General features: G+C 40.2%; 1 long non-coding RNA gene across 1 annotated transcript; it reads right to left on the reverse strand.

The window, feature by feature from the left end:
- Nucleotides 1–25,936: 25,936 nt before the first annotated feature.
- On the reverse strand, nt 25,937–40,365 carry LOC311586630. Its single transcript, XR_014775600.1, has 3 exons — nt 40,083–40,365; nt 27,287–27,938; nt 25,937–26,003 (listed from the first exon to the last, which is right to left on the reverse strand). It is a non-coding gene; the product is annotated as an uncharacterized lncRNA (long non-coding RNA).
- Nucleotides 40,366–72,089: the final 31,724 nt, after the last annotated feature.

A 72,089-nucleotide genomic window follows, 5' to 3' on the forward strand; every position in this document is an offset into this window, starting at 1 on the left:
GGCTGACAGAGATTTTTTTTCTGTTCTGTAGGCAGCCTCCTTACGGCAATGATGGTGACCTGGGCATGCAGGTTGCTTTTGTTAATCGTGTGTCTGATGTGAGATCCCCACCTGATTCAGAGTGGGACGGTGCCTTACCTGCATGACCAGAGCGAGGCCTGGGAGTGTGGGAATGGCACAAGAAGACGTGTTTCTCGGAAAACTCAACAGGCAAGGCTAGTGCAGGAAGTGTGTGCCCTTAGAGTGTGCAGATAGCCCTGGCAGGTAAGGTTCTGGGGAACTTAACTAGAAGAAGCTGTATGTACAGCCCGAGAGCAGTGGCTCTCAACCTTCCTAATGCTGCAACCCCTAAATACATTTTCTTATTTCGTCATGACCCCCAACCATAAAATTATTTTATTGCTACTTTATAATTGTAATTTTGATACTGTTATGAATCATAATGCAAATATGTGATATTCAGGATATCTGATATATGATCTCGCAAAGGGGTCTTGCCTACAGGTTGTGATTTGATGATTTAGAGGGAAAGATTCATTATATAATAATTATGAAGACTCATCTCACCTACGTTTCATTTCTGTCTTCATATTTCTTCTAGTACATATTCCTTCTTCTTCTTCCGCTCCTTGTCTTTAAAAAACTTTCTCTAGACAGAGAATTCCACACTGACATTTCCTGTTCTGAGGAGAAGAATAAGATCTCCTAGAAGAAGCTAGGGATATCCTAAGCCTTTGGGACTCCACTATTTGTTATGCGAAGTCTACAGCCATTGTTTTCCAACATGGAATGTGCCATTTTTAAGTTACTATTTTTAAATGCTTTTCTTGTCTTTGGTTGCCAGACATTTCATTCTGTTGTCCATCTTTTCTTTGAATTTTCCTAGTTTAGAATTGTCCATGAAATTTTAGTTAATTTTTATACTATGTGCCTAATGTAGAACGTTATTTGGCCCTTATATTGCCAAATGCCTTTTTTTTTCTAAAATTGCTCAAATTAGAACATTGTATAATGTTCAACATACCACAAAGCCCATGTATGTTTTTAATTTTTTTCATACAATATATTTTAATTATATTTCCCATCACTCAAGTTCCAGATCCTCCTGCTTACTTTACCTATACAACTTCATGATCTTCCCCAACCCTGCTCTCTTCTTCTTCTTCTTCTTCTTCTTCTTCTTCTTCTTCTTCTTCTTCTTCTTCTTCTTCTTCTTCTTCTTCTTCTTCTTGTCAAAATGAACATACATAAACAAAAAGCTTGAGAACTACCAACACTAAAATTCCTCTGCAGAATTTTGAGTGTTTTAAAATAGTCTAAAAGGGGGATTCATACTACATATTGTTTTACCTCTCATGGACAGTGGTTTCTATAGCCAGTCAATTTTAAAAGACTTTTCACATGCAATTTGTGGCTATTTCCTTGAATATATGACATTAATTTTCAGCTAGCTGTTATATTTTATATCATAATTAAACTCTCAAAGTGCTTGCTATGTACCTTTTGAGGGTGTTCTCCCTCTGTCTCTGTCTCTGCCTCTGTATCACTCTTTCTGTCTCTGCATCTCTCTCTGTCTCTGTCTCTGTCTCTCTCTGCCTCTGTATCTGTCTCTGTCTCTGTCTCTGTATCTCTCTCTCTGTCTCTGTCTCTGTCTCTGTATCTCTCTCTCTGTCTCTGTCTCTGTATTTCTCTCTCTCTCCACCTTGGAAATTGTTTCACATAGTTTTATAACCATAATTTGAGTATTGCTTTCACACTTATTGTTTCCTCCATATTTTTCTAGCCATAAATACTCCTCTTACCCAGTCTCCCACTAAAAAGCCAGTTCAGCTTTCAGAATTTTAGCCCTGACACTTCCTTCATGGAAAGAAGTGCTGAGAAGTCAGAAGAAAGTTAGACACATTCTCCCCACTTTCGCCACAACACACAAATTCTCTTCCCCCTTACCCTCCCCAGGGCTTTCAGATTCCCTACCAATGCTTGCACTCAGGAAATTATGGGCTGGTAGGAGTGGTTAGTATGAGAGCTGATGATATTTTCAATACAGAGCCAAAATTCAAGAGACATCTTTTGTCTACCTCAAAAAGTAGTGAACTTGAAATATAACATTTAGCCATGAAATTCTATGTAGGGTTCTCCACTATTTTCCTACATAAATTATCAATTTTGTATAAATGCTTAATAAGATTGTCTTATACACAAGGTATCTAGAAATGTGTAAAACAGAAGGAAAATATTCAGAATTGCTTCCAGCACGTTTAATTTTAGGTGATATAAAGATCAATATACTGGTTGAATGAATCGTTCATATAATGCTAAAGATTTTCCATCATGCATTCCTTATGTTAATATTTATTTTTGCTAATGTAGTGGAAAAGCTGCCCTGAATGTGGAAGCTCTTATCTACCACACTAGAGTGATGGCAGAGCACTTTTCTTTGCTACTAAAATTAAAGTGTCTTATTACAGGGTATTTATGTTATGAGTGTTCTTAGGAAAGTGGAATTTTTATATTGTCATTAAGGTGAATATTAAAATGATACAATGGCAAAATATAGATTTTTATATGTCTTCAGCATGGATAAATTCTAGTGTGAAATACATGTCTTAGAACAGAATGATATGCATTGAAGCCTTTGATTTAAAAGCAAGGCCCTGGGGTTTTAATGCTGTATCTTAAATTCCCTTAATTCACTTAGTAAAGTTGCTACAGAAACGGCATGAGTTTCCAACATAGTACTATGTTCTCTCTGATATTACATTCAAGAATAAAATTGAGTTGCTGATTGCTGACATCTTAAGTGAGGGCTCTGATGTGATATTATCCTCTGATTTATTGATGTCTGTGATATCAATATATATATACAGATATAGATAGATTCATTATCTATTCTTGTCCTTTCCTGATAAATGCCATTCCAGATTTCCATTGGGAAACTGGTGCTTACTATTTGGTATGACTTGGCTCCATCTAGAAATTTGTTTTTAAACTTTAAGCATAGCAAAAATTCCTTACAGTGCTTATTAAGCTCAGTCAGTTGGACTTACTGGTTTTGCTCATTTGGCCTTATTGGTTTTGCTCATTTGGCAGGTCCTAGGCAGGAATTGAGGATATGCATTCCTTACATGGTGGTGCTGATACTGTGACTATTTCAGATGATGCTAGGCTGCAGCCCACACACAAGAACCAAAGGACTAAGACACATTCTCTGCCTAGTAGGGTCCTCTTGTCTTACCAATATGCTCCATGCTGAATCAGAAGCACACATCAATATAGTGAGGATTTTTCACTGGGATGTGGAAATATGGGTGGCCATTGGTTAAAAGCCAAAACATGACCAGTGGTATGTTTTGGTCAAAAACACAATGATAATTTTGACACAAGCCAGTGTCTAGAGAAGTAAAACAATATGTTGTCACTGTGAAAAAGAGAGAAACAGAAGTTCTCTGTTCACCTGGACATTATTTCAGTTCTCAGTTTGCCTTTAGGAAGTCTTCCTTGATTTTTCCTGACCATGGCATTCTGTGTACACCCCCTATTACTAAGTTTTGCTCATTTTCTTTTAAAAATATTATTTTAATAATAATTATTCTATTATATGCATTAAACATTTTAGTCTTTGAGAAAAAAAGGTCATTTCTTATTAATCTTTGGACTATGTTTCACCAAAATCTTATGAGTGTTTCATATCCATTAAAGTTTTGTTAACTGAAAAATTGGGATAGTTAATAATGGATGACATGTGCAAAGGAAAGTTAAGGAATGTCACATTCTGGACAATGTCCTGGAGTTGTGGCTATCTGTATCTGGGGAAAGCTGTTGTTACTATAATCCTTGGTTGTTTTAAAGGAACTATCCATACTATCGCCATTAGTACAGAGAATGACAAAATAAAATTCTTAAGGGGATAAAAGGCAATAGACTAGAAAATGTAAACTCTAGCTGGAAAGACAAGCAGAAGGGAAACATGTCTAAAGTTGAAAATTCATTGAATGCATACATGAAAGAAGGTATATTTATTTAACAGCCAAAGTAAAATAAACCAGAATTGGATTTTCCTTTGGGATTTAATAAATGTCATCAGTATCTTTAAAAATAAATACTAATTTGCATAAATATGAATAAAGAGTGAACTCATCCTCCGTATTCATTTTTATACCCCCTTTTACATTCTAAGCCACACTACAAGAGTGTGTGGTAGACCCGCTACGTGAATTTACCTTGTTCCTGCTCTACTTGGCAGTGATAATTTTCAAAATTACCAAAATCTGCCTTGTCAAAATGTTTATGTAGCATGTCCTATCTCCAATTAGATGGAAAGACCCTTGGCAGCACATACCCAGAAAGTCACACAGCCTGCCACTTCTCACCAAACAGAATTGGTTTCTAGAAGTCCTGTGGAGAAAGAGATGCTAAGAGCATGTCTGGGCTTGATGAGAAAGAACATAATGAGGGCGTAGTGCATCCCATATATTGTATTGTCACTTCTTTTGTAACTTCACTTGCAGGAGATGACTAGGCTCAGTGAAAGAATATTGAATGAACATAATGAATTCAAACTTTATGAGGTTGTTTCTATGAAACTTATCTTAAAATTTATGAATTTTAAAAGTTAGAATGTAACTTCTAAAAATGTAAGTTAGAATCATTTATACACAATAATTTATACATAATGCTAATCACTGATGAGACTGTGTATTTAACTTCTTAAAACATGTTTTTATTACATTTTGAAGTTTTAATTTACTTCAAAACTTCAGTGCCAAGTGTTTGCTCCTGAGGTATATGAAGGTGTTGGTGTCCTTGGAACCTGGAGAGGTTTTAGGAAGTAGAGTTTATTGAAAAGAGGTTAGGACATTGAGTATAAGCATGCCACTTCAAGAGATCTTGGGAACTCAGCTCATTTCTCTGCTTTTGTTTTCTGGACACCACAAAGTCAGCAGCTTCTGTCACCTGTTCTCAATGGCATGATGGATGCCAATGGCCCAGAGTGACAGGACCAAGGGACAGTGTCCTGAACCAAGACAAATGAAAACGTAAGTCAAGATAAACCTTTCATTCTTTTAACATGGTTATCTCAGGCATTTTGTTACACAATGCTAATAGTTCTTTTCCGAAGTATTCTGTTTTTAAGGCCCAAAACAGAACTATTATTCCCTTCCTTGTGTTCCTTAGTTAAGAAAATTGACTCCACAATCATAATAATTTGACACTGAATTACTAGATCATGTTTTTCTTCAAGTATAAAGTTTTTATTGGGTAGTAGACAATATAAAGGCCTTTAGTTGGGAAATTTATGTTATAATTACAGACTGTCAGGGATTAGAATTTGAATGAATCCCATGTTATATCTTTTATATTACTTCTGTATTCATGTAGGCATTCACGTCATCAACAAGTTTGAATCCATCCACTTTAGATCTCTTAAAAACCCAACGGTATTTGACTGGTAACTAAATTCTTAATTCTTTTCCTTTCCTTCAGTAAAAGTAATCCAAATTGCTCTTGCAGCACTAATACCTTATTTTTTATTCATTTTCAGTAATGAAAATCCCTGGTTCTTACAGATTTCAATATTACCTCAGTTAAAATATGTATGGAATATTTTTTACTGTACTTCTCCTTAGGTGTGGGAAAGCCCTGTCTGTCCTCAGACTTGAACTTCTAAACCCTGCAAGGCTCAAGTCTGTTGGATGTATTTAATGGATAGCTTCATTGTTTTAACTTCTTCTAGATGGTGTTTTTTTTTAATTTCCTTGTCTTTCATTATCTTTGATCCACAACATTATGGTTCCAAGATTTACTTATTACATTTTATTTCTGTGCCAACTATTACATCTTCTGTGTGTGCACATGTATACATGCACACACGCACTCTACACATATAGATGATATGTATTCTATACATAAGAAATTAATAAAAGTTGAATAAATAAAGAGGCAATTCAACTGCAATATAAGTGATATTGTAGAAATAAGACAATTTCTAACCCAGTGATTTTTCATTAGCTATGTACATCCTAATGGTAGCACCATCACTACTTTTGAACATTTTCTCAACTTTTAGCTCAGTCTTTTTCTTTATTGTGTTTCACTGCACTCTCTTATTAAGGCTTATCTCTAATAATTTGGTACCTTTTAATTATGCTTCATATACAACACACCTTTCTTTTATGTGGTAACAGCTGCAATGAGACATTAGAGCAAACTAAGATCTAGAATTCTGTGCCTCCTTGGACCTAAATGAAAATTATACACTAACACTCTGAGTGACCTGTGCAGAGAGATGAATAATTGGAGACAGGCTGTCTGTCTGTAATGTAAGATTATCCTAGGCAAAATTGTTAACATGTAAGTTTTTATCTTGTGCTTCATCTTTGACAGGACATATCCCAATGGCCAATTAGACTTCATTTAATTCCTCTTTCTACATTACATCACCACATCATATTGTATTATATCATGACACATCATGGTGTTTAATGCTCAGCCGTGTCAGTACTCCATATATGCTTAGTACCTGGGTTTTTGTGCTCTTCACCCAGATAACTAGGCACATATGTTCAAAGAGGAAAGACTTAAATAAACCTTCATCCTTATCATTCCCCTATACTTGGAAAAATGTCCTTTATTTAAAATATGCTTTCCGTAAAACTATATAGTATGACAGGTTCTAAAAAACATATGAATCTGAATAAAGACAACTTTAAGCAGATCAAAGGAGTGGTAGATATTTTGGCTTGAGAATATGGTATAAATAATCCTATATATTCAAACTTCAAGTCTAGACACTTTAATTTCAGACAACAGTACAGTTGAAAGCATATAAGCATTGTTCTTTTTTACTTTTTGTGAATGTCTTCACTTGTCTGAGATGACTGTCTATTTTCTAACGTTAATACATCACAAGTTGTAATGCCATTGGATGTACAGTGCATCACTCAGCAGTTCTTCCTTTGTTGTTATTGATTGATTGATTGATTTGCCTAAATTTTATGACTTTTTAAAAAGAAACTTTTTTCACAAAAACTATATTAGATAAATTACTATAACTTATTTTATCAATTACTGTGAACAGCCAGGCATGATGGCATACATCTGTGATTATAGGATTTGGGGAGGCAATTCATTGCATCCATAAGGCTTTATTTTACTTTTTATCATTAATTTTACTTATTAACTTTACATCGCAGTCATAGCCCCTCCCTCTTCTCCTCCCAGCCCCACCATCCCTTTCCCTTCTCCCTCCCCCTCACCTATTTCTCTGAGAAGGGGAACAGCCCTGCCCACTCACCCCAGCTCATCAAGTTGCATCAGGACAGACTTCATCATTCTCCCCTGTGGTCTGATAAGGCTGTCCCATCAGGGAGAAGTGATAGAAAAGCAGGAAACAAAGTCCATGTCACAGACAGCCCTCGCTCTCCTTGCCCCTCAAGGGGTCCTTTCAGCATCAGGAACATCCAACAAACACCAGAGATAACCAGATGGCTAAAGGTCAGCATAAGACACAATCAACAAGATCCAGGGAAACATGGCATCACCAGACCTCAGGTATTCTACCACAGCAATCCCTGGACACCCTGACACAGCTGAAGCAAAAGATGATGACCTTACATACAACCTTAGGAAGTTGATATAGGTCTTAAAAGAAGGTATGAGTAAATCCCTTAAAGAAACAAAAGCAAATTGAATCAAACAGTGAAGAAAATGATTAAACCCCTTAATGAAATACAGGAAAATACAATTAAACAAGTGAAGGAAATGGATAAAACTGTCCAAGACCTGAAAATGGAAATAGAAGCAATAAAGAAAAAACAAACTGAGGCAATCTTGGAGATTGAAAACCTGGGCAAGGGAACAGGGACTACAGATATAAGCATTACCAACAAATACAGAGACAGACGAGCAAATCTCAGTTGTAGATGACACAATTAAAGAAGTTGATACATCATCAAAAAGAAGACTTCAAGCTCCAAGGCCCAGAAAAAATTTTCAACAAAGTCATAGATGAAAACTTCCTCAACTGAAAGAAAAAGATGCCCATAAACATACAAGAAATTTACAGAACACCAGATACATTGGACCAGAAAAGACAATACTCCTGCCACATAATAATAGAAACACTAAATGTACAGAACAAAGAAAGAGTAATAAAAGGTACAAGGAAAAAATGCTAAGTTGCATATAAGGTCAGACTTACACCTTACTTCTCAATAGAGACTCGAAAAGCCAAAAAGGACTGGGAAGATCTTTTGCAGACACTAAGAGAAAACAGATGTCAACCCTGATTACTATACCCAGCAAAACTCTTAATCACCATATATGGAGAAAACAAGATATTCCACAACAGAGGCAAATTTAAACAACATCAATCTACAAGTTAAGCCCTACACAAGATACTAGAAGGAAAATTCCAACGCAAGGAGGCTAACTATACCCAAGAAAACACAGAAAATAAATAACCTCACATCACCAAAACCAAATGAAGGGAAGCACAGAATTCTATTAAGCTTTCAAAGAAAAGGTAATACCAATACTCCTCAAACTATTACATAAAACAGAACCAGAAAAAACATTATCAAACTCATTCTTTGAGGGCACAGTCACCTTGATACGTAAACCTCATGAAGACCTAACAAAGAAAGAGAATTGGAGACCCATTTCCTTTATGAACATTGATGAAAAAAAAAAAACCAATAAAATCTTTGCAAACTGAATCCAAAAACACATCAAAATATCATTCACTATGACCAAGCAGGCTTTATCCCAGGCATGCATGTGTGATTTAATATACAGAAATACATCAATTAACCCACCATATAAACAACCTGAAAGAAAAAATATGTGATCATCTCCTTACATGCAGAAAAACCATTTGTCAAAATCCAACAATCCTTCATGTTTAAAGTCTTGGAGAGATCAGGAATACAAGGCACATACCTAAACATAGTAAAGGCAACATACATCAAGCCTATAAATGACATCAAACTAAATGGAGAGAAACTTAAAGCAATTTCACTGAAATCAAGGATGAGACTAAGCTGCTCATTTTCTCTCTCTCTCTCTCTTCAATATATTTAGTACTTGAAGTTATAGCTAAAGCAAGAAGACAACTAAAGGAGATCATTAGAAAGGAAGAAGTCGATGTATAACTCGCAGGTGGTATGATAGTGTACAGAAATGACCCCAAAAATTCTACCAGGGAACTCCTACATCAGGTAAACACCTTAAACAAAGTGGATGGATATAAAATTAACTCATGAAAGTCAGTAGCCCCCCTGTATACAAAAGACAAATGGGCTGACAAAAAAATTGGGGAAACAACACCCTTCACAACAGCCACAAAAACATAAAGTCTCTTAGTATAACTCTAACCAAGCAAGTTAAAGACTTGTGTGAAAGACTTCAAATCTCTGATGAAAGAAATTGAAGAGAATATAAGAAGATAGAAAGATCTCCCATGTGCATGGATAGGTAGGATTAACATAGTAAAATGACCATCTTAACAAAAGCAAATCTATGGATGTCAACACAATTCTTTTTTTTTTCCTCCTTTATTAATTTATTCTTGTTACATCTCAATGGTTATCCCATCCCCTGTATCCTCCCACTCTTCCCTCCCTCCCAATTTCCCCCTATTCCCCTCCCCTATGACTGTTCCTGAGGGGGATTACCTCCCCCTCTATATGATCATAGGGTATCAAGTCTCTTCTTGGTAACTTGCTGACCTTCCTCTGATTGCCACCAGGTCTCCCCGTCCAGGGGACATGGTCAAAGGTGAGGCACCAGAGTATGTGAGAAAGTAATATCCCACCCTCCACTCTACTGTGGGGAGTGCTCTGTCCATTGGCTAGATCTGGGTAGGGGCTTAAGGTTTACCGCCTGTATTGTCCTTGGCTGGTGCCCCAGCTTGAGCGGGACCCCTGGGCCCAAATCTGCCCATCATAATGTTCCACTTGCAGGCCTCTAGGACCCTCTGGGTCCTTCCACTTTGCCCTTCTCCCATGATTCTCTCATCTAGAGTCCCACTAGAATGTCCTCTCCTCTGTCTCAGCTTCCTGGTAAGTGAAGGCTTTCGTGGGACATGCCCCTTGGGCTAATATGCAGATATAAGTGAGTATATACCATTTGAGTCTTTCTGCTTCTGGGTTAACTCACTCATTATGATCATTTCTAGCTCAATCCATTTATCCACAAATTTTGGGAATTCCTTGTTTTTAATAGCTGAATAGTATTCCATAGTGTATATGTACCACAGTTTCTTTATCCATTCTTCTATTGAGGGACACTTAGGCTGTTTCCATGTTCTGGCTATTATGAATAAGGCTGCTATGAACATGGTTGAGCAAATTTTCTTGCTGGTCAACACAATTCTTTACAGACCTTGCCATTCTCAACTTCATGTGTAAAAACTAAAAACCCCTGAATAGCTAAGACAATACTGTGCAATAAAAAATCTTCTAGGGGTATCTCCATCCCTGACTCCAAGCTATACTACAGAGCAATAGTACTAAAAACTGTGTGGTATTGGCATAGAAACAAATAATGCAGTGAAAAAGTAGGATACAAAGCTAAACAGAGAATTCTCAACACAATCATACTGAATGGATGAGAAGCACTTAAAGAAATGCTCAACATCCTTTGCAACCTTGGAAATGCAAAGCAAAATGACTCCATTTTTGGACAACTATCTGAGTGGCTAAGATAAAAAACTCAAAATGATAGCACAAGTGGTTGTGCAAATTTGTACAACCACTTTGGAAATCAAATTGGCACTTCCTCAGAAAAATGGGAATAGCTCTACCTCAAGATCCAGCTATACCACTCCTAGGCATATACCGGAAAGATGCTCCACCATACAACAAGGATATTTGCTTAACTATGTTCAAAGTGGTGTTTTTCAAAAAAGCCAGAAACTGGAAACAACCCAGAATGGATAAATAAACTATGGTATAACAATAGAATACTATTCAGCTATCAAAAACAAGGACATCATGAATTTGCAGGAAAATGAGTGGAGTTGGAAAAGACCATCCTGAGTGAAGTAACCCAGGCCAGAAAGGACACGTATGGTATATATACTCATTTATAAGTGGATATTAGCCATATAATATAGGATATCCATATTATAATCCTCAGACCTAAAGAAACTAAGTAATAAGTAGGGCCCTAGGGAAGATGCTTAATTCTCATTCAGAAGGGCAAATAGAACAGAAACTGGAAGTGGTTGAAGAGAGGCAACATTATGGCAGCCTATCACAGAAGTCCTCTGAAAGACCCCACCTAGCAAGAGATTGAAGCATAAGCTGAGTCTACAGCCAAACTTTCAGCTGAGTGCCAGGAGTCCTATGGAAGAGTGGACAGTTAGAAGGACCTGGGGTTGGAGGTGGAGACAAAGTTCCACAGGAAGACCAACAGAGCCAACAAATCTGAGCCATGGTCATCTGCAGAGACTGCTGCAACAAACAAGGACCATGCATGGAGAGGACTTAGGACACTCACTCAGATGTAGCCTATAGGCTGCTCAATCTCTATATGGGTCCCCTATTAAAGGGAGCAAGGATTGTCTCTGTCATGTACTCCTTTGCTTGGACTTTGATCACTTTTCTGTGCCAGGGTGCCCTACCATGCCATAGAGGAAGAGAACACAGGCAGTCCTGAGGAGACTTAATAGGCTAGGGTCCATTCATAGGGGAGAAGGGTTACCCTTCTCTGAGGACTAGGGGAGTGAATGAGTGGAAGACAAAGGGAGGATGGGACCTGGAGGAGACAAGGGAAGGGGCTACGATTGCGCTGTAAAACGAATACATTTTTTTAAATAAAAAAGGAATAAATCTCAAAAATTAAAACCAAACATTTAAGAAAAAATAAAAAGGAACATTGCCAAACTCATTCTATGAGCCACAGTCACCCTGACATGTAAACCCCACAAAAACTCAATAAAGAAAGAGAACTTCAGATTAATTTCACTCATGAACATCCATGCAAAAATACTCAATAAAATATTTGAGAACTGAATCCAAGAGTACATCAAATACATCATCCACCAAGTTCAAGTAGGCTCCACCCCAGGGATGCAAGGATGTTTCAACACTCAAAAACTATCAATGTAATCCACAATATAAACAAACTGAAAGAAAAAAATTACACAATCATCTCATTTCATGGAAGAAAAGTCTTTAACAAAATCCAACACCCCTTCATGATAAAAGTTATGGAGAGATCAGGGATACAAGGCCCCTACATAAACATAATAAAGGTTATATACAGCAAGCTAATAGCCAACATCAAATTAAATGGAGAGAAACTCAAAGCAATTATGCTAAAATCAGGAACAAGACAGGCTGCCCACTCTCTTCATATCTCCTCAATATAATACTTGTTGTTCTAGCTAGAGCAATAATATAACTATAGGAAATCAATGGGATACAAATTGGAAAGGAAAAAGTCAAAGTATCCCTATTTGCTAATGATATGATAGTATACATAAGTGATCCCCAAAATTCTTCCAGAGAACTCCTACAGAAAAGTGGCTTGATACAAAGTTAATTAAAGAAAACCAGTAGCCCCATTGTATACAAATGACAAATGGGCTGAGAAAGAAATTAGGGAAACAACACCATTCACAATAGCCACAGATAATATAACTGCAACCAAGAAAGTGAAAGACGCCTATGACAAGAACTTCAAGTCTCTGAAAAAAGAAATTGAAGAAGATATCAGAAGGTGGAAACATCTCCCAGGCTTTTGGATCAGTAGGATTAACATCGTAAAAATGGCAACCTATAGATTCAATGCAATTCCCATTAAGATGACAACACAATTATTTACTGACCCTGAAAGAAAAAATTCTCAACTTCATATGGAAACACAAAACCCCCAGAATAGCTAAAACAATCTATATAATAAAAGAACCATCTCCATCTCTAACTTCAACCTACTACAAAGCAATAGTAATAAAAACTTCATGGTATTGGTGTATAAAGACACTGGTAAATCAATGGAATTGAATAGAATACTCAGAAATAAACCCACACATCTATGGACATTTCATTTTTGAGAAAGAAGCCAAAACCATACAATGGAAATGATATAGCATCTTCAACAAATGGTGCTGGTCTAACTGTATGTCTGCATGTAGGAAAATGCAAATAGATCCATATTTATCACTCTGCACAAAACTCAAGTCCAAATGGATCAAAGAATTCAACATATAACAAGATACACTAAATCTATTAGAACAAAACAATGGGAAGAGCCTTGAACTCATTGGCACAGAAAACAACTTCCTGAACAGAACACCAACAGCTCAGGCTCTAAGATCAATAATTAATAAATGGTACCTCATGAAACTGATAGGCTTCTGTAAGGCAAAAGCACACTATTGACAGAATAAAATGTCAGCCTTCAGGTTGGGAATAGATCTGCACCAACCGTGTATCAAAGTGCTAACATCCAAATACATATAAAGATCTCAAAAAATTAAACACCAACAAACCAAATAATCCAATTAAAAAATTAGGTACAAAAATAAGCAGAGAATTCTTTTTTTTTTACTTTTTTTCTCTTTTATTAATTTATTCTTGTTACATCTCAATGGTTATCCCATCCCTTGTATCCTCCCATTCTTCCCTCCCTCCATTTTCCCCTTATTCCCCTCCCCTATGACTGTTCCTGAGGGGGATTACCTCCCCCTGTATATGTTCATAGGGTATCAAGTCTCTTCTTGGTAACCTGCTGTCCTTCCTCTGAGTGCCACCAGGTCTCCCCCTCCAGGGGACATGGTCAAAGGTGAGGCACCAGAGTATGTGAGAAAGTAATATCCCACTCTCCACTCTACTGTGGAGAGTGTTCTGTCCATTGTCTAGATCTGAGTAGGGGTTTAAGGTTTACCGCCTGTATTGTCCTTGGCTGGTGCCTTAGTTTGAGCGGGACCCCTGTGCCCAGATCAAGCAGAGAATTCTTAACAGAAGAATCCTGAATGGCTGAGAAGCACTTAAAGAAATGCTCAAAGTCATTAGTCACCACAGAAATGTAAATCAAAAGGCCTCTTAAATTCCATCTTATACCCTTCAGAATGGCTAAGATAAAAAACTCAAGTGGCAGCACATGCTGGTGAGGATGTGGAGAAAGGGGAACACTCATCCATTGCTGGTGGGGGTGCAAAGTTATTCAACTACTTTGGAAATCAATATTGTGCTTTCTCAGAAAATTGGGAATAGCTCTACCTCAAGATCTAGCTATATCACTCCTGGCCATTTACCCATCATACAACAAGGACATACCCTTCATCATACAACAAGGACATTTGCTCAATGATGCTCATAGCAGCTTTATTTATAATAGCTAGAAGTGGAAACAATCTAGATGTCCCTCAGGAAAAGAATGAATAAAGAAAATGTGGTACATTTACACAATAAAATACTACTCAGCTATTAAAAACAAGGAAATAATGAACTATGCAGGCAAATGGATGGAACTAGAAAAGACCATCCTGAGTGAGGTAACCCAGACCCTGAAAGACACATGGTTTATAAGCAGATATTAGCCATATAGTACAGAATAAGCACACTATAATTCACATACCAAAAGAAGCTAAGTAACAAAGAAGGCCTAAGGGAGGATGTTTGAGTCTCACTCTGAAGGGGAAATAATATGACATCAGAAGTGGTTGAAAAGAGGGAAAGGATAGGAGAAGGAATGCTGAGGGAAATGATGGTTAGGGATCAGATATGGGGAGAGAAGGGGAAGCAGTCGGACAAGCTTTGCAGAGAGAAGAGAAACCGTGGGCATGGTCATCTCTGAGACAAGCTTGAGGCTTACAACAAGTTTGGCTCCTGGAGTGACTCTAACTAAGACTCCTAGTATCAGGGTCATTGACACTGAAAAGACCTCCCTCTAACTAGACAGGCCTCCTAGTTGAGAGAGGGGCTTATCAACCTACCCACAAAATTTTATACCAAAAACTTACCCTGCTTATAAGATGTTCAGGGATAAAGACAGAGTAGAGATTGAGGGAATTTCCAACCAATGCCTGGCCCAACCTGAAACCTGTCCTATGGGAGAGAGCCATCTTCTGACACTAATAGTGACACTCGCCTATGCTAACAGACTGGAGCCCAGCATAGCTGTCCTCTGAGAGCATCCACCCATTAGAAGACCAAAATAGATGCTGAGACTCATAGCTGGACATTGGACAAAGTATAATGAATCTTTTGGAAGAGTGAAGGGAAGGATAAAAGGACCTGGAGGGGATAGGAACTCCACAAGAAGACCAACAGAGCCAACTAAACTAGGCTCCGGGGATCTTGCAGAGACTGAAGCACCAATCGAGGACCATGCAAGGATTAGACTTAGGCCCTATACACAGATGTACCTGTTGGGCAGTTTGGTCTTCATGTGGTTCCTCTAGTAAAGGGAGTAGGATCTGTCTCTGACAAGGACTCTGTTGCATGCTTTTATATCACTTCCCCTGGCAGAGCTGCCTTGTCAGGCCACCAAGGAAGAGGATGCTCTCAGTCCTGATGTGCCTTGATGTCCATGGGTGAGTTGATGGGGGAGGAATCTCTCCTTTTATGAAGGTAGGGCAAGGAGGATAGAGGGGTAGAGGGGAGAAGGTTGGGATTAGGCGGAGGGAAGGGAGGGAGCAATGATTGGGATCTAAAGTGAATAAATATATTAAGTAATTAAACAGCAGCAACAACAACAACAACAACAACAATAATAATAATAAAAAACATAGAGTGATATGACTGGAAATGGGAAAGAAAAAATATGTGTGTCCCTACATAGAACTTAGTTTCTTCAATGAGAAGTTATGCTGCCTTATAACTAATCTAATCAATGAAAATAATTCAAAATATGCAATTATAATTCTTATGTTTTCCAAAATTATTTTATCTTCATAATGACTTCTCTTAATTACTTTATTTCTATTGATTTAACCTACTGTGTCATTTTATTTGACGCCAAGAAAAATAAGAAAATATTATTTTAAAAAATCTCAAACCACACATCCATATTCTTAAGTATGCATTTTATTAAATTTTTGAAAGTAAACAAATTTTTGGTAAAGTAGCTAATCTATCTTATTTAATCTTGAAATTTCTTTGAAGCCCAATGATCATTATTACAGATATTCCACTGATAATTAATAAAATTATTTTTGCTACTCACCAAAGTTTAAGCATCCAGAAGCACTAAAGCCCCTGCAAAGTTACCATAATTCTATTGCTGTCAATTTCTTCTTCTTCTCTTAGAAGACCAGGATGTATCTTGACACATTTAAGCTCTTGACAAGAAACCACCTCAGCTGAAAGTACTCTCTTCCTCCACACCTTTCTATTTCTCTTAAAACCCATTTTCCCAGAGATATTGAAATACAAACCTCTGGCACTAGGAGACTACCTCTGCACATTTAAGTGGGGTTTAGGGACAAAGAACATTTCTCAATAAACCTACTTGAGTCTGAGGAAATGCTGTTCCTTGTTTGATATATCTCCCCCACTTGTGGGATATAAATGTTTCTCTGCCTCTGTTACCTCCCCATAGATAATGGCTGCAAAGTCAAGAATAAGGTGTTTGCTACTAAAGTGACCGTGTGCTGGTTTTCTTTAGCTGGGGGATGGTATAGCTATGCTGAGTCAATTTGCCATGGCCCCTCTGTCAACAGTCGTTTGGTTCCACTCCACAGTCCTTGGATATCAGATGATGGTGGCCAGTGCGTGAGAACTGGAGTATCTCAGACTCCCTAACATTGAAGAGGACTCACTGGTGTTTTGACGTTTAATCTTAGGGTTCTCCGTACACTGTTCTTCGATTCCCTGAAGTGTCATCCAGTGTGTTGGGATGCTTCAACCTATATCCCTGCAGAGGTTAGACACTTAGACTTAGAAGTTGAGAGGCAATTAAGGCTGTAAGTAAGAGGTAGAGTGGAGTGGCGAGCAAGAACTGTGTTTTAGCCAAGAATGACAACAAACAGGGAAAAGTGGGGGCATGAAAACAGTAAAGCACATTGCTGTAATTATAACATCTCAAATTCTGGGTAATATGGGCCAGTTTGCTATGAATGTGTGTGTGTGTGTGCCAGGTTAGGAAAGGGAATAGGAATTTATTATAGAGAATTCATGATTTATGACAAGTGAATTCATTTTGCTCTTGACTTTGTTCAACATTTAAATTCTTCTTAGTGTAATTGGACTAGAAAAACAATTATGTGCTTGTTTGTTGTGTTTTTGCTTTCAGTTCAGTTTTTACTTTGGGAGGACAATCTATCACTGTGTAGTGCAGGCTGACCTGAAACTCAGTATGTAGCCTTGCATGCCAGGCAGTCACGGCAGTCTTCTTGCCTCAGCCTTGTAGCTGTGACTGCAGACCCAAGTGTCCTCTCCAAGACAGGGCAAACTCTTCACACTAAATTTAATTACTGTTTTATTCAAACAGATTTTTTGTTTACTACAAATAATAATGATATTCTTTGGCAAAATGATGTGATATCCATTAAGATGATACCACTGACACCAACATATGTGACTTTTGGGGTACTTGAAAACGGAAGAAATATAACGAAAGTCTTGAAGACTCCAGAATGTTTACTTAAAAATAAAATATAAGTGTGTGTGTATATATATACACACTTCTTCATTAGTTCATCTTATATTTATGGAAATTCTTTAAACTTCATAATGACTTCATATAGACACACACACACACACACACACACACAAACATGCATACAGACACACACACACACAGCATACATGTGAAGAGCACAGAAAAACTTTCAGGAGTCACTTCTATTCTTCTACCTTGTGGTTTCTGGAGATAGAACCCAGATTGTCAGGCTTGGCTGCAAGCCCCTTAGCTCCTGAGCCACCTCATTGGTTCACAACAATCCTCCTTAATTGTAGAAGAGGAACTTCTATGCCTAAACAGCAGAAAGAAAAACATGCAGTGAATTACAAGAAATATTTGTCACTATAGCTTGTATGTCAGCTCACGTATCACATGTGCATGTAGACATGCACACAGGCCTACTTCTTCTAGGCCATCCTATTAACATTGTCTTTCTAATGTGACCACCATATTTTATATCTCAATTAATATTAAGACTTCTTCATTTCAGCTCTTAGAAATCAATACACTTTTTTTCTCTTTTAGAGCAACTTTCTGGACTTAAAAAAAAATGCAGATTCTTAGGTTAGCAGAGCAATTCCCTACTAACCCTGTCTTTCCTTAGCTGCTGATATCCTGAACTAGTATTGTGCATTCTTGTAAAGGATTGTGAGCTATACTGACACAGCACTGCTAGCAAAGTCTACAGTGTCGAAGGGGCCTCTCGCTGGTGTAAACTTGTGAGACTGCCTTTACTATTGAAGTATTGTACAGGATATTTTTCACTGATCTAACAATCATGTTTTATTATGTTGATAAACATATCTTCACAGGAGGCCTGGAAATAGTTTCTATATGGTAAACAAAAAGAAAAATGGCAGAGATGCTAGATATTCACTACAAAAAAGTTTTTTTTATAACCAGTTTTCTGCAAAGCAGCCACAGAACACATATTTCAACCAGATGTTTGAGTTTTTATCTTCCATTCTCATTGCTAACATATTATCAAATCGTAATCTTTTTTTGCTAAAGAGCACTTTACTTATGTTGACATTTCCATGGTTCTCGGGGATGTCAATCATCTTCTTATCTCTGTGTTTGGACATTTGTGGTGTTTTAGAGGAATTTTTTCATGTAATTTGTGTATGAGTTAGGGGCAGGTAGAATGTGATTTTGTATTAATTTTGAGTGTTTTTTGGATATTCTGGATATTTATTTTTCCAGTGCTAGTTATGTGACAAATAGTGTATTTCTATTTATTGATTCTGGGCTTTCAAAACTTAAGTCTATGTTTAGAAATGAAACTAGGGCCGTGCCTGGGATATAACTTATAGTAAAATGATATTATGGTATTGGACTGGGACCAGGGTATCTGGGGAAAGGGACCGCACGCTTTGCTTCCTGTTTGCTAGGACCCTTCGTCGATCAGGTGAGTGAGTTCTGTTCATTTTCCTCACAAACTAAGTTGGAAGCTTTTTCATATCCTTCTTGAGCAGTCTGCAGAAAAAAAAATTCATTTCATTTGTCTGTCACCTAACCGTGAATTCTCTGTTATTCAGATCTTCTCATTCAGAGCTCTTGTCTTCCATGTTTGATGCTCAATAAAGGGCTGTGTACACTGATGGCTCTCTATAAATAATTGAAGGAGTAATAATTTGCATATACAGTGGTCTGTAATTGGTTGTGATATACTCACTAGTAATTTTGCATGAGGGATGCTCCAGTAAAATAAATTGTGCTTGTCCGTGTTTACTTTAGACAGGTAAAGTACCACACGGCGTGCTGAATTTTTATAGCGAGTTTTAATTAGGTCATCCCGCTTGAGTTACCAAAATAACCAGCTCTTCCCAATAACAGGAATCAGATTTATTTAGAAATGAATATCAATGGCTCGACTCTACATTTCAGAATATGAACAAACTCTTCCCTGTAATATATGCAAGTTAAATATTTTGCATCCTAATCTAGTCAGGCTTCTCATTGATTCCTAGCCAAGTAGAGCCTCTGCCAAGCCAGACACTAGAATTATTGAGGTCAGGACCCCATGGTGCACCCTAGAAAGCACTTGTAACTCGGTGTTTGGGGAGACAGAAAGAGAGGAGACTCCTCTTTCCCTGGGATTCTCCTTCCAGCCAAAAGCTGGTGAGATTTCGCTCATTTCCACTTCGTATTTCACGCATGGCAGCATCCATCCATGCCAGAAGATCCCTATGTTTCAGAATCAGAGGGTGGAAAGTTCTGCCTTTTAATTTATTTTTCACTGAATTGATTCTTATAAGGCAGAGGAGGGATTTTTGAGGCTTGACATTTTTAAGTTGGTCAAAGTCAAAGCATAGAAAGTAAGAGAAAAAATATAGATTATGATGCACTTGATTATGCTTTTTAGCATCTGGGAAGATTAAAAATATTTTTATCCTACCAGAAACACATTCTCCTAAGAAGAGAGCTTATGATACTGGTCAAAGGGCTAAGGAATTTGCCTGTCTAGCCTTGGCACCTTACTTACAAGAAGAATTGGCTTTAGGTCCTTTGTTTATGTATAAGGCCATGTCTGTGCACAGTGCATTGTGGAAGGGACTTGTGTCCCCACACAGTAAAGCCTTCTCAATTGTTCACTACCAGATTCTATTCTAGGCAGTGATATATTCTTTTAGACCAACAATTTTCAATCTCTTTAATGCTCCTCATGCTGTGGTGACTACCCCCCAAACATAAAATCATTTTTGTTGTTACTTCATAACTATAATTTTGTAAGTTATGAATCATAATATAAATATTGGTACTTTGTGATAGCCTTAGATGACCCCTGTAAAAGGGTGGGTCTGCCTTCAAAGTGGGTCGCAACACACAAGTTGAGAACCGCTGCCATAGATGCAATACAGGAGAGCTGTGTACCAACAAAGAAAGCCCTGTGTCCATCCCAGAAGCCAAGATGAAATTGAACACAGTTCCTCAAGATGTACTTTTTTTCATGGCATCAAGAGTTCCTAAGTGCTACCTGAGTGATGGCATTTCCATTTTAATGCATCCAGGAGCTGAAGAAAATGCTAGAAGTGAAATTAGTGAATAAAGTCAGTGTTGTGTGGCCATTTGAACTGGAAGCTTTAACATGTACTTACGTGGTAAGGAGTGGTAGGAACAGATGAGTGGAAAGACCCGAGGGATGTACAGCTGGGATGTGACACTGCCTTCTGAGGGCTCTATGCAGGTGTCCACACATCCTTACTGTGACCCCCAGATGATCGGATGGCTAGCATCTATGGTCAAGCTGTGCAACAGCAGTTTAGTCCCCAAATACCCTACTTCAAATTCTTTCTGGTTAAAAATGGAAAAATCAAATTGAAAGAGGAAAATTTCCCTTGGCCCTTATCCATGTATTCCCTATTTTCTTCAAGCATAGCTTAAATAAAAAGTTGAAGTAGGCAAAGCTGAACCTACCACTTTGTTCCCATTTTAAAATCCTCATTCGTGATCCCCTTAACTCCCTTAGGAGGGTACTAGTAGAGTTCTTGAACTGGAGGGAGAGTGCCTTTTTCCTAAATAACTACAGATAGGTCCTATGACATAACTGGCAAAGAAGCTTTGTATTCAGTACATGCATGACGGACGGCCCCCAGACACCCACCCTTTATCTCAGGCAGGTTCGTGGCCATCTAGTGATCTTGTAGGTGATGGAATTTAACAGGCACATTTGACAGATTATAGAACTGGGGTGTACTGAGAGTTATCTGATAGGAGAAAAAAGGTGCCACTGCTGGGTAGACTCTTAGATCATGTTCTGCTATTTGCCTTTTGGGGGATAAGTCTTATTCTTCGATGCCTTTTTGAATTCAGTTTCCACCAGGCTGGGAAACCCTTGCTGTTTTTATTTTCATTTTATATTTTGTTTCTCTCTTCATTCTGCAGCATCCCTAACACCTCTGTGAACATCGATCTTTTCTTCTCATGCCCACCTCCTCCACTTTTAAAAGTCTGAGCTGACCTCTGCATGTGAAGAACACCTCACATCAAGTCTAGGCTTTAAGGCTTGGATCTTGTGTCATATCCACAGCTCTCACATTTCTATGGTTCAAGACCAACTCCTGTTCCTCTTTGCTTCCTGGAATCTCTGTGTGTTTGTACACTTTCCTGCATCTTTTGGCTTGGTGAAAGGATTGGGCTCCACTTGTTTTCTACTCCTTGCTCCACAGACCCTTCTTTTCTCTAGTCTCACTACTGAGAACTCTCTAAGGATTATTACACTCAAGTCTCACCCCAAAGCAGCTTCAATGCCTTACCATTGTATCAATGGGCCTCAGAAAGGAGATGGCAGCTTGGGAGTCTTCATCAAAAAGCACTTTCCCAGTTCCACATCCTTTAGGAGCATGTAATTAGAAAGTATAAACGGTTTGCCTAGAAACAATAACAGGGGACTCCAGAGGGGACCGTAATCTTTCACAGGTATAATTACAAGGGAGGTGTTTCTTCATAGGAGTTCATAAACTGCAAAATTCATCAATGCAAACACTGTCATAAAAAGTTAATATTCAGTACAAAGATGGTGTTTTGTGGGTGAAGGATTAAGAATAAGAATAAAGTCATCCTGCTTCATTTATTTCTTTAGACTCTTCAAATTGTCTGGATAATAATAATATAGATAATGATCAAATGGTAATAAGAAATAATCAAAGGCGGTAGGTACTTCAGGCAGGAAATCTAGTCTAGACAGGAGCATTGAGAGTCTAAGGCTGTAGTTGCTATAGGAATGCAGATTGAACCCAATGATTAAGTAAGGGTCCATTACTTACCTATACCATTCATGGGGCTTTGGGTTTAATCCGCAACACCAAAAACAAGCACACTACCCTTCAAAAGAATAGATTGAATCAAATGAAATTATTATTTGTTGCAGGTGTGTGCCAGACAGGTACAAATATCAGCAAGTTCTTACAGTCCGATCTGTACCTAGAGCCTGTTGCTGAGGGCTGAAGGGTGGGTGGGAATGCATGGAGGTTGAAAAGATGGATTGGGACAATTTTTATTCTAGGGTCCTCCTTATCCCTGTTTGGTTTTGGGAAGATTAAAGGCTTTGGTGGAAATTAAGTCATATGTATTGGCTTTGGAGCAAAATGTATCCATAAATGAAATTCAATGATGGGCATCAACATTGGTTGTGTCCATTACATAAATAACCTAAAGCAATAGAATAATGTCTGGGTCATAATGAATGGCCTTTAGGTGTCTGGAGACCCTCTATGCCCTTGTTTGGTCTTTTCAGAACCAACTAATTAGCTCTCTCCCATTGACTGCCCTCTCCAGAATCCTGCAGTTTTTCCATACATGTTTGTAAACAATTTTATTATGAAAGAAAAATGAAAAACAGGTCCATCTGGCAGGAAATTAGAGGTGCTTGCTCATTTGGTTTCTAAACCGGGAAAGTTTTGTAGATACTTGCATATTAAAGATCAGTAGAAAAGTCAATGTTCATAAGAGAAATTGATCTGAAATATTCTTTTTTTGTTGTTGGATCTTTGTGGGGTTTAGGTATCCACCTGACTGTAGCCTCATAGAAAAGTCAATGAATGTTTCAAACTTCAACAAATTAAGCCCAATATAGCAAGAAGTAAAAACTCAAAATAAACTATTAAATATTTGACAACATATACAACAAAAGTCATATATCTTAATTTTGAAGAACATTTATAGACCGATAAGGAAACTCTATCATCCTAATAACAATAGGTTGGAAATGACAGATAAATCACACAAAAATATTATAAAGCTGGCAAACGCATGAAACTAGTCCCTTCAGTAATAAATAAAACAAATTAAAATACAAAAAGGGATAGCTTTGCATAATAAGGCATTTTGGTATTAATATCCAGTTTTATCAAAGGAACATTAAGATGATTCTCTGGGTTTGGGGGTTACAGTTCAGGAGCTAAAATGCTTCCTCCAAAAGCATGAGGTCCTGAGTTCGGGTCCCCAAAACCCATGTCAAAGCCTACCACAGAGGTCTGCACCTACAACACCAGTACTACAGAGACGGGGATTGAGACATGTGACTCCCAAGGGTTGGCTGGCCAGCCTGTTTAGCCAAAAAAGTGATCTGAGACCTGGCCTCAAAACGTATGGTAGAGAATGGTAGAGGAAGAGAAATAAAATGGACCACCTGCTTAAACACAGGTGAACATACCTGCACAGAGACTCGCATAGCCAATGCACATGCAATGTACATACATTCCTGCAGAGATTTTTTTTAAATTGACATTTTATATATGTCCGTTCTGACACAAAGTTGGTAGTCTTTCGAGATATTTTTCTATTATTAATGAATCTACAATGTGACCACAACATTTGACTCTGTGTTCCTTAAGGAATTTACAACTGAAAATTTTGGTATGAAAACATAACTAAGCCTGGTGCAAAATATAAGGACCAACTTTGAATCTTTTGCTTCTAATATTACACAGACCAACAAAACCTGTGGAACTGACTTAGGAAAGGACTCTTTTTTTCTAGCTGTACTGGGCTCACTTTGTAGACCAGGCTGACCTTGAACTCACAGCTATCCATCTGCCTCTGTCACCATCCCTGAAAAGGATTTTTATCCCAAACAGTTCATGTGTATGGGGGAAGGTGGGGGAGGTTTGCAGAAATGAGGCTTAAAGGCTTTATGGCAGTTCCCTGGGATGGTTCCTAGGAGAACTTGACATTTCTGTTTGTCACAGAACCCAGGGTTCACACAGCTGACTATAGACCCCGGGCATTAGAGCCTATGACTCAGCAGAGTTGCCCTCAGCAGGCACTCTAGCAGGCAATCAGAGTCAGAGAGTTCATATCTTCATCCTATGGGAAGAATACTGGGGCTTGTAATGGGCAGACAGAGCCTGGGTCATGTTCTTCACCTCTTTTGTAAGGGATCCACAGAGAATGAATTCAGGTTTGGTCACAAGAAAAAAAAAATCAGCACAAGTAAATGGAAAATTCCTTTCCACCCCTTAGGTTTTAATTTATTCTGTGTATGTGCTCATGTGTGTAAGTACTCGGAAGGCCAGAAGAGGGTGCTGGGTCCTCAGGAGCTGGCGTTACTGGTGGCTATGTGTATGGTGGTGCTAATATTTGAACTTGAGTCTTCAGAAAGAGCAGGAGGCATCCTTAACCACAGAGGCCATCTCTCCAGTCCCCTGAAATTCTTTAATATAGGGGAGACATTTAAAAGTTGCTGGGGATCTAAACAACAAAGTAGGTTCCTGAAAACCCTAAACAGTGCTAAATAAGAGAAAAATTAAATTTCTGTCTATAGAATGATTCAATAAAGGGTCAAATAGAGATTTTTTAAAAAAAAATCATTCATTAGTTTTAGCGGGACCCCTGAGCCCAAATCTGCCTATCATAATGTTCTACTTGTAGGCTTCTAGGACCCTCTGGATCCTTCTACTTTGCCATTCTCCCATGCTTCTCTCATCTAGAGTCCCACTAGAATGTCCTTCCTTCTGTCTCGGTTTCCTGCTAAGTGAAGGCTTTCGTGGGATATGCCCCTTGGGCTAATATGCAGATATAAGTGAGTATATACCATTTGAGTCTTTCTGCTTCTGGGTTAACTCACTCATTATGATCATTTCTAGCTCAATCCATTTATCCACAAATTTCGGGAATTCCTTGTTTTTAATAGCTGAATAGTATTCCATAGTCCCTTGAGGGGGAGACCTGGTGGCACTCAGAGGAAGGACAGCAGGTTACCAAGAAGAGACTTGATACCCTATGAACATATACAGGGGGAGGTAATCCCCCTCAGGAACAGTCATAGGGGAGGGGAATAAGGGGAAAATGGGAGGGAGGGAAGAATGGGAGGATACAAGGGATGGGATAACCATTGAGATGTAACAAGAATAAATTAATAAAGGAGAAAAAATCATTCATTAATTAGCACATTTAAAAAGTACAAATTTAAGTATATATTGATGCAAATTATAAATATGGAACTGCTTAGTCTTTAGTATTATTTTTATTTATGTGTATGTTCAGGTGACTGCTGAGAACTGAAGAAGCTGTCCGAGCCCTAAAAGGTAGAGTTACAGGTAGTTCTGAGCCCCTGGTGTGTCTACTGGGAACTCCCAGGACCTCTGACAATTAAGCTGCTTTTTCAGTCTCAGATTTATTCTTTATATATGCATATGGGAAAAGTAGAAGTCAACACAAAATTTCAAATATCGGTGAATAGATATGATTATCATTTTCTTTCATTTTTAGTTTTGATTGAACTAATATACTTTATTTTATATAAAAAATAAAAGTTTCTAGGCCCTTATGTAGTTAGCTATAGATCCTAATAAGTTACCATCATTTGGACTGGTGAAACAGTAAACTCCTGGCACCGATGCTCAGTTTTGTCCACAGCCATGGAATTCCTGAAAGGGAAGGAAGTTCTCTGTTGCTCATCTACCTGTATCCTTGCTCCCAAGTTCTTTCTCATGTAAACATGTTTTAAACATAAATTCTATATTCAACACTCTTAATCTTTTGGCTTTCTTTTCTTCCCATCACTGCACAGTGCAAATGCTATTCTTGGTAATCTATGGAGAAAGTCCTTGGCCAATTGCCATGCCCTCCCTGGCATATTCAGTGCCCAGGCTACTAAACCAGGTTCCTGGTGTATTGGCTGTGAGCCTAGCCTTTAATGGCTCAACTATGTCTCCTGATCAAAAACCAAGCACAAAACAAGAAACAAAACAACCAGGTTTCTTTTTCTGAACTACATACCAAGTCCTTGCCCCTCCCCAACCAGGCACTGGGAAGTAAACTTCTAATCCCCTGGCTTTACCTACTCATCCACTCATTTTCATTCGTCAAAAAAAAATTTACTTGATGTATTATATACATCAATCATTGATGTGACAAAATATCTGATCAAAGCAACTTAAGGAAGAAAGGAGGTAGATTTTTAGTAATATTTATTCTTTGAAAATTCCATACATTTATACAACATAGTCATACTCACCCCACCTTGCTCCAACTCTGCCTAGTGCTCCTAATCTATCTTTATCTCAGCTTACTGTCCTCGTTTTTCTTACTGCTCATACCCTCAACTCTAATTAGTGTCACCCATGCACAAAAGGGTGGCCATCCACTGGGGGCATCCAATGGTCCCATCCCCAAATGAGAGTGACTTTCCATCCCTCAGCAGCCACCCACTGCCAAGGGCTCCTCAGAGGGGGTGAGGCATTGAGGGTCTCTCCTCCATCCGTGCTGGACTTTTTACTGGCCTGTTCTTGTGTGGGCATCCACATCTGCTCTGCATTAACGCTTGTGGTAAGCATGCTATCTCCAGAAGTCTGTATCTCTTTGCTTTCCTCCCGCCCTCCAGTTTTTACTTTCATTCAGCTTTCTCTTCCAGGAAGTTCCCCCAAGCCTTGAATGGTGAGAGATTGATGACAATAAACCATTCACAGCTGAACACTCAAGAGTTCTTTATACTCAGTTGAGTCTGCTCCTTAAATTGAAGCTTTTCTGACCAGAGTTGAGACTAGCACAAAATTACAGGTAAAAACATAAATATTTAAAATGTAGTTTGACAGGATGTGTATTCAGGAAAACAGCAACAGTAAGCTTTCCTTCCTCCATCCAGGTTTATAGCACCCCTCTGTGGAGCAAGCCTCATACCCAATCAGAAAGCTGTGGGTTACCCCCATACCTGCTGTGCCGTTATTGCACCACTGGCTGCATCTTGTCCAACAGGCTGATATTGTAGCATTCCAGTTTCATAAATGCGTGAGACCATTGATATATTTTCTTTCCCAGAAGTCTGCGCAGCTCCCTCTTGCAAACCAGGGAGAATTCCCTGCTCAATTTGAGGTTGAGTTTTCCACCCATGGAATGCAAAGTGAATGGTGTTCTAAAAATAGGATCTTACCCTCAGGTTACGGTGTGAAAGCAATAGCAATGGCAACAGATTGTATTGTTTTGAGTGCCTCAGTGGCTTCTCTGACCAACAACTCATAAGAGGGTATCCCGTGCCTGGCACTGAGGTTTGGTTAGGGAGAACACAGTCCATCTCGGTGAAGAAGGCATGGTGGAGGTGGTGGGAGGCAGCTGATCAGGTTGCATCCACTGGAGGCAGAAAAGTAAGGATTGGTGCGCAGTTCCCTTAACTCTTTTTCTGTTTAACTGAAACTCTCCTTAGTGGAATAGTCCTGCTCTTAATCATGGTGGGTCTGACTATGCCAGTCAAACCTGAATGGGAGGTTTGTTTCCATGGTGATATGAAATCCCTTCAAGCTGACAAGATTAACCTTGGAACTTAGGTTTCTAGATGAATCTGTAAACAAGGTCCCGAAGTCCTCGTCCTAAGGAAACAAATATTATGAGTGATCTAGATGTATATTGAGACAGTGAAGGAACGTAATCCAAGTGATGCCATCCGGTACATCTTACCTTTTCTTTGCCTCGTAGACAGTCCCATTGCTTCCATAGATCTTTTAACTCTAACATTGTTTAGAGTTTCCTCTCAATGTCCCTTCTCATCCCATACTGCTATTCACCCACAGGTTGAGTAACTTTGTGCAGTTAAGGTTTCTCCCCTGAAAGCATATATATAGGCCTATCTATCCATAGGCAACTCCACCTGGATTCCTGGCAGGCATCACACTTAAAGAGATGTAAAGATTCCTTGACCTCCATTACACTTGTCTTTGTGACTTCCCCCAAGAGGGGCTGTCTCTCTTAGCAAAGAAACTTTTCCTCCACCCCCCAGAAAACAGGTCATTGATGATCATCCTATGACAGAGTAGGGACTCGGGACCACAGCATCAAGATTGACACATGAAAGAAGCCAGCTGACAACAAAGACTGGAAATCCTTCCCTACCTGGGCTATGTGTGACAGAGCGTGCCTGAGGAAAGCTCAGGGTGCATAAACACAGGAGCACCGAGGGCTGCTTTACTGGCCTATAAGGGACATGCATTTTCCAGTTCAAGGACTTAAGAATGCCTTTCCCCAGCTCAACAGACCACTCCTATCTCATCAGAAATGCTCTCTCCTTTTTTAGTAAGCTGCCTCTATTTCTAAATGCGTGTCCCCCGTACAATCATCATCCTAGAAGAAAACAATCTGGGAACTTCAGCAGCTGTTCTACAAACTCAGATCCATTCCTGTAACAATCCCCTGTCTTCAGTGTCTTCACAGAAAGGTGTTCTGATAGTGGTATTTTGGGTTTCATCTGTGGTTTTTCTGGACTCACCTGTGTTATGATTACACTGACTCCTGTATTTTTATATTGTTTTGAAGCAGAATCTTTAATTTTATTTTTATTTGTATGGACGTTTGCCCATATGCATGTCTGTGTACCATGTACATGTGTAGTACCTGTGGAGGCAAGAAGAGAGCATCATCCTGTAGGAGTGGTGTTAGAGATGGTTGAGAGCCAACATTTCAGGCTGGGAATTGAACCCAGATCCTCTGGAAGAGCAGTGCTCTGAACTGCTGAGCTGTCTCTCTAGTGATAATCCTTTGTTTTAATTTTATTTTTTGTTTGTTTTTCAAGACAGGAGTTCCCTGTGTAGCCTTGGCTGTCCTGGACTCGCTTTGTAGACCAGGCTAGCTTCGAACTCACATTGACCCACCTGCCTCTGCCTCCCGAGTGCCGGGGTTAAAGGTGTGAGTATGAAGAATCAGCTCAGCAGTTAGTGCTAGCTGCTCTTCCAGAAGACCAAGTGTTGGTTCCTAGCACTCACATCATGTGGCTTACTTAATTCTAGCCCCTGGGGACCTTTGAATTCTATGATGCTACATACACATGTCCACATAGCCACACAGAGATTCACACAGACACATATAATTAAAGCTAAAACTTAAAAGTTGAAAATACAAATAAATGTAGCATCAGGAATTATGCATACATACTGAAAATGTTAAGGTGTGTTACGCAAAACTAATTCAATTTATTTCTGCAAATCAGTGTTTAAGCTATGCCACTAAGACAGAAGTCTTCATTTTGGTTTCCCTACATATTTAGTTCAGTTAATAGCAGTCTGTGGGCATCGTGGAGTCTCCTCAAGCCCAGAAAGGGAGTGTCTTTGTGTCTAGAGAGCTTTTACTAGTAGCTGTCTGTCACTATAAAGGGGGAGAGAATATGATAGTTTCTCCCTTGTTTTCACCTAAGGATTCGAATTTGGCTGGGACATTAAGGATAGATATATACCTTCAATCAGAGCTGTGATGTGCCGTGCATTTTCTGTATTTACTCCTTGGCTTTGAGTGTTGTTATCAAAGATGATTTAAGATTTTCGTCAATAATTTTTTTAGTAGCTATTTGGCCCCCAAGAGATTCTCCAGTATTTTCCATGGTGTATCCTTTTCCCTTTTCCAGGAGCTGGGCTGACCCTTCACCGTGACTCCAGCTGAGCATAGCACGCTGTTTTGCTTGCTTGGCAGCCTATGATAGGCGCCTACTTACTGGCTGGGCGGACATGCCCTCATCCAGCTGAGCTACAGGCCTAGGGGAACTGCTGTCCCTGTTTAGGAGGGCAGCGCAGCTGCCACAGGCCACAGCTCCACCATCAGAATCAAACTATGACTTCCCAGCAACTGAAAGAGAGTAAATGGTGAGGCATATTTTATAGAACAAGTTCTTATACCTACTAGATCTTGATTCCAATTTTTAAAGAATTATCTTCTACGAGCATGCGCACTCCACTCTCAAAAACTTCTGCGTGCTGTTTTCACTCTTACCAAGAAAAGCAGACTGTCTCATGGCACCCTCAAGTATGCATCTTCTCTGTCCAGGTGTTTCTACCTTGTCTCTCTTTATCTCTCTTTATTTTACATGCAAGGGGGGGAGAAAGAAAGAAAGAAAGAAAGAAAGAAAGAAAGAAAGAAAGGAAGGAAGGAAGGAAAAACTTCAAGTAAAGAAGGCATGAAACGCATCTCTCTCCTTTCCTACTTCCAGAATGCTAAATCGACTGACCGTAACAATATCCGCAATCTGAAAGAAACACCGCAAACTAGAAAAAAGTCTAATGTACATCCAGTTATTTAAGCTCAAGCGCTTCTCATTCCTAGGAGTTAGGCAAGAGAGATGGCGACACGTTGAAGGAGGAAAGGAGAGAAGGAAGGAAGGAAGGAAGGAAGGAAGGAAGGAAGGAAGGAAGGACAGTAAAGGGTAAAGGACAGGGATGGAAAAAGAGGAGGGAGAGAAGAGCCAGAAGACACGCACAGAGCTCCAAGCAGGAGCAGAGGCAGGAAAGGAAGCCAAGTATTTGCTAAAGGTGCTTTCAACCCGCCTTGGGGGGAATATCTCTGTATACACACAACAGCCCTAGACAAAAGGAACAGGGCAGCTTTAGAGCCCTTGGAGCTGGGGGCTGAGGAGGCGAGGGAAGAGAGAGGCGCATGATTGATGGAGTTCTGGTTGGCTTATAAAGGGCAGCCTGGAGTGCAGGGAAATAATCAGGGAAAAGGGCGTCCCGTGCCGGCTTTCTCAGAGGGGCGAAATGAATCCTGCTCCTCTGCATTATTAAGTTGTCAGGCGGGCTGATGATGAAAATCTGAAGGTCAGGCATAACAAGAAGCACCTTATGGGGGGGTCACGACCTTTCTGGAAGTGCTACACTCATGTTTATCTGCACCTAACCCTTATCCACAATTCTTCATTTGATAAGAACACTGGGAGAGGGGGAGGCAGGGACGAGGTGTGGGGTGTCTCCTCATATGTATAAGCAGTGAGTGAAATTAGGCTTCTGGTGAAACTGATTGTGGAGGCTCAATTCACAGTGAAAGATAATAAACCAGAAGGACACACGAGGGATGCAGGCAGAAATTGTTCGCTACAGTGCAACTCAATAAAGGGAGCAAGAGCTTCCCCTAAATGACAAATTTGGTACAATGGTGCTAAAATCAGGATTCTCCCTGGAATTTCGGCTGCTGCAATTCATGCTTGGCAGTACCACTTTTTATTTACTTTGGAGATCTTAATGGCTTGCAGGGTGCTTTTTGGAAATGTTTATTTCTTTATCTGCTGCTTTTAAACCGAAGACTGAAGGTGCAGGAGGATCAGACAGAAATATTCTATTTGATTGGTAATTGTTTGTTTGTTTTCCAACTAGAATCAGCAGCAGGGTTCTCAGGCGTCTTGCTGGTGTGTGTTTGGGGTGAGACTTTAGCTTTTTTTTTTTTTTTTTTCAGTTAGGGAATCTTTTGCCAGGTGTTCTCCATTTCTTGGGAACTGAGGAAGTGCTTGGGATTCTCAGCTGGGACTCATAGACCAACTCTCGAACTGACGACAAAAATAAACATATCACTTGTAAAAATAACACTGGAACAATTCACAGTGACACTGCAGGCTCCCAGTGACACTGCCAACCCCAGCTGTTTATCTCTGTTGGTGAGAAAGCATCCCTCAGATCTTGATTCTTTGGCAGCAATGTGAAAAACAGAGCATTTGCAAAAACATTGAGTTTTAAGGATGGAAATCTATTTGTAAGGAAACAGAAAGGGAAAACTTGGGCAAAAGACAGGAGGACTGAAAACCACTTCCCCATGAAATTATATATATAACTTCTATTGTATATATATATATATATATATATATATATATATATATATATATATATATATATACACACATATGTGTGTGTGTGTATTTTAAAAATCTCATCAGTTAAAGCCCCCCCCCCCCCGCTTCCAGAACAGAAACGCTTGTGAAACTTCCCTGTAGAGTTCTTTTATTTCAATCTAGTTTGTGGAAAACCTAATTTTTCACCAGGATACTGGCTGATGAGCTCATTAGCACCAAAAGACTTCTGCTCCAGCAGCTGATTCTCTACCTGAATTTATACTCTTATTTTTGGCACATTTCAAATATTTTTCTCAGCATCCTGGAGTTGTCTCTATAAGCTGTTGCCATCCCTTCTCCATCCTCCTATGCGAAAGGACATTATCACAAAGTGAGAGTCCACACAGACACTGCAAAAACAAATCCATCTTAGTCTCTTGATTCAATGCAGGAAAAAAAAAGTGTCACATTCATAACTTGACCCAGGACAGCTCTGGCCCAGCACCTGTAAACACCATGGCTGTGATTTTACCTCAGAGGCATCTATGTGTGTCCAAGATGAAATTCACCTCCGTGTAGCATCTACGTGTATAACACTGGTTAAAAGCTGGACTTGTGGTGTAGAAGCAGCATTAGAATAGAAGATGAAACGACGCACAGCAGTAATAGTCACCATAGGCTTTATTCATTCCTCCTCACTTCTTTCCTGGAGATAAAATAGGTTTATAATTAACAAGAGTGTCTGACTTGGATAGGTTGACCTAGAAGTGGAGAGAGCAAGAGAGTGAGGGAATGAGAGAGAGCATGCGTGGGAGAAGATGCTCTGGTGTGGCCAGCAGGAAGGGATACGTGATGATCAACCTTTCACAGAGGCCAGGACAGGTGCTGAGAGACGTGAGCCCAGGAACAGCACTTGTACTATTGTTTAGGGAGGGAGGTTTAATTAAAAAAAAAAAGAGAGAGAAAGAAAAAAAAAAAGATCCTTCTTGTACTTTCATAGACTAAGGCGAGAACGGCGTTCAGAGTGTATTCTCCATTGTATCGATCAGAAAATATTAAATCCGTGTCTTATTCAAACAACTCTTTTAAAAGTCAAAGGGTGCCTTCCCAGTAGCTCAGTCTGTTCAGCTGCTTCGATATAATTGGACAAAGTGTCTTTAAGGCTCAAGGGTAGATTTTTCCCAGTAACAGTTCATTGTCAGCTATGTAGCACCATCTTAGCTCTGCAAACTGTTACACATCACAGCTGCTGTCATTACACAAGGAAAAAGAGCACACTTTCACTTTTCATTCATTTTACTTAAAAAAAAAAAGAAAGCCTTGCATTTCACTTTTACTAAGTGGATTGGCACCTGCCCCCAATAAAAGTTATATATAACTTTTAATATATAGATATATATTAAATAGAATTAGATCAAAGCATTTATCAATGGAATCAAATTATTGAAAGTGATGCCATTATGACCTGGGAATTTTTAAAGTGTAAGACTAGTACCTATTGGCTATCTCATTTTTATTATGTGTTTCATATCTTGCTTCCTTGACTTAACTGGTACATGCTTAGGTGTATGGGGCCTGCCTGCACCTTTAACCCTCAGACTCAGAGGCAAGAGGAGGGGATCATGTGCAGTTTGCAGCTTGTCTGTTCTACCCAGGGAGTTTTAGGCCAGTCAAGACTGCACAGTCAGGCTTTCTCTCTCTCAGTCAGTCTATCTCAGTCTCTGTCTCTTTCTCTCTCTCTCTCTCTCTCTCTCTCTCTCTCTCTCTCTCTCTCTCTCTCTCTCTCTCTCTCTCTCTCTCTGTGCCTGGGGTGTGTGTGTGTGTGTGTGTACTCTTCTCTTTCCCCTTCCTCTCCTCTCTTTCCCTGTCTCTGTCTCTCCCCCACCTACTCTTCTCCCAACTCCCTATTAGCTATCTGGTTCTTGAGTCTTAACTTCCCAGTTTCCTAGTTTTATATGACAGGAGCATGTTTGTGTTAATGAGTATATTTGAGTACAAGAACAGATACAGTATGCCCAGTCAATCCTTGGCATCCCAGGTGGGTGTTTTTCCTGGACCAGGAGCACCCACCTCTGGAAGGAACAGCAACACTGAAAACTTGCTGCAAATCCAAAACCTCACTCAGGCCCTGCATAGCCAGACCTTTCCTCACTCATTCAAATCTATGTCTTATTTTACTTTATATTTTAGGTTTTAAATAATGAACTGTTTTGGTGTGTAATATGTGTGTGAACCTCTGTGGTTTTCTCACTCTCCACCTTATGTTTTTGAGGTAGAATCCTTACCCCGCAGCTTACCAATTGCCTAAAACTCTTAAGAGTTCTCTCTCTCTCTCTCTCTCTCTCTCTCTCTCTCTCTCTCTCTCTCTCTCTCTCTCTCTCTCTCTCTCTGCCCTCCTATCCTCCCTCACCGTGCCAGGGTTACAGACACCTCTACCATGTCCACATTTTCACGTGAGAGTTGGGCATGCAAACTCAGGTCCTCCTGCTTGCATGACAGGTACTTTCCTGAATAAGTCATCTCTCCTCCTCCTCCGAAATAGGGTATGATTTGCCTGTAAATTCTAGACATTTTGGGTTGTGCTTAATTTAGCAGAGGGCAACCACCTCTGAATTACATGGCTATTTCAGATGCCTGCTACAGCCACCTTAGAGTTTTCTTGATGAATTGACAAATGCATAACCCTTCTCTGCTTATCTTCCTCCGGATTGAGCAGAAAACCTCAAAGACGAGATGGGAGATGCTGGGGATAGTTGCAATGGAAGCAGACATCTCTGGAGAAAAGGAGGACCACAAAGGACTATCCACACAAGGTAACTAACAATTGGCTACCCAACAGCAAAATACCATTGCTCCCAACTACCTTGAAGCTTTCATATCAATAAGAAAAATGTCACATTTTCCCATGTGAGACCGAGAGAAAAATGCATTCCATTTTGTGTCATGGAACATGTCATCAGCTGTGTTTTCTTTTCTTATCTGTGTATATATCAACCAAAATACTACTTGTTGTTTTTAAAACTACGGAAAGGTAAATGCTACATTTCATACTACCCTTTCTTTTATTTTCAACTCTATGAGAAAATGCTACATGGCTTTTTTTTCCAAGCCGCTGCCTTTTTATGCATTCTTAATTTCATAGGCCAATCGATTCAAACACATTTGAAATCTCAACGGGCTAGCACTTGGCATGTGTGGTGGTTGGCCAGGTGCAAGTGACTCTTCAAAATATGACAAAAGTCATGGCTGAAATATAGAGCGGCAAAAATGTTGGAGAGGTTTGCCAAGCCCCAGCCAAGGAAGGCTGACTGCTATTAGCAAGGGGCAGAGGGGCAAACGGGGGCGGGGGTGAGGGCCAGAATGTGGGCATCCTGCCATTGGCAGAACGAACAATCAGTCTAACTTTTGAAAAGAAAAGCAGAACACAGTGCTACCGCCTCGCTTTTTATTCAAGCTTTCAAGGAGATGTTTAGTTTACTAAAAAGTCATACTGAGATGACAAAAATGTAGAACCCAAATGAGTCCAGAAGGTGAAAGTAGGAAAATATTAATAAGAACCTTACACCCTAAGGTATCTGAGACCCCGAATGCTTATCCCGATGACACTCTGCAGTTCAGTTTTCACCCACAGGAAGTGTCCCTGTGGTACACATGGCTTATCTGCCCATGAGCAGTTGATGCAGAATAAGGATGAAGCACACTCTAGTATGTCTTTGATAGTCTCAGAAGATTAAGCAGTCGGTTCATTACAGTGTCCTTACGATGCAGCATCCTTTGAAAAATTGGCATTTGATTTCGCTGATCCTTCGCATAGTACTGATCCTGAGTAATGTTGCCATGTAAAACCTTTCCCATGCTGCCACTGTGAAGAGAAGGTAATTGGCAAAGAAGAAGAAGAAGAAGAAGAAGAAGAAGAAGAAGAAGAAGAAGAAGAAGAAGAAGAAGAAGAAGAAGAAGAAGGTTCCCCCCATGGAAGCCTCTTTTCCATGGATTGGTGGCTGGGAAGCAACTGAGTAGAGAAACTCTGCGGACCTCCGTGGTTCAGCATCTCAAGCTTCGTGTTCTGACTCGGCTGACCTCAAATTCGCAGACTGCCAGCTCACGGAGCATCGGCTGCGCGCTGTCCTGGGCTTTCCCATCATGGCCCTTGACTCATTCTCTCTCATACCACTTGTCTCCTGATGAAAAGAACAGCCGGATATCTGCCGGTGATGGGCAGGGGATCCAGAAAGCAAATGTAGAGATTTAAGTGCTGACTCTTTCAGACTCAGGCAAGCACGTTGAAATGCATGCCACTTTTGAATTGCATACCAGAGTCATGTTCTGTAAAGGGGTGTGTGTGTGTGTGTGTGTGTGTGTGTGTGTGTGTGTGTGTGTGTGTGAGTGAACATGGCCATTTGTCTGTTTTCCATGATTACAAACATAGTCTCTTCTGATCGCAGACAGATCGAGTCTTTTGTCTCCAGAGTTACTCTACATCTCATTGAGTTGTCAATAATCTCTTTATTTCCCCCAGGAAGGTATTACTAGAAAGTATTATGGCTTCAATATGGCTTCTCTATGACTCCCAAGGCTATGTGCACTGGTCCCTAGTGTGGCAAGGATGAGAAGTGGTGAGGCTTTATAAAGGTCCAGTGTAGTGAAAAAAAATCCAAATTAAGGTAGATTTGTGAGGCTCTAGTTTGTCTCTTATGAGAAGTGTTGTAAAAGAACTAGACCCGATGCTCCTTTAAAATCAGTGCCCAGACCTCCTTTGTCATGGATATCTCATTCTTTTCTGAACTCCTGCTATTAGAATGTTATTGATCACAAGGTCTTCACCAGAGTCTAGATGATGCTGGCTCTATATCCTAGTTTCTCTAGAACTACATAGAAAGCAAACCTTTTTTCTTAATATAGTATACTTTCTCAAATATTTGAATTCAGTAACAGTCTCAGACTATCACAGAGTGTTCCTGTAACTTTTTAACAATCTTTCATCTCAAATTGGTTTAGAATTCTTTGAAAGGAATGAGTAAATATTGACTATTTGGGGAATCAATAGTGAGAAAATATATAGATGATCGAGAACATATTCCACTTGCCTCAAAGACAGCTACAGAACTTAGGCAGGAGTGTAACTCCAGTGGAAATTCACTTTCTTCTCATGTAACTTTGGCATCATTAAGGGGACCTTAAACTTCATTTCTCTCACCTTTGAGAGTTTTGCTGTTAAACACCCAACACCCATACAAAAACACATTTGGCTCACATACATCAACAAGCCCATGAGTAAGACTCAAAGTACAGAGCTGAACATGCTGGCAGGAAGCAAGGATGTGTGCCAACTACAATGGACAACATCTGAGGACAAACAGTATGAGGTAAGCATTTTCTCTTCCATTTAATATAGGGACTCATTTGTGCAGAGAAATATTTTATATGGAATACTGTGTGATTCAGCAGATCCTAGGATGATCTGAAATTCTACCTGGGACACACACACACACACACACACACACACACACACACACACACACACACACACATCAGAGTTCTTATGACAAACGCAGTCTGTGAGATTTGGAATGAAATATAGACAAACTGTTTTTTCGATTGCTGGATTCTCAGGGCCCTTTATCTGTGAGTGTGCACTATGAATCTCTGGGAGAAAAATAGCCTGTGTAGCATGTTTACAACTTCCAGGACTGCAGAACTCCTTAGGGGCAAATGCCAGTTCGTTTCTTACAAAACCAGTACAACTCACAACACTATTTGATAGACCCTGATAAAAATTTGAACTGTTTACTAGAGAGATGCAGCAGACACTGTGATATTGCTTTAAATACATAAAGTCCAGCACATTGGACATTGGTTTCAGACTTCTCAGGTATGAGGTTACAGGTCCCTGTTTCTTCTGATAGAGAGGGCCTAAGTCTTCAGTGATGGGCAGTTTTAAGTGGGAAGCAAAGAAGCCAATAAACTTTTTGTCCTGACGTTTTCATGAGGGACTGTGGTATGCACAGCCAGCCACGAGCAAGAGTCAACATATCATTTAAACTAGATCACCTATTGTACACTGGCCAAGTTGATATTCAGAAACTCCCCACATCCTTTCCATTCTCCATACAGGCCATGTGCCTCCCTGACTCCTGCGGCACCACATGGTGTTTGCACATGAAATGTCCTTGTACTCTTTACCTTCTTTCATTTTTATTGAACTTTAACCACATCCAGTGGTCACCAGCTGCCTTCAATCTTGTTGCTAACCTTCTTATCTTTGTTTCTTCCCTAGCAGTTTATCATGGTGATAGCACCAAGCATTTACTGTTGACTACTTTAATTCCTGTTTTAAATGAATTTATTATGATCAAATTGCAGTGCTGAGCGTTGCTTGTGTGTCTTATTAATGTGTGGTCTGTGTGATGTTGAGGCACATATACCATGGCATCACCACCTTGTCAGTCACCTTCCTTAACAATGAAGGAGATTTTATGAAGCTGATTGAAATCTATGGGATATATTAAATTTGGTGTCAAGTTGGGTGATGAAGGTAAACTAAGGTTTACCACTTCAGGGCTCTTCTGTTTTAACATCCTAAAGATCTCTTGAAATCATCCTGTTACTTTTATTGATTCTTTTCATTGAATACTGTGTTTGAACTTAAAAACCATGGAGTTGATAGAGAGGGCCTATCTCTCCGTGCTCCGGCATGACACACTTGAGGGCCAAAAGTTATTTCAAGTTATAGGAAGCTCAAAAAAAAAAAAAACCAACAACAACATATGAAATAAAACAAGAGACAACAAAACAAAGCCAACTAAGGTTTAGCCTTCTGCCTTATTCCAAAGTATCAGAGATGCCATTCCTAGTTTATACTAAATTGTTGCCTCTGCACATTTGAACACTTTTCCTGAGCATCTATTATGTGCTGAGACTTGTGAAAGCATTCACAGATACAATTTAAGACAGTTAGGGTGAAAGGCATAAATGACACAACTCCACAAGATATAGCGAGTTCTATGACTGAAGTGTTTGTGTGCTGAATATAATAAAATCTCACAGAGAGACAGTGGCCCTAACATGAAGGGAGGCAGAGGCAGGCTGGTTGCTATGCGTTCAAGGCCAGCCTGGTCTACAAAGCGAGTCTAGGACATCCAAGGCTACACAGAGAAACCCTGTCTTGAAAAGCCAAAAAGAAAAAGAAAGAAAGAAATCTGAAGGAATCCTTCTTTCTAACATTATTGAGCATATAGCCTAGATTTGCCTACCTGTTTTTCTCTCAATAGATAAGAAATTGACCTTCTGTCTTTGCACATGTCTCACTGAAACACTGCTAAATGCTATTGTGTTTTTAATCCTGCATAGGTAGTTTCTGTGGATCTTGGGCCTGCGTCTCCCAGGCAAGGAGAAAAAGAGAGACTAATTTTTCTTTCAGCTGCAATCAATTTTTCTACTCTAGTCCATCTACTAGAATTAATTGTTTCAGAAGAAGCTCAATTTTGCTCAAAAATCCAGAAAAGATTTCAGTTACAGCTTCCCATAATAAAGCAATTGCGTAATTAGTAATACATTTCTCATTCCCTTACTGAGTGGAGAAAAAAAGTACCACATGTATTGCTTTAGTGTAAATCCTGACAGTGAAGATTTTTTTCTCCCAGGGAATTATACCATTATACCATAAAAATGTCAAGGCATAAGTTTACTGTTCCCACTAATATTCTAAAATATTCTCTTAGGCTGACATCTCTGTCAATTAAAATTAAACAAAATTGCATTCTGCCATATACACTTTGAAGGGGAAGCTTTTGAGTTTATAGCTGCTCTTTGAATTGATTTTTAAGATGGCATCTGTAAAACTTGGCTGGAACAAGATGAGGTGGGATATATTTAAGGACCAGTCAATTTAAAAAATGTTTTTAAAGATCATAAATTGACAGCTAGAATAGGCTGCACATACTTCTAGGTTTCTCAGCCATTAAAATAAATCCAGCGATTTCTTCTGTATTACATCGTTGCGTTGACATAATTCAGTGCCCACGTGCGTCTGAGTTGTTTTGGATTTCCAGTATTTTTTTCACAGCCGAATATAAACAAGGAAGCTCATGAGTGTGGGTTCCAGTTATTCCATCTGCAGAGATTTGGGGAGAGTGTTCCTCAGCGGTGTTTCCCACAGCCAAGCAAGCAAGCGAACGTGCTTTCTCACGGGACCAAGATTCTGAGGACAGACACTGCAAAGGCAGTGTCCACTCTGAGCACTCTGGACAGGATGAAGCTGCCAACAAAGTCTTTGGGGAGATTGTGCTATGCGATAGGAAGAGGAACAGAGTGAATCCTTGTCCCAGTTCCTCTGAAAGAACTTAACTTGATGCTAAGTCTTTGGCCTTTGATTGCCAGGCCTTAATGCACAGTGTTTTATTGGGGAGTTTGAAGCAAAGATTATTTCATAATTCAGAGTCTTACAGGCTGATGGACCTCTCCCACTTGCTAAAACACCTTTTGGTGCCTTTTTAGGCAACCCGGTAGCCACTTAAGGGAAAGAGATAAGATTGCAAGTGGCTGAGAAGGGTTTGTGCCCTTTCAAGTGAGTTCACAAATGATGCCTTGGCTTGGCCACCTTCTTGGATCATTTGTAGGTGGAGAGCATAGCAATCTTCATCTTAGTCCAGCCAATGCAGTGCTTCTGAGAGAGAGAATACATGGACTCTCCTTGGGGCTTTAAATCTGGGCTTTATTCAGGCTGGGCTGTTGGAGGACTGGCCAACAAGCAGCAGTTGCCTGTCATGAAGGATGACAACACTCTCCCCTTCCTCTGCAGTTGTAGGTAAACTTCATGTGGCTTCATGACCAATTTAAGTATGCTAACCCTCTTTTGTTAGCATATAGGTAGCACATAGGAAGGGAGACTGGATAGTTTAAGTTGTAAATGAACTAAGAGATTGAATCTCTGTGTTCCACATGAGTATAGCAGCTGGTTTTAGCCATATTGTGTGGATAACAAGCAGTCAGGCATAGGCAGTGAGATTTCTATCTTAGCCAGCTCTCAATTTGTAAAAGTTCCACAAACTTGTTTTTAACATCAGATCACACCACACAAACACATGCAGTTTCTGATATGGTTGCAATGGTATTTTAGTTGACTACTGAAACATTGTGCATGCGTGTGTGCATGAGTGTGTGCGCGTATGTGCATGTGTACATGTATGTGTATGCATGTTCATGTCTGTGCAATGGGCACATACATGTGTATGTTTGCCTGAATGTGACTTATGCTGTGATTCCTAAGGTGCCTTTCACTTGTTTGCTGAGATAGGGTCTCTCCCTGTGACCTGTGACTTGTCAATGATGCTACGGTGACTGTCTGTGTGTCTGGTGAGCCTCAGGGATCAAGTTATCTACATCACCTCCACACTGGAATGCAAGTGCTCGGGTCGGGGCTGAACCTGGGTCTTCATGATTTTATCATAAACTCTAAGGTATCTCCATAGTTCTCATTCCAATTCTTATATTTTTTTTGTATATTTTCATTAAGAACTGATTAGAGTTCTAAGTATTTGCAATAAAAGCAAGATCATGATAAAATATTTTCTTATGGAATATCCAGTCCACTGGACATATGGTGAATAAATGAAATATACTTCTGTAAATTTTCACTTGTATACATGTAGCATGAGTGCCTACGGTATGCATTTATGTGTTTAAGTGAGATAATTGGTTTATGTGATAGTGAAAAATGAAATAGTAAGCATGATGGGGAATATGGGAGTGAGTGGCCACGGAGAGTGTGTGAAGGGTGGTGTCAGAGGAAAGCTTCAGAGAAGATGCTGCCGCTTGTATAAAGACCAGATAAGACAGATCTCAGACGTTCTCCCCTGGGCCAGTTCCTAAGGAATCACATAAGGATGTAGCCTTCGTAGATAAATTAAAGAGATGGATCCATTCTAGTTCTCGCTGCTCTTTAGTCTGCTAACTACATCCAAAGCAGTTCTGGTTTAGTTGGTATTATGCTCAAAGGCACCTCATACCTCAGCCTTTTTTTTTCCCCTTGTGTCTAGCCTGGCCCCCTGCTAGGTATGCTCTGCCCCCAACCCCCACCATGTGCCCCTTTCCTGCCAAGGACTGCTCTACCCCTCCCTGTGTTCCACCATCATATCTTTGTTGTTGTTGTTGTTGTTGTTGTTGTTGTTGTTGTTTTTCAAGACAGAGTTTCTCTGTGTAGCCTTGACCGTCCTGGATTCGCTTTGTAGACCAGGCTGGCCTCAAACTCACAAAGATCCGCCTGCCTCTGCCTCCCGAGTGCTGGGTTTAAAAGCATGCACCACCACGCCCAGCTCCCACCATCGTATCTTAAAGCCCCTCTTTTTGCTTGTTCAGTTACTCACAGCCTCTCAAACACATTTCTATAGACTATGTGTGTGTTTTCAAAACACACATTCTGTTGTTTTATTTTCCTTAAAATGCCAGTGTTTCCCTTTGCTTCTATGGGGACACTTGGTTCACAAAACATCCCATTCCCTCTTCCCATGACAAGCTTAGGCCTGCTGGGCCAGCAAAATTCTTATCAAGCTTTCCCTCCACCTAAAAAGCACCTAGATTTGGGCAGTGAATTAACATGGACATCTGTTAATGTCACATTTCCTCCTGGAGTCACCAAACTCACTCTCCAGTTCTTCAAGAAACACTTTCTGAACACACAGACACACCCTTGCAGAGACGAAACACGGGTGCTGCCAGCCCAGCCCAGCCCAGGAGCCGGTCTTAAAAACAAAATAGTGTTTTTCTAGTTCCTTGGAGAGAAAGGAAAGGCCACGAGGTCTCCTGTCCAATGCGTGAGGAACAAAGAGGCCAGCGCGACAGAAAGACATTAGTGCACAGACCGTGTGAGGTTGAGTGATGTGTTTTCTTTCTAACTTCAAGTTAAAACTGCGTAGGGACTTAAACAACAGTCCAGCCTTCCTGTAACCATCATAAACCATGCAAGTTATTCCAAGCCTCAAAGAGGTATAGTACTCTAAATCAGATGCGTGCTCTTTTCATGGTGTGGGTAGAAAGATGACTTGAGTTTCCGTGTTCAAATGGGAGAGTCTCTTTCCAAGTAAACAGACACTATTTATGGGTTTATTGCGTGTTAGAGGAATACTGACCTTTTCCAGCTTGTAGTAATTTATGCAGCATTTGCATAAGGACATGGTAATATTCGGGAGCTGCTGTAGAGGCAGTCCTCTCCCAACCCTGGAAGCACATCCGTGGTTCCTAGCTGACCCCTACTATCTGAGTGTCTGTATAATCATTTCTTCATCTTTGACAGTCAGCAATACAGCTCTCAGCTCTAAGAAGATGGTAAATTAAAAGAAATGACTAGACAGAGCATCACCTGGTAAATGATACCTCCACTCAAGGATCCATGGATGTAAATGCTGATCATTGCTAACTGCGAAGCACAGACTTGGTGACAAATTATACTCTGTACTCTTTGTAGATGTTGTTCATATTGTGATCAGATGCCTACCTGTCTAATTAGTAAATACCTCTCTGTTAGTTGAAACTTTAAACCATAACTGATGATGGCTTCAGGATTCTGAAATGACAAACCTCTGTTCTTTCGTCATAAACTGGGTTAGTAAAATAAGACATTGCTGAAATTTTTAAGACTGCTGCCTAGCTCTGACCCTTCACCTTTGTTCTACCATGCTTGATGGCCCCTATATTCTTTTCCCTTCCATGAATTCCTGACACCCAAGTTCATTTTCCTTTCGATCAGTGCTTCACTTACTGCTGACTGTGGACTATAATGGAGTAGGAGCCCCATCCATATCTCCTAGCAACTTGTAAGATCGCTGCACAGAGAGAGAACGTATGTACAAACACACACAATGGGTGATAAAATGCTACTTTCCGTACAGCAAAAGTCAGTAATACATGCATATTCTTAACACAGTCTTCGAACGCACATTTTTTACTCTCAGAGTTTCTCCAAATTCCTTTAATTCACTGACTGTTGTTTGCCTCATACTCAGATCAGATTTAGCTAATAGCTTCGCATATTCCGAGACATCTTTTCTGATATTTTTTTTTGTCCATCAACTTGAATTATTTATTTGGTAAACAGCCAACTCTTGACATTCTCCATATGCTGGGTTGAGAACACAAATATCAGTGTGTTTATATCAACTTGAGATCTCTAAAAATGGACTTGGACCATCGTGCCATTCTGAAATACACTTCGAGACTGCAATGTGTCTGTCTGGTTTGTGCTCTGAGAGAGCTCCCTAGAGGAGCTGGCCTCTTCCCAAGGTACTTTTTTTTTTCCGTTGCTGAAGTGGGTGTGTACAGTCCAGGTTGAAGCCAGAACCACTGCTCACCAGGTCTTGTTCATAATGAGCCCAAGAGATCTCTGCTATAAATAATGGAGATTTTATTCACATGTAGCTATTTATGCTTCATCAATGTAATGCAGGTTTCTTGGTTCACAGGGTCTTGTAGGTGCTATCTGGAGTGACAATGAAGACAGAAAAGAAGAGCATCTTCCATTGCTCACATGGATGGAAGGCTCAATTCTCATTTAAGCATGTTCCTGGTTTGGGCCGAGGCCATCAGCTTCAATCTCCACAACAATGCAGACTAGAATCCGTTTTCTGTGAATGAGCCCTGCCCTTCCTTCTTTCATTTCAATAAGGCACATTTGTCCTGTATACTCTCTTCCCTGTCATACTTTAGACCTCATTTGATCTGAGCTTCCCAATGGCATACTTGATTCTAAGATATCATCATCTCATGACTTTATTTACTTCACTAGTGTCATCTTTCAGTACCTTTGTGGCCACCACTAGTGCAGTAGGGAAGAAGACTGGAAAAAAATCTGATGTTATTATTAGGTGAGGAAATTATCGACCTTGCCTCTCATTTTTTCCTCAGGAGATTTTATTTGAATATTCAGAGAACGTTGCCACCTTCTTCCAGAATGTAGCAGAACCTTTTAGGAAGTCCACACAGAAGACAATGCGAATATCATAGAAGAAACTACTAATATTTATTCTTACCTATAGTTATTTATTGCAATACTGAATAACGTTTTAAATTTTCTTGGCTCACACGTGACGTTTACTCAAGCAGCTACCTGGAAAGATGAGGGACAGCTAGTGGCGTATAATACATATTAGCACAGAAATACATGATAAACTCTTCTAGGACAACATGCTGTTTTGCTGTTGTTGCTACTGTGTGCTTTCTCCTTTCTATAATTAAAAGACTTACTTACATTTATTGGAATCAGGTAAGCATAGAAAAATAATAAAAGCAAACCCTTCTGGCTCGGATAAAATGAACAGTCACATCTCTCATGGGATACTTTAGAGGGAGATGAAAGTCTAGGGAAGTAGTTGGTCCTACCACAACAGGTCGATGCATCCTCCATTCTTCTGTGGTGCTGGTTTACTGCTCAGCAGGCCATTATCTACAGCAAAACCCCAGACTATGCTGTCAAACCTGGCTGACCAGTTCTTAGACCATGTTAGAACCCACAGGAATGAGGAAAGTGAGGTCACGAAGGACAAGTAAGAAGGCAGGGAAGTACACATAGCTGATTTGGCTTACACAGACTTGGCAAGAACACACCCATGACCACTGGCACAAGGACGAGGTCATGAGAGCTTAGCTCTTAGTCAAATGGCCCCTTGCTAGCTACAACTCAGGAGGGGCAAGTTTATGGCTAGAAGAAAGCCCACAGTGCAACTGATGGCTTAGAAGCCTTACAATATCGTTGGTAGCCTTGCAATATTATTATGGTAAGTCAGGTGGGGGTGGGCCGTGAGTTATAAGAGTCACATGGAGCAAGATCGGCTGCCCACAATTCCGTCATGTTATGAGCAATGTATGAGACAGTCTATTGAACTCCGTTGACTGAATCCGTAACCATAACTGTGAAGGACTACAGTACCTGCAGTATGGAAGGATGGAGACACAGGTACCCACTAAGACCACAGTGGGTGTTTCACAGTCACAATCAGATGGTTTTCTGAGGCTCAGTTTTCCTTTGACATGCTGCAAAGTTTTAAGCATGGAGAGCCAAGGACATGAAAAGATTGTAAATAACTAGTGCCAGAAAAGGATCATGCTTGGTCGGTAAAATGACAGGCAGCATAAAAGCCAGAAGTCCCCTTCTCCATGTCACACACACACACACACACACACACACACACACACACACACACACACACAGAAGAGGAAGATGGAAATAATTACAAGCAGTTAAATGATGTGACCATGTGAAAGAATGCGAAGGGAAATGTGTAGGCTGAGCCATGCGTCACCTCATGTAAGCTGAGGTCATGAAAGGCTAAAGGCTTTCCCAGGGAAGTGGGTGGTGTGGTTCAGCCTTGTGGGAGCATAGGGATTAGTGATGCTGGCAAGGTGGATAGTGAAAAACAACTGCTAGAAAATGAGTGTGATACAAGGGTGTACCCCCAAAGGTTCAAGTATTGAAAGCTAGGTCTTCAGTGTGAAATGGAGGGACATTTAAGATAGGGTGGTGGTGGTCATTGAAATGCTACCCTATGAGGAAGCTAAAGTAGCACTTGGTGAGGTCTCGCTGGAGGGTGTTAATTAAAGAGTGTGACACACAGCGCTTCTTAGACTCCCATCCCAGCACGTGATCTCACCTCCCACGTGCTTCTGCCAGTGTGATGCAATTAACTAGGAGCCCCTCCTCCTCCATATGAGTGAAGCTAAGTGAATTCTTTTTCTGTTCATAAAGCACCTGTCCTTGGGGACTTTGTTATGGTGATAGTACAAAGAGCACGTGTGACTGTAGGTAGGTGAACTGGGCCACCTTCATCTGGCAAAGCTCATACTTGCCTGTTAGAGATAAGCATCTCTCCTTCTAAAGGCTCTGGTAAGAATAACATCAAGTAATTCAAGGCCAGGACACAGTAACAAGCCTTCTGAGAGCAAAAGTGCAATAACTGGTAGCATTTATTGCTGTTATAATTAGTAGTATTTCTAACTATATCAGGAGCAAAGGTATATACACATAAAGTCTCTCAGCTGGCTGAGGAAACATCTAGGCATATTTTAATTCCTCTCCTTCCCTTTTGCTGGGCACTTAGATAACCTGTGTAAATACATACAAAACACTTCTACCTCCATCTACAGTCTCCTGGTGTACCTATGACAGACCTCTTATCCAGTGGAAACAATAAATCAAAGAATGTAAACAGGAGTTTCATATATGTGCAGCCAGAGCAGCCGGAAGGAATAAAATATCAAGAGAATAGGAAGTAAAGTAGCAGAGATGTCTTTATCTGTCCATGCAGAAAGCCCAGGGACATATCACTCCTCTGTTAGCCCAGTGTCTTTGCTGGGTCGCCAAGATTCTCTGACGTTCTACTCTACCTTTTAAAAATACTGTTTCTCATGTGTAACGTGGCTGCAAGAGATCCAGCCGGCTCAGACATACCCAGGTTCATCTGTGGCAGAAAGCAAAGGCCAAACAGCACAGTACTCATTCTTTCTTTACCAATACGTGACATATTTTCAACAAGTAACCTAACATCTTTTCCCCTGGTGATGGCATCTACGTCCGGCCACGTGTGACAACGACGAAACCACAAGATGACTGTGATGGAGGCAGACTGTTACTGAGGGCTTGGGGTGGACCATGTAAGCTGCATCAGGAGAACAGCAAGAGAGGAGGCTCATATGGGCTGTTGGCTGTGGCCCAGGCGCTGCTCATCGCGGTGGCTTAGAGATAATTTATGGGGATAATATTTGCTTGGTCTCCTAGGGCAGTGGAAGAGGCAGCATGAGTGCAGCATGCATGTAAGAGGAATTAAAGGAATGGAATAACAAAGTAGACAAACAAATAAACAAGCAAGTGTGTAAGGAAAGAAAGTTGCCCTTGAAACTCTGTATGATGTGTGTGTGTGTGTGTGTGTGTGTGTGTGTGTGTGTGTGTGTGTGTGTGTGTGTGTATCAAGAGGCTTTCCCAGGCATGTTGTGAAAGACCTGGGACAGAAGACATGCCATTATGGGTTACATCATGGAGATTCACTCCTGTTTTTAAGTATGAATTCCTGGGTTTAAAGAGCCAAGAAACTGCAAATTATTGATAGGAGTCTGAATTAAAAGCACGTTCTATTTGTGCTGTATTTTCTTCCCGAAGATTTTGACCTTGGTCCTTTACCATCAGGCTCGAGCCATTCACAACTGAACCATTTAAAAATCACCCACAGTGGAATAAAGCACCGGGTATCACTCCTCAGGCCTCGGAGAGCTGGCTCGGTGGAATGAGCTAGGGAGGCTGGCCAGCTCTGCAGCCATGGGCTCAGCTGATTAAACTCACTTAGGTCCAGGCTGCTGGAGCAAAACCAGAAGTGTAATCTTCTGGCTGTGACCTGCTTTGCTTTCCTGGCAAGGCAGATACATGTAGAAAGCATACACAGTCTTACTAAAGAATCAGAAAGACCATAAAACATATGCATATATTTCTGTAACTCATACCTGTATATATTTGTGCATGAGTGTATGTGTGTGTGTGTGTGTATGTGCATGAGTGTGTCTGTGTGTGATGATTAATTTCTTGTTCTTGACTTTAGGCAAGAATGTTAAGTATTTTTCTGGTAGCATGCACACATGCATACACAAACATACGCTTCTATCAATATTAGATATTTTTAAAATGTGAATTTATTTTCTTTCCTAAACTGGAAACAAGATAATCCAATTAAAATAGTTTTACAATAATCATCATGATTGCTAAAAATACTGAGAAAAATTAAATTGCTCTATAGTAACTGTAATTCTTACCTGCAGTTGATGTGGCATGGGCTTTAGTTTGTTTTTTAAATAAGAATAAATGGTGCCTTTAAATTTTTTCACAATCAGTTTAGAATTAATATGAAAAATAATTATGGAAAAATATATCAGGACATTAACTGATTTTTTCCAGACTTGGAGATGATGTGTGAATCTTGTCAACCTGTTAATACCCTTGTGCATTTTCTACATTGTGTTCCTTAGTAACCAATGATTAGGAAATACCATTTAATACCATAAAATACATATCACCTCTTACTCCTATTGTGGAGAACACTTGAATTTGAGCAAATAAAACCTTAACCAACAATGTTCATTATTGCCCCAAAAGGCTCTTAAGTCCAGGAAACACACAATCGACAAAATTAAATGATGTATCAGAACCAAAATTATTTAACAATTACTTTTAGCAATTGGTTAATTCTTTAAATGTTTCATACCTTCACCCAGCAAATTCAAAAGGACATCTCTAACAATAGTTCTAGGGAGATTTTGGACACACACGTTCATTTAGAAAAACCTTTCCTTTATATTTTTCATTGAGAATGATAACCGTCCCCTTGTCTTGTTTTACAGACACAGTTTCTGTCTCCACTAGATGGGTATTTAACACATTTAGATTGTGACATATATTCTCCAGGGTTAGTCTTTGCTGGCATTTGAGGAGGGTTTTTTTTTTTTTTTTTTTTTTTTTGCATCTTGACTTCATATAAATTGCAGAAACTCTTTTTGTCCTGCATCTGCGGGTCCTTCACCACCAATCTACTTTATAGTTTCCCCCATCATTTAGAATCGCCTTATCTCGGAAGCACTTATAGAGACTCTCTAAACTCTAACTTCAGGAACAGATTAAGTTTGCTTTTCAAAGCCATCCATCATCTGAGCTATGTTTTTGTTGGTGTTTTCTTTGGTAAATCATTTTATTATTGTAAGCTTTCTCCGGGATTGCTGGCATGATAATAGGCTATATAAATGATTTTTGTCCTATATTTGTGTTGTATATACTTTATTGTAATAGCACTCTCGGGTCAAAAGCAGCCAATATTATTCCGATTAATTCCTGTCTAGACACTCATAAATTGTCCCTTAATTTGCAGAGAGAAAGCGAAGTCATATGAAGCATAACCTTTCCCTGCTGCAGAAAGTGCACCTGGTATTTCTGGGCTAGAAGAGGCCCGCCTCCCTGCGTCCTTCAAAGCAGCAGGCCTCGCTGATGCAAGGATGCACAGCTCTCTCTCTCTATGCATGCGGTCCAGGTAGCCAGCCAAGGCCTGCCAGTTGGCATGCTGTTCCTCAAAAGGAAAACACAAAGCCTAATCCCCCAACACAGTTTCAGACAAACACTCATTTTATTTACTCATATTCATCTCCCTGGAAGAGGGGGGAAAAAGGAGGAGAAAATAGCTTGCTTAATCCCAATACTAACACAATATCGATTCACATTCATGTTCGGTATTTATCGACGTGCGTGGCATACAATGGGGCTATCATTTAGGCTACTGTGTTCAAGGGAAGGCACAATCACATCGGAGAAGGCGATGAAGCACACGGTTTATACAGCCCTAATTTTATGTAATGTAAACCTTTCAAACATTGCACACGGGAGAGAAGATGCGTGGCCTAATGAAAAAAAAAAACTGCATGCATACCAAATGGATTTATCTTAAAGCTAATTATGGCTGCAGAGGGTCTGTCCTCCAAAGTCCATTGTTATTTCCCAAACTTGTACAATGAAATTAACTCCGTCGGCTTCTGCGGCAGCTTCCTGTATATCTCATTAACCAACTGTAAGTGCGTTTGTGCTTGAAAGCACAGCTCAGGGTTTTTGTTTTGTGACATCCAGCATGCAGTGTTTTGAAATTCTGCAGGTGCTGTGTGGTGCTCTAGGCTAACTCTAGCCTATGCTGCAGTACATATTGAACAGCAGACAGCACATAAGGATTGCTGGCATATGGCTGCTAGGAGAAGAAACAGATATAAAAGGCCCACACTCTTTACTTGGCCCCTTGGAGGTTTTATTGCCTAGTGGCAGCTGTATTTAATAAAATATTAGTATCCACTTGAGGTTTAAAGGTGTAACACAATTCCGTTTCAATATAACAGTTCCATAAATTCAAATATGAAACTTTCATAGAAGCAGAATGCGGCAATAATTAAAGAAAACTTGGTATGTACCTTAGGAAAACCAAATGTGGGGCCTGCTGTATCTGTAGTGATCTATAAAGTAGATTTGGGGCACTCGTTCTCATGTTTGAAAGTTAGAAGTGATTCTAGAGGCTTCTATGACAGAGACTGATGATTCAATTTCCATGTCTTTGGAAAAGTTATACACTTTAGAGTCCCTGAGCCTGAGAGTAAGTCTTCCCTCCCACCCCCACCCCCCCGCCCCCTGACCATGCTTTCTCTGTGCTTCTGAAAGGTTTCGGGTTTTTCTTTGTTTTTGTTTTTGTTTTTGCCAATCACATCAAATGTCCAAAGGGCTGGCCAAGTTGCTAGGTGCTGCAGGACTCTGAGCCTGCATCGCTGTTGTTCACAAGTTTAAAAGCTGGCACTGTCGGCCCAGAGAAGTTTGTATAGACTCTGTTCTGGCATAGTCATGGCCAAGACAGGAAGAAATGGTAAGTAGGAAAGAATTGGGCATAGTGCTCTGGTTTGTTTCATTATTCCACCAAGACCTGGTCAGCAGCATTGGGGTGCTTTTGAGAGGTGATGGGTTCATAGGAGGGAGGGCCTTGTGGAGGTGGCAAGGTCCTTGGAAGCATGACTTTGAAATGAGGTTGGGATCTCAGCTCCAACCTTTCATCCTTTATGTCCTGGACATAAGTTGCCTAGCCTTCCTCAGCCACATGCTCCGGCCATGCTGTGCTTGCTGCTTTGCCATAGATCCTGAAGGAAAAAGATGGCTGATAATGGACTAAGAACTCCAAAACCATGAGACCAAATAAACCTTTTGTCTTTCTAACTTAGTTTATCTCTGATATTTTGTCACAGTTATGAAAAGCTGATACTAATACAGGTGTGTCTTTCTGAGACAGACCCAGTAGACAATATAGAAGCCCAGCCAAAAAAGGCTGGCAACTTTTGACAGCCTCTTCTATGCACAGAAGGAAGTCTTTGAGTGAGGTTACAGAGCTCTCCCAAAGGGCACATCCAGCCTATAGTGGAGTTTTGATCATCTGTGGTTGCATAAGGAAGGTGCCACTATATCATACGTGCCTCTAGTGCTCCATGGTCTCCAGGAGTTTTCATAGGCTTTTACCTGCCTAAGTACACCAAAGGCAAGGTAGGTCATGACCCTTGGCAGCAGACATGGAGAGGACAGGAGGGGCTTCTGTGGGCCTGAAGAGAAGGCATCAGTCGGACCAAGGCAATAGACATTGTTGCTGGAGGGGGAGGTCATGGGCAGGTTTGAAGAACACTGTCCCTGGGGCAACGAAGAAAATGCTATGCAAGGAAGGAGAGAAAGGTCAACTCAGAAATCTTTTGAAATAAACCCAGAGAGGGCATGGTATCTAAAAGCAACATCAGGTGACATAGAGGTCAGTTTTCTGGACATGTTAGTGAGGTTAAAAACCTATGAACCCATGTCACTGCACTGGAGGAAAAACCAGAAGAGTAAAAGAAAATGAAATATATATATATATATATATATATATATATATATATATATATATATCTGAAATCTGAACACTGATCTAAGCATGAAGGCAATGAGAAACAGCTAACAGATGGAGAAGCTGGTCTGAGGAAAACTATGATGATGGTGCATTTTATACCGGTGTAAGGACAAGGTTCAGGTATAGTGCAGAATTCTGGAGGCGATTTTGAGTAGAGACAGGAACTTGGATGGCAGAAAACTAAAGGCCATACAGTGGCTTACCTCACTTCAGTGAGAGTGAAAGTTCCATATGAGGAGGAAAGGGCCCAGATGGTGGACCTGGCTTCACTGAGGCTCAAAGACTGAAATCAGAAGGATCTCAGAGACTAATCAGATGTATCAGTAAAAGTTCCCGATACCATGTAAAATTAGGAGTGGGAACCTGTACAGCTTCATCCTGCCAGGCAGGGGAGGCGCTTGGAGGAAGGAGGTACCCCTCTGCCCCTTCCTGTCCCCATGGGGGTCTTCTTCCGAGCTTCACCTGCATGCTGAGCACATGCTGAGCCACAGTGGGCACTGTTCTCTGCTAACCTGAGGCAGCCTTTTTTTGTTGTTGTTGTTTTGAGTTGCATTTCATTCCTGTTGTGTGCCGACTTGATGATAATGTTCTCAGTGACCTCGGGGCTGATTTATTTTTCTGGGAATGCTATGATAAGCCCGGAGCTCAGGAAATACGACTTGAGAAGTTCAGAATTCAAATCAAGATGAACTTTAAAATGTAGAATCTGAACTAAATTTGGATCTCTAATCCTAAGGAAAGAAGAATCATACAACCCAAGCAGGTCAGATTGTGTTTGGGGCAAACTTCTCCAAACACAGGTCAGAAGCAGATGCTCCTGTTGCTATGACAACTTCTGAGCTGGCCTGCGAGCTTGTGCTCTCTCTCTCTCTCCCCCTTTCCCCCTTTCTCCTTCTTACATCCGTCTCCTTCTCTCCCTTCTCCTTCCCTCTTTCCCCTCTCCCCTTCTTCCTTTCTCCTCACCTCCCTTCCTCCTCCTCCTCCTCCTCTCCCTCCTCCTTTTCCCCTCCCTCCCCTTCTCCTTTTCCCCCTTCTTTCCCTATGTTCTATCTTGCTTCCTCAGTTCCAAAGTCAGATAAAGGTTGCTTAAAAAAAAAAATTCACTGTTCCTTCTTCTTAGGAGCCAGAAGGAAAATGCACATCAAAAATTATGTTGGAGCCTCCGATTTTTTCATATGTATTAAGACATGATGGAATTATTTAATTACCTTTGCTAGCAAGTTGACGGACAAGCATTCCCCTATCGTATTGCAGATCTGCAAATAGGATTATTTACATCCAACCTAAGGAGTGCTGACTGCTGCTGTTAGAAGCTGGAGCTGTATCAGCATTTAAATTCCCACTTTTCTGGGCAAAAACCCAACTGAATGATTCAATTAAACTCGTTATGTTATATATTATCCAGAAGTTCACACTATAAAGTGATCCTCCAGCCCGAACCCCTGCCTTTATGATTGCAATTTGGTAAGCAAGACAATTTCCAAGGACTATTTTACTTGAACTGCAATGAAAACGTCAGGCCATAACACACTTTTTGATGCAGGTTTTATGAACGGCACTCCAGAATCAACCATTATTTCAAGCACACGCAATAAATAACCTTCATTATTCATCAGAGAGTAAATATGCATTTGTGTTTGCAAATATGGCTGGCGGCTTCCTGAGAAAAGCAGCCAGCAGTCGGCAGCTCCTTCAGCCATTTAGGGAGATAACGAATGGACGCCAGCCTCTTTAATTGCTGCAGACCACCCTCGTGATTTCTGAAAGATGAGCCAAGCAGTTCCTTTATAGTATAGACTTTGGGCAGTGCTCTCTGCTCACTGCCCACTCACCTGGGCTGTGTGGTTCGGTGGGCACTCAACTAGTATATAAAGAATGAGCAAAAATTAACTCACACTCTCTCTCTGGTCCTGTGGAGACATTTTTTTCCAGTGATTTTTTTTAAAAAAAGAAATTGCTTTCTTTTTATTTTGAAATATTCAAAGCCTAATGAACTCTTTTTAATAGAGTTATTATTTTTTTTTTTGTACTTTGATGTTCTTTAGATCTGTGCCTGAAATGTTAGATGATCTTTTTTCTTTTTTAGGGGGGCAAATAGAGAAGATGATTATCCACTCACTTCTCAAAAGTGAGGACCAGAGCAAGGGCTCCCTAGAAGCCATGTAAAAGCTGGGCAGGTATGCCAGCCCACAGGTAATACAAGCACTAGGGATCCCATGAGAAAGCATCTGTGGGCTGAGCCGGCTGGCTCGCCTGGCCAGAATGTGTGAGCTCCAGGTTTATTAAGAGGCCCTGAGTCCACAGAGAGTGGAGAGTGAATGAAAATCTGATGCCAACTTTGGATGTGCGCGCGCGCGCGCACGCGCACACACACACACACACACACACACACACACAGCACTCACATCTGGACACATTTATTCACCCACCACACGTGGAAACATGTGTATACATACATACATGTACAGCAGATACATATTCCCATTTGAAATGAAAAACAACTTTTTTTAGTAACAGCATTTCCTGGCACTTATTATTTATTATGCTCTTTTTATCTCTCAAAACAGAGAGCAAGCCTATTCCCCATAGCTGTTCTTAGATGTATACAGGCAGATATGATATATAAGGTGCTTAAGGCTCCTTGACTGATAATGCCAAGATGCCCAGCACAGCCGTTGTGTATCAAATTCTTTTGGCATGGGTCAGAGGTGACATACTTCTGTTCATTTCCATTTCTTCTTCCAGGGCTCTTAAGCGATTTAAAAGCAGCTTGATTATTTTTGCTGCTGCCTACTATGACAAATAAAGACATCTCCATCTCCTGTCTATGATTCTGCACCTTCAATTATATGCAATCAATTTGTAAGTTTGTCAATGCATCTGTCCACACAAATTTATGAAGTGCTTATGTCTAGCCTGTCTCTGTCAACTACCATGCTATGTTAGGTCCTTGAGATACTAATTTAAATAACTGTGATGGGCTGATGTGCATGCTCATCTCCCATTTCAGGTTTTGAAGCCCTAACTCCTGATGTGGTGCTATTTGAGTATGGGATCTTCTGGACACTGATGCTGTCTGAAGCAAGATGTTGGTGTCTGAATGATAGAGAAAGGACTCGATCATTTTTGTTTTCTCATTTAATGTTGACTTAGTTTTTAGGTGCACTGGTGTTTTGTCTGCACATGTGTTTGTGTAAAGATGCCAGATCCTCTAGAACTGGAGTTGCAGACAGTTGTGAGCTGCAGTGTAGGTGCTGGGAACCGAACCCATGTCCTCTGGAAGAGCAGCCAATGCTTTTAACCGCTGAGCCATCTCTCCAGCCCCAACCAAGAACAGGATCTCATTTCATACCTTCTGGGAAATGTGGGTTTAAGGGATTATACCTAGGATCCAAGAGCACCTTACTGTTGCCCTATAACTTAGCAAAGTCGCTGCATGTTAAAAAAAAAAGTAGGACTGTGAGACAATGAAGAAATCAGATGAAAGTCACTGTGAAGCTCACTCCCATTATGACTAACACACTCCTCTGATGGTAGCCTTAGATGCTGAAGTCGGTACCTACATGACCAGTGACTTCTTAAGCATCCCAGCTCATAATACTATTAAAATGGCAAGTCAATTTGCTATGAGTTTGTAAGGGCCACTTATACTACAACAGGGGTAGACTAGTGTTAGATGAAGTCCTCAGGGTGAGGGCAGTATGTATGATGGCACAGAGGAAAGATAACTGTGGGTCAGGAAGAGGGCTCTAGGTTGCTGTTTAATTACCACAGAGAAATGGTATTGCTTTAGCTGCTAAGCATGAACAGAGTAAAGCAAACTACACTGGCTCTGCCTCTCAGTGCCAGCAGTCAGTACACAATGCCAGGCACAGTTGCTGTGGTAAGAATAGGAGAAAGACTATGTCGCTGAAGCCCTACTGGTGAGCCTATAGTTAGGGTAGACCTGGGACTAACAGGAGATGTTAGGTTAACTGCATTCCGTGCAGAAGATAGAGTATATCCAAAGGCCTGGTGTCTGAATGGCAGGTCCCATAAAGGAAAAAAGAGAGACAGGAGAAGAATGAAGGATGGGCATGATTAGACCAGAGGGGAAACAGGGATACAGTGTTCAAGTCAGATCAGGAAAGTTTATGTGAAAGCATTTCCAAGGAGTTTAGATTTCATGTAGTGAAACAAAGACAAAAAGAAAGAAGGAGAAGGTGGAGACATTGAAGAGGAAGAAGAAGAAGAAGAAGAAGAAGAAGAAGAAGAAGAAGAAGAAGAAGAAGAAGAAGAAGAAGAAGAAGAAGAAAGCTTTTTCTTGGAAAAAAGTCACTGTACCCATGATATCTCACCTCAGCTAAAGGAGACATTTGCCGATGTGTGCTCTGCAGGATGCCAGTGTCTGTCAGATGATAATACTCACTACCTCAACCAAACATACAAAAAAAATGATTTGCCATAAAATTACTTGTAGGAATCTCTGAATAAAAAACAGATGGTTTTGTTTCTGCTTATTGATTTATTTTTCACAAGACTTCTAAACCTTTAATTGCTACCTTGCATTGTGGGAATCTGAAAAAGTGGGGGAAATGATTTTTTGTTGTTGTTGTTGCTTTGTTTTGTTATTGTTTTTGTTTGTTGTTGGTGATGGTTGGTTTATTGGTACAGAGAAACATTTCCTGAATTGCTCCCATGGTTAGATTATTCAGAAAAAGTGATAAATGTAGGTCTTCATCATTAGCATGCTACTTGCATCTGCACTTCTCCATTTGGTCCTCTTCAGAGTTCATGCTTGCATAAAGTAGATATCACTGATGGATGACTGAACAGAAATAAGCAAAAAAAGAAAAAAAACTTACAGAAATCAAAGTCTCATGCTAGCTCTCTCAGCGTTTCCATGGGGAAGATCTTGGATATGTACTCCCACAAGACCAGAGCTGTGAGACCTCTTAAGATACTCAAATACCATCACTGTCACAACTTAAGGAAAAGGACTGTAGGGGCTCTGAGAAGAATAGGTGCACAGGACCCAGGGAGGTGGGTCTAAGAGGGAGGAGAACAAAAGAGGAAGAGGAGTCACATGCAGATGTAAAATTGTATATAATCAGAGAGAGGAACACAAGGGACCACTGATATCTCATAGATAATGTGGCATAAATTACCCCTCTCAACATTCCAGGAGTCACTAACAAGGGAGTGGAGCTGGCAGCCCAAGAGATTTTAGGAACACATAGCTGTTCACTCTTTTAATCATGAACACATAAAAATGATTGCAGTTGCCTTCTCCACCAGCCACATCTACCCATAGCTGATACAACTACTTCAGCAAGTTCTCAAAGCTCAGTGTTCTGTCTGACTATGTAGTCCTTTAGTCACCTTGCTCTGAAATAACTCAATGCAAATTGGATGTGAAAGATTATTCTATAACTGGATAAAATTGAAGGAGCAACTGACTATAATACAGACCATGTCCTCAAACTGTTGCTATGATCATAGCAGTTAGCTGATTAGTCAAAGATATAAAGTGCCCTCTATGTGCCAGATGTGGACTGAGCACCAGTAAGAGCAGTGTACAAGAGGGGCCAGGCCTCTGCCCTCACAGGAAATTAGAGACCACTAGAGAAGGGAAGTAATTATGAAACAAATCATTCTAACTTATTGAGTAAATAATTTAAACTGAAAGCATTCTCCAAAGAACAAATGCAGTGGGAAAACCTAGAGAGAACCCAACCGTATCCTAGGTTGAACAGAAAAGGCCATGTAGGGTTCTTGTTTTCCTTTGTCTGTTGTAACAGCCAGTGTCCCAAGGAACTCAATGTGGAAAATACTGCCATCGATGCCAGAGGTGCTTTCTGCTTTTAAAATCCAGTTATTATATTTTGAAGAAATATTCCACTCATAACATATACAGGCAAGATGGGATGCACAGATTCTCAGAGCCAGAGGTTGTTGCAAATCTTAGCAGGAAATTATGAGTATGAACCCAGATGGGAAGGGAAACAAAAAAAAAGTACTTATGATAAGAAAAACAAAGATAACTATGTGCATAGGGAATCTTCAGATGTCATTTAAGAATTTGCTATGCAGGTAAGGATAAATTGTCAATTAACATTGAGAGAGCAAAGGGCGCCCACCATTCGTAACTGAAATCTTCTGGAAGTATGTATGGAAAGAGTCTGAGGAAAGGGGGCTGGTATGCTTAGAAGAGAGAGGCTGTTTCAAAGTCCACAGAAGGGCAGAGAGCTGTGTGCCTGCCACAGGCCCATGGGTGTCCCTTATTCACTTTGGTGTGGCTTCTCTGCTTCTTGGCCCCTGAACCTAAGCATGCTTTTCTAATATTTGTAACTTTTATTACAATGCATGGCTAGGCATGTGAATTATTTTTTCTCTCCTGAGATCTTTGAAGTTTTAAACTTCCTCTCTTGGTGAGGAAAACTGTCCTGGCTTTTCAGCCCAGGCTCAAATCTGACTGTATCCGTGGAGTCTTCTGTGGAAACTCTCTGAGCCAAGTGTGTTACCCTTCTGACTACCAATGAGAGAGTGTGCTTCGCAGAGCAGCTTCACTATTGAACCACTGCTTCCATTTGCAGGAATTGTATTGCCCTCTGATTATCTGGATTTCTGGTAACCATCCTCAGAAAGTCTGTGTTCCACTAGGATCCCATTGCTAGAAGTAAGATAGGTCTGTGATTGAACACAAAGAAGGGCTATTTGTATATTGGGAATGTTTAGATATCAGAATGAAGGTGGCAGTTAACTGTGAAAAAAAATACCAACCTACATAAGGCATTAACTTTACTCTCATGAAACTTTGATTCTTTAAAATTTCCTATGAGGTATCTGTAAATATAGGAAGCCAACAGAAAGCCAACTAGCTTGGCTGCAGTGGAAGATGGCTTTGATGGAAGGTTTCCTGTGAACCGAAGAAAGAACGGGTCTGTGCGCTTGAAAGTTTCACCATGGCTGCGACCTCATAGATACTATACCTCGCCTCTCTGAGGTATACATGGGTCCCCAAAGTTAGTAAGAGCATCTAAAGCTATAAGGTATATTCTAAAAGCTCGATTATTATGACTGAAGCAGAAAGTTGGCTTTCCCAGACTTCACCTTTATACTCTTCTCAGACTCCGCTGTTTGCTTGTTAAGTATGTTTCCCAGGGTATGTAACCAAGCTTTAGGCCCCACATCTCACCCAATTAAGTAAGTAGTTCTTCATGGCTGAAGACAAGCAGTAGGATTTCTGAGGTTTGTTATGTGTGGAAGTTATGTTGGACCTCCTTGAGGGATTACTTCCTTTACTTGACTCAAGCCTTTGCAAAGTTTGGTTAATCTAGTCCTGTGGCTCCAGCCACTATCTCCTGGAATTTAGGAGTTCAGAGAAGGATTGCCATATCTTTCCATGGATTAGGTCTCAGAACCTTGATTAGGGTAGTGAGCGGATGAAGCACAGTGAAACAGGGACACACAGAAAAGCAGGGATTGGGTGGACTGAGCTGTCTGATGTGGAAGCCACTGCATCCCAGGAGCTCAGATTGTTTATTGCATAGAATTGAACAGTAAGACTGGGTTTATGTTATTCAACTGAATCAAGGAGGCAGCTATAATTAGTCCTCATAGGGGCGGTCTCTGTAGGGGAGCTGTCTCCAGGAGTTAATCATGCGGGAAAAAGAGCGACCCTCGGCATTTTCTGCACACACCTGTCCACATTGGCTCTTAGAACAGAGGAAGGCTTCGCCACCCCTCGAACCTTCAGCCTAGAGAAAGGCTTTGGCAATTTCCCAACACATGTCCACTCAGAGCTTCACACACTCAGAGCTTCCTCAGCTCCCCACAGAAGACTGTTCCAGAATGAGCTTTGTGGCTTTTTACAAAAGTAACTTACTCATCATTTCTGTGTATAAATGAGTAGGATTCTTTCTTTATTCTTTTTTAAAAATATATTTTATTAATTTATTCATATTACATCTCAATTGTTGTCCCATCCCTTGTATCCTCCCATTCTTCCCTCCCATTTTCCCCTTACTCCCCTCCCCTATGACTGTGACTGAGGGGGATTACCTCCCCCTGTATATGCTCATAGGGTATCAAGTCTCTTCTTGGTAGCCTGCTATCCTTCCTCTGAGTGCCACCAGGCCTCCCTATCCAGAGGACGTGGTCAAATATGGGGCACCAGAGTTCGTGTGAAAGTCAGACCCCACTATCCACTCACCGGTGGAGAATGTCCTGTCTATTGGCTAGGTCTGTGGAGGGGTTCGAAGTTTACTGCATGTATTGTCCTTGGCTGGTCCCATAGTTTGAGCCAGACCCCTGGGCCCACATCTGCCCATTAAGGACAACAATTTGTCTTTCTTTATTCTTGCACACTAATGTTTTAACTAAAACCTGTGGTGATGACCTCTTTATCAATTTCTCTTTGTACACAAGACCTCTTAGTGTCACCGTGAACTTTCTCCAGCCCATATGTGAATGTGCATGTGCATATGTGTGTGCATGCATGTATGTATGTATGTATGTATGTATGTACGTATATATATATATATATATATATATATATATAGTGTGTGTGTATATGTGTGAATGTATATCTACACATACATTGTTTTGCTTCTGTATATTCTCTCTGCTCTTTTCTTTTTTTAAATATATTTTATTAATTTATTCATATTACATCTCAGTTGTTAACCCATCCCTTGTATCCTTCCATTCCTCCCTCCCTTCTGCTTTCCCCCTACTCCCCTCCTCTATGACTGTGACTGAGGGGGACCTCCTCCCCCTGTATATGCTCATAGGGTATCAAGTCTCTTCTTGGTAGCCTGCTATCCTTCCTCTGAGTGCCACCAGGTCTCCCCATCCAGGGGACATGGTCAAATATGGGGCACCAGAGTTCGTGTGAAAGTCAGACCCCACTCTCCACTCAACTCTGCTCTTCTCTAACTACTCTCTTCTTATCTCTTTTACGAATGCCAGTTATTTGGTGATTGGCTCTCCTGTGCCTTTTTATAAAAATGCAGCTCTCATTTTTTCCAATTCATCTTGAAGGAGAGATATACCACGGGACCATTTTTTCAAATTAATGTGTTAATTTAACTCTTCTAGCAAAAAATATCATTCTGATGTTACATGTTTATTGTATTAAAACCTTTTTTTAATCAGATGCGGTGTCCATCACACACATATTTTTGGCAGTCCTGAACTATGTAGAACAGCTCAAAAAGAAATGAGAGAGGGAAAAATCATCAGCTTCCTCCTCTTCTTCAAGTCTTCCATGGCCTTGTTATCCAGATCTCTTTTCTCAATAGGTTTTCTCTTTGTCTTCCTATTTTGTAGTTCTACACTTTACACACTACTTTGTAATCACATAAAGCAGTAATATCTATAATTACAATATTTTATTTATAAATTCTACTGAAACAATAATTTTAATCATGTTATCTCCATCTTAAAGATTGAGAAGTATTTCAGCAGTTGTTTTTATTATTTTTTAGGCTTCACTATACTTTCCATATAGTAGTCCAAGATGAGAAAGCTAAGCCAGCCATGGTGATTGGTTTGATGCATGAGTTCTTCAATTTTAACTGCTCAAACATGGGGGCGAGGTAGATGGCTGAGCAGTTAGGGTAGCTACTGTTATAGCCAAAGACTCGGGCTTGATTCCCAGCACATACATGTCATCTCACATTACCACCTGTAACTCCAGTTCCAGGGGATTCAATACCCTCTTCAGGCTTCCTTGGCTTCCTGAACTCACATAGTACATATTTACTCACTCAGTCTCACAAGCATGCAAATAATAAATAAATCTTAAAAAAATAAATTCTCAAATATGTTCAGTTAAAGCAATGGTCCTCAACCTTCCTAATGCTAACAACCTTTTACTACAGTTCTTCATTTTGCAGTGACTCTTTCCCCGCCCCCACACACCATAAAATTATTTTTCTTGGAGCTGGAGAGGTGGCTCAGTGGTTAAAAGCACTTATTTTCTCTTTCAAAGGATCCAAGTTCAATTCCCACATGGCAGCTCACAACTGTCTGTAACTCCAGTTCCAAGGCTCCTGACACCTTTATAGCTATACACATAGAATAAAATTAAATAAATTATAAAAAAATCATTTTGGTTACTACTTCCTAACTTTAGTTTTGCTGCTGTTATTAATTGCAATGTATATATCTGATAGGCAGATGGTCGTCAGAGGTCTCTATGAGAGTGTAGGTTGACACCCAAAGGTTTCCCAACCCGCAGATTGAGAACAACTCAGAGAGATTCCAGACAGAGCTGGAACTTAAATGTTATTATAGGTCTCCTTTTCCCTATTTTGGAATCCTGTAGAAAATATGAGGAAGCAAAACTATGTGAATTCCTAGAATTCGGTATGTGAAAATTCTACAGTATAAAATATTTGTGTCTCTTGTTGAAACTTTAGCCTCTGAAGTGATAGTTCTAGAAGAGGAAAGGTAAAGGTTGGGTTATGGGTTATGATTAAGGGAGGAGTAAAGAGACTCCATAGGTCTCCTTGGGCTTTTTGTCATATGATGGTGCAGTAGTAAGGTGAGGTCTGCACACAGCACAAGAGCTCTTGCCATTATGTCAAATCTCTTGACGTAATGACAGACTCTAGAACTTTCAATAAATACATTTCTGTGACTCATGGACTACCAGTTTACAATGCTTTGTTATAACAACACAAATAACTTCTGGGTAACAGGGAGGCAGGCACATGGATCTTTTTAGTAAACACTTCAACACAATTAAACAATGTGGATATAGGTTTCTCACTGACGTTGTCTCCAATAGAGCAGGAATGAGCTACACACTGAATTAAATGGCCAGTTGTAGACATAGGCAGCTTTCCAATGTAACCATAGCATTAAACAGCTCCCAATGGTGGCTGGAATTCTTGGGTGGGCACAGTGAGTCCAAGAAGAAGTGTCAGTGTGTGTCATGAGAGCTTTCCCACATCCTATTCAGGATAAAAAGAAAGTAAAATGACTTTGTCTTTCCTCACTCGGCATCACACATACCTGTGTTATTCATCATATATTGTCTCAAACTTTCTGTCTCCATGGACACTGAAGGGGTAGAAGAGATGGGGAGAAATGAGATGCCATTCTAAGTAAAACATGCCTGTTTGTTTTAGTCACATCTTTTGAGACCAAAGTTTCTTGTTTACCTCTGTTCTAAGAGCAGCTAACATGTTTCTACTACATGGCCGTTCCATCAGTAATGAAAGCCAGCTCACACAGATGCCCACAAGGACCCAGAACTTTTCTGAGTCACAAGGGCTTTGGCTATGCCATGGTATAGTCTGGAGCTTCCGTCCGTTCAGAATATTGTCTCCATGTGTTCTTTAGGATATAACCTATGTGAACGGACACACCATTCTTGTTGTTTCTTGTCCAGGGCTCACATGACAGTTTCCTTGACCACAGTACATCTAATTCCGTAGCCAAGAACAATGCTAGATTAACATACAGGATGTACTGTTATGTTGCTGATACACATAATGTTTTTTTAAAAATTTAATCCAATAATAGCTTCCACAGTAGACTGGATTAAGATGTATGTTCCTTACCCACCACTCTCAGGCCCTCTACTTCTTTGGATGAGAGTATAGAACCTGATATTTGTCTCACTTTACTTTCTACTTCTTCCCTCACTTTCCTCCATACCTGTGTTATTATTCATCATATGTTTTCTCATGCTCTTTGTCTCAGAGAAGGCAGACTTCTCTTTGGAAAACTGATACATTTACTGAAAACACCAACAGGTAGACTGATATCCTATGTATCTGCGCTCAACACGTTCATATCATGTTACTTGCTGCGTTAAGACCCTTCTTTTCCGTTAGAAAATTCCATCACTGTGTCTTCTGCTTCAACTTCTCGGTCTTGGCTACAAGGCAGACCACAAGAATTCATGATATAGAGTGATCATGAAGTCTCTATAGATGAATCTCCTCTTGTCAGTGACAACTCTTTGCAAATTAGCCACCTGTGAGAACAGATGCTAGGCTAATTCAGATGCTAGGTCCTATTAGGTTTTTTCCAATTTGACCACAGGTATACTCAACACAACCTTGTTTACTCCAAAATATATTTTTAAAATCCTTAATTTTTCATATATATGTGTGATGATATAAGCATTTTTGTATGCACATAGAAGTGGTGTATTTGCATCTGTCTCTCTGTCTCTCTGTCTCTCTGTCTGTCTGTCTGTCTGTGTGTGTGTGTGTGTATGTGTGTGTGTGTGTGTGTGTGTGCGTGCGTGTGTATGTATGGATGTATCTGTCTCTCTGTTTTTCTGTCTCTTTGCCTCTCTGTTTTTGTCTGTCACCTGTCTCTCTCCGTCTCTGTCTCTCTGTCTCTATCACTGTCTCTCTCTCACTCTGTGTGTGTGTGTATCTGTCTCTCTGTCTCTCTGTCTTTATCTCTGTCTCTCTATCTCTCTGTCTCTGTCTATGTCTCTCTCTGTTTCTCTGTCTCTGTCACCCTCTCTCTCCCTCTGTGTGTGTGTGTCTGTCTTTCTGTCTTTTTGCCTCTCTGTCCTTGTCTGTCTGCCATCCGTCTCTCTCTGTCTCTCCATCTCTCTGTCTCTCCATCTCTCTCTCTGTCTCTGTCTCTGTCTCTGTCTCTGTCTCTGTCTCTCTCTCTCTCTCTCTCTCTCTCTCTCTCTGTGTGTGTGTGTGTGTGTGTGTGTGTGTGTGTGTGTGTTAGGAGCTTTTATGTATAAGAGGAAAATGCTCTCAGTGTGGTGAGCCACAATGTGGAAGCTAAGGTGTTGGCACACCAGCGTGCTCCCTGTGATGAGGCAAACCCCTCTAACTCAAAAGTGTGTATGGAAAAATTAAGCTCTCAAAGAGATCACGACCATCTTCTGCCTCTTCCTGGGTTTCAGGGAGCGATTTTGATTTGTGATCTCTTAAGTCCGGAACAATTTGGTATTTCTAATTTATTGCTTCATTTGTGACTGCTGCTAAGGCAAGGTAAATTTATTCTGATTTGCACAACCTAAGTCCTTTGTCTGACAGTGACTAATTATTACCTGAGTTAAAATAATGAAAGTGTCGGAAAGTGTCCGAATGCAATTTGTTAGGAAAACATGTGGCATGCTGTGTTACCCCAGTCCACAAAAGCCTAAGTGATCGGAAACCATGGAGCATTAAGATTTTCCCCCTCTAAGGTTATAAATCAATGTAGGAAATTGGAGGAACTGAATTTGGCAAAACAAGTAGTATTCGGGGGCTCTTATACAGCCTCAGTTTTAATAAAAGTAACTCTTTAATGATACCTTCATAAAATCATATGTGAGAAACATTAAAGAGGGAAAAAAAGCCAATGTTTTCTTAATGCCTAGTATGTTCATGGCCTCTTGTCTGCTGGGCACATTGCAAACTTGTTTACATTTTAGAAGTCTATATGGACCCATTTATTTCTCTTTACTCTACCGCCACCTCACCCCCATCCACATGTACACAGAATTGGTGTTTTTCACAAAACAGCAGAGCTCACCTTCAATCACCCATTTCTTGGATTCACTCTATGATGCTCCTTTCCCTGTACTAAGAACCCAGTTAACCTGACTTCATTTAATACACGCAGCAATTTAAAACTGTGAAGTTCTTCACTGGGGGGTCCTACTTCAGAGGCAGCAGCTATGGCATTCTCTGTGTGTTTAATATAGCTAATTATTAAAGCAAGCAGTGACCAACACACAGCTGATCCATAATAATTGGTGTGGCAACAAAATGGCATAAAATTTTCTCATTTGCTCCCTCTCCAAAAGCAGTGTCAGACTCAATGTATTGATGTATTCTGACACTCAACTGTTGTCTCAGTTACTTACCCCATTGGGTTTTGTGCGCGCGCACGCATGTGTGCGTGCATGTGCGTGCATATTTAAACTTTAAGGCATATGTTCTTTGGAGTTAATACCTCAATACGTTAAGAACATCAAGACTTTTACAGGTAAAATGTATGTAAACATGATAATAATTATGGTGATTAATAAAGAAGAAAATATATCAACAAAATGTACTTCATTTAAACTAATGATATAATTTTTATATGTACAGTAAATTTATAAAATTCAGCAGCTAAATTTTGGCAATTGTAAACTGTAATGAATTAATGATATGTTTAGTTTAGAAACTCTGATTTTCTTGCATTAAAATCCTTATAAGTTATTAAAATATGTACTTAAACATTTCACAGGACATGCTTACAAGGACCATGAAGAAATCCGTGCTGGCACTGGAGATATGGCTCATCAATTAAGTAGGCATATTCTCAGAGAGACTGAGTTGTATTCTCAGGATCCACAATGAGCAATTTATAGGTGCCTGTAATTCCAATTCTGGAGTATCTGACACCCTCTTTTAGACTCTGCAGACACCTATATTCATGTGCATACATGCACGCATACATACATACACACATACATATACAGGCATGCATAAAAATAAAACAAGAAACCGAAATTATTAATTTAAAGCATTATTTCAGTTAAATTCTCAATTTGTATTTAATGTTGTTGTGTACATAGTTTTGAAATCCTATGACATACAGACTTTATCTGGAGAACTGATTTCTTACCATAATTGTGTTGCCAACTAAAAACATATTTAAGGAAGCAATTTCATTGCCATTCCCCATTCAACACTAACAGATATTCTAGAGGGCATCAGGAAAAACACACACTAGTACAAACCAAGTCTTTCATCCTTTACACTTATCTAAAGGGTTTCTTTGGGGACCATGGCCAGCCCAAACATTCTCTATTGAAATCAACATGCTTATATATGTATAATGGAATATCATTCAGACCTCAAAGAAAGTTAATTCTGAAACATGCTTCAATGTTCAACTTTTTTTTTCAAGACAGGACTTCTCTCTGTAGCCTTGACTGTCCTGGACTCACTTTGTAGACCAGATTGATCTTGAACTTACAGCAATCTGCCAGCCTCTGCTGGGATTACAGGTCAGGTGTGCGCCACTGCACCCAGCTCAGTGTTCAACTCCTGAAGCTATTATGCATGTCTAATGAGAGGATCCAGACAGCAGGAGGAATGCTCTGCAACACCATGGCGTGAGGTCCTTGGTACTGTCCCTACTGGTGGACACAGAAATGAGGCAAGTGTTTACTGTGCAGGGCTAAGGAAGGAGGAACAGTGTTTCTTGAACATGGTCAAAGTTTACCCTAAGGAAGATGAACATTTCTGGAGCTGGATGGTAGCGACGGCTATACAGCAGCGCCAGCAAATAAATGCCGCAGTGTTGCTGCATCCAGGACTGAGGGAAATTCCAAGATCATACAGACTCATGTCAGAAGTTAAAGGTCTTCCTCCTTCATCTCCCACATAGGTAGCAATCCGGGCACATCAGTGGCTGCTGTTGCTGTGACACAGAACACTGGTTTCCATTTAAGAAATGTTTGCCTAGGCAAATCTTTTATGAGCACAAATTTGGTGGTTGGGATACGTTAGAAGTTAGGAAAAACAAGAAAATATTTTAAAAGTATGCATTGGATGAAAAGACAATATTTTAATATAATACATGATTAATTATATTAGTTCCCTTTTTTTCTCTTCACTCCTCAGTAGAGGCAGCATCTTTAAAAGTTTTATTAGGGCCTTCTAGGAGGTCCACATATGAGATATAAGTATCATACAAACTTTTTTTAATAAGATATAATTGGTCATACTTCTTGCTTTCTATGGAGAAAGTCTTGGCAATTCATTTGCAGCGCTGCTTCATTCTTTTTAATTACTGTATTCTATTTTGTTATGTGAATGTAAAATAATGTGTGTAGAAGTCTCCTGCTGATGGATACTCTAATTATTGTTTGACACTTTAGAATCACGTGTATAACCTAAAAACTGTATGTGTGCCATTTCCTGCTGTGTAAAAATGAAAATACTTTTATAAATTAGTTAAGACATTATAGACACAATATCAGAAGTCCTATGGTAAGATGAAGGAAGAGTTGAATGTTGGAGCATGTTTCAAAATTAACTTTCTTTGAGGATTGAATGATATTCCATTATACATAATATAAGCGTGTTGCTTTGGATTGGGAATTGTCCCCCATGGTCTCTAGGGGAATCCTTGAGACAAGTATGAAGGATAAACAATTTCTTAGTCAAAAGATGAATGCATAACTTAGGGGATGCATTGAGACATGTTGAAGGCTGTGAATGGGAGGTATAAAAAGGAAACGGGAGCAACTGGGGAGGTTGATTTAACCCACTTCCTAGGAAAAAAGCAGTTTAGGATATGTTCACAAAAACATGGGAAATCAATACCTTAAAGTTTCAGTGTTTAAAGATGCTGGGGTTTCTAGGTTGGGAAGCTGACAAATTCAAATCAATTTCTCTTTGTTTCTCTGCCTCAGACAGGGAGTTACTTGATAGCCCTGCCCGAATAGAACTCCTCATTGGCCAAAATAGTCTCAGACTTGCAGCAAACCTCCTGCTTCTGAGTCTCACGTGCTGGAATTATGGAGATAAGCCACCCTGCTTTGTACAAATTTAGCTTAGTTTGCACAACACCAAGTAGTCACTGATGTGCCCGTATGGCTGTCTATGTGAGAGATGAAGGAGGAAGCGCTTCATCTTCTGACGTGAGTGTGTAAGCTCTTGGAATTTCCTTCAGTCATTAAGTCAGCCACATGGGATCCAGGAAATGTATACGTCTGTGAGACACAGGAAATGTATAAGCCTGTGAGAATGAGAACAATCTTTGTTTACAACTAAGGAAAAGTTTATCTCAGCACCACCCAAAATATAGGCTGTTGAGAAATATGTTTAGATTAACTGGTCTTTCACACGGTTGAATGCAAAGAATTCAGGGCAATGTCCTCTTTCATCAACTACCAACAGTAGTATGCTAGTTCGCTTTCCATTGGTATGACACACTACCTAAGGGAGACAACTTAAAGGACCAAAGACGCACTTTAATCACGGTTTTAGAGCTTCCAGCCTGTGGTCACCTGGTCCGGTTACATTTAGGTGTTTGATGGGGGATGAATCCAAACAACGGGATGGAGTTAAGCTGCTTCTCTCATGGTAGGCAAGGAGCAGGGATAGAGAGGAAAAGGACCCAGAGCGTCTTATACTTCAAAGCCAGTCTCCTCTGTGGCTTCCTCCATTCTCAGTTGCCCTACTTCTCAATTACGCCATCACATTATGAATCTATCAATGGCTTAATGTCAGACAGCCAGGATCTGATCACATCTCCAACACCACCAGCTGGCGACCATGCTTGTCATACATGAACGTTGGGGTCCTTTTATACTCAAACAATGAACAGGGAGATTATTTTTTTTAAAGGCTTCTGAAGTGGCTGCTTTGTTCATTTTTTCCTTCTTCCATAACTGTAAGCCCTACTTCAAGGACAAAATAAGCACACAGTAGAAAACTAGAGTCAGAAATATATTAAGAGCATAAACTATAGCCTGGCATAGTGGTGCCTATCTATAATTCCATAGCATGGGAGGTAAAAGCCAGAGGGGCAGAATTTCAAGGTCATTCTTGGGTACCTAGTAAGTTCGAGGCCAGCCTAGGATACATGAGACTAAGGATCAGCAAACAGACAACACCCCTGTCACCTTTTCTATCACCGCTAGCAAATGTCAAGGTTTAGAACTGCTTAAATGCTGCAAATCATGCATGTTTTGGGCCTTTTCAAAGTATAAACACTCAGATCATGAGAGGGTAGGAGAAATTTTATTAGCATGTGAAGAAGGGTGTTCTTGTCCATTTGTTGGAAGTTAAGTGGAGTTTACAACCATTGCTGAACAGTCAAATAGCTGGACAGCTACAGAAAACTCTACAGCTGAAAGGCCATTTTATCATCAGCTAAATGTGTGTCTAAACAAATTCAAATCCTATATTCACATACTTGGAAAATGTTCATATGGGGGAGAACTGGATAATCCAAAAAAAATGCAATGGATTTCTTTTAGAATGGCACGGTAGAGGCAAATGAACTGTATTTGATGTGCTTGAGCACCACATCTATACTCCGCTCTAACAGGGTAATATCTCCTGAAATGCTCACCGACACGAGTGCTATTATGAGATTATATAATGAGAGATGAAACTAGTCAAAAAGGGTTTTTCCCTCCACCTAGACTCAACAAAGACAATGCCTAGTTTTGAAATTACTCCAAGACCTTCTTTGTAGGAGGCTAGAACAAAATATACCCACCAATCATAAAATTGACACGCCTGGGGCTAGTGCAAGCCGGGTTTAATGGATGCACTACAGTCTACTGGGACAGAAAGGCTTATGGAGAAATACATGGGGCAGCTTCTGGATGAGAGAAGGCAGCATTGCTCACTGTGATGCAGAGACAAGGAACCATGATGAAAAACAGGAAAATCTAAACCTCCTGACCTGCAGACAACAAAAGAAAAGCCTGGCTTCCAATTTTCAGAGAGGAGACATCAGATGACTCTGTTGCACAGTCGAGACAGAACTGGGCCATAGAATTCTCCCCCCGCCCCACACCCCCCATACTGTTTTTGCTTTTATTTTTCAGCTTAATCCATCTTCAGTCGCACAGGTTTCATCTATTTTTTTCTTAATCTCTTATCATCATCAGTAATAGATCACCTGCTTTAAAAATATCTTGACCCGAATAAGAAAAGCCTCTCTTGAATTAATTACTTCTCACGGGACAGAAACGGTAGTGTTTCTCTTAATTCTGAGGTAGACTGTCAGGATAAAAGTAGAAGGGCCACCCCTTTCAAAAAAAAAAAATATATATATATATATAACCCATCCAACTTCTATTTTTCCCCTTACTAGTCAATTTCCACCCCCACCCCCACCCCCCCCAAAAAAAGAAAGAAAAAGTGTTGCATTTAAATATCCATTTTGCCTCTAAAGGTTTTTTTATATCTCACAAAACCAAATTGTCCTGTAAGATTGACATTTCAGAGGAAGAGAGGCAGACAGGTGAACTCAGATCAAAATGGATTTTGCCAACCTTCCATTTTAAAGGTCAAGGTTGTTGCAGACTAGTGGTATGTTTTTCAGTCTAAAGCTCCAGACTTCATTTTCAGAATTCAGGAAAAGTCTGCGAACAAAAAAAAAAAAAAAAAAAAAAAAAAAAAAAAAAAAAAAAAAAAAAAGCAAGAGAATTCTTTGCTTGTTCTCTCTGGGATTTCAAATGTCCAATTTCACGACAACAAAAATGACTTCTTGTTGTGGGCTCTAACTGGAAGTAACAGAAAGATGTTTAATTTATTCATTTATGGATGTGGAAGAACCAGCACAGAAGGAAGCCTTGCCTTCCAGTTGGTGTTGCTGCAGACTAGAGCGGTCCTTTTAGTCTAGGGATTCCATAGGTACTGGCTGGGAATAGCTCAGCCTCCACCTTGTTCCCATGTTCACCTGGTGTGTGTTCTTGGAGGGTGTTCAGAATCAGTCAACAGTGTGTATACCCCAATTACTGTGACCATATCTGGTTTTTCTCTCTTCAGACACGACAT

Source organism: Acomys minous (genome assembly GCF_964271855.1).
Source record: "Acomys minous genome assembly, chromosome: 2".
NCBI lineage: Eukaryota > Metazoa > Chordata > Mammalia > Rodentia > Muridae > Acomys > Acomys minous.